Source organism: Bos indicus x Bos taurus, chromosome 8, assembly GCF_003369695.1.
Source record: "Bos indicus x Bos taurus breed Angus x Brahman F1 hybrid chromosome 8, Bos_hybrid_MaternalHap_v2.0, whole genome shotgun sequence".
Taxonomy (NCBI): domain Eukaryota; kingdom Metazoa; phylum Chordata; class Mammalia; order Artiodactyla; family Bovidae; genus Bos; species Bos indicus x Bos taurus.
The window spans coordinates 75,102,438-75,172,668 of NC_040083.1; the positions used below are offsets into that span (position 1 = coordinate 75,102,438).

General features: G+C 50.6%; 2 protein-coding genes across 6 annotated transcripts; both read right to left on the minus strand.

Moving 5' to 3' along the window:
* Positions 1-393: 393 nt before the first annotated feature.
* On the minus strand, positions 394-18,877 carry AQP7 (aquaporin 7). 5 transcript variants are annotated; one of them, XM_027550011.1, is made up of 8 exons: positions 18,593-18,877; positions 17,382-17,430; positions 12,412-12,529; positions 4,161-4,284; positions 3,658-3,795; positions 3,332-3,450; positions 2,907-3,124; positions 394-2,518 (listed from the first exon to the last, which is right to left on the minus strand). In XM_027550011.1, the coding sequence occupies exons 2-8, from the start codon at positions 17,405-17,407 to the stop codon at positions 2,269-2,271; spliced, it is 993 nt and encodes a 330-aa protein (XP_027405812.1). In that variant the 5' UTR covers positions 17,408-17,430; positions 18,593-18,877; the 3' UTR covers positions 394-2,268. The 5 variants fall into 5 exon arrangements, with proteins under 5 accessions (XP_027405812.1, XP_027405815.1, XP_027405813.1 ...); XM_027550014.1 differs by having other exon boundaries at positions 12,425-12,529; positions 18,593-18,817; XM_027550012.1 differs by having other exon boundaries at positions 18,577-18,816.
* A 40,287-nt stretch (positions 18,878-59,164) lies between these two features.
* Positions 59,165-65,160, minus strand: AQP3 (aquaporin 3 (Gill blood group)). Its single transcript, XM_027550016.1, has 6 exons — positions 64,979-65,160; positions 61,662-61,788; positions 61,161-61,298; positions 60,703-60,821; positions 60,264-60,481; positions 59,165-60,176 (listed from the first exon to the last, which is right to left on the minus strand). The coding sequence occupies exons 1-6, from the start codon at positions 65,084-65,086 to the stop codon at positions 60,008-60,010; spliced, it is 879 nt and encodes a 292-aa protein (XP_027405817.1). The 5' UTR covers positions 65,087-65,160; the 3' UTR covers positions 59,165-60,007.
* Between the last annotated feature and the right edge of the window lie 5,071 nt (positions 65,161-70,231).

A 70,231-nucleotide genomic window follows, 5' to 3' on the forward strand; every position in this document is an offset into this window, starting at 1 on the left:
CTGGGAGTTTTATCACATATGTACACCCAAAGAATATATTGCTGTTTGCTTGTTTTTAATGGTATAATGTACGACATCACTCTTTATGCCTGCACACTTTCTCCGTGTCATTACAGGTAGCTCTTGTACCTCACTTTTCACTGATGTATTGTATTCTGCCCTATGTGACTGGACTGAAATGTAAGTATGTCCCCTGTTGAGGGACATCTGGGGTGTTTCCTGTGTCCCCTGACCTTGTGCCCCTCATCAGCCAAACCTCTTGAGAGGCCCATTCCACCTCATCAGGACCCTGCTCGTTGGCCCTTCCTTCCCTCTTCCTCTGCCCCAGCTCTGTCCACACAACTGCAGTCTCCCCAGTCTCTATTTCAACTCTTCTGAGCTCTAGACCACACGAAAGGCATAATCATTTATTGAGCACTGACTCTGTGCCAAGCACCATCCTCAGCATTGTACATGTTTTGTTTCATCTAATCACATCAACACAAAAGGTAGGTATTTTGATACTTTACAAATGAGAAAACCGAGGCCCAGCAAGTCAGAGTAACTTGCCCAGGACTCTACACACCTATTGCCCAAGTCCCATAGGCAACTCAAAGTCGATGTGTCTTCAGTATAAATTATCATCTTCCTCTTCAAACCAGTGCCTTTCCCATTCTTCATGTTCAGTGGGGACATCTCCAATACTCCAGGCCCAAGCCAGCAACTGGAAGGCAGCCTTGGCCCCTGGCCCATCCTCACCCACTCCTCCCTCCAGTCTGAACCTAGCCTGAGGCTTTTACCTCCTTGGTGTCAGGCGAATCCTTTCTCTTCTGTCCACCCTCCAGCACTGACCTGTGAGCTGTCCTGCTGCCCCACCTGGAACAGCCTTGCCCCACACTTCCTTACAGGCCCCAGTCTCCCCCTTTTCCAGCATCCTGCAAACTGCAGCTCATGTGGGCTTTCTAAACCTCATCTCACCAGGTCCCCACCTCCAGAAGGAAAACCAGCGTCCTCTACCCACCCCCCACCCTGCCCTGTCTCCTCAAACCATGAAGTTCGGCATCCAGCCCCAGAAAGGACCACCCCACCACCCTTTGCTCTGTCTCATCCTCTAGGAAGCCATCTGTGGCCTCAGCTCAAGACTGAGCTGTGAGCCCCCTCTGAGCCCCACACGCAGCTCCTTCTTCACTCCTCAGCTCTTTCCTTGTGATCACCTGTCCTGAGTAGGGACTGTGCTCCTTGAAGACAGAGACCCAACCTTACCCGCAGAGCCTGTACACCGGAGGTGCTCAATGGCTGCTGAAAGGCTAAAAGCAGAAGCAGGGACAGAAGCCATGGGTGATGCTGCCTTCTGAGTCCCAGAAGCAGGATGATCCTCCCAGCCTGGGATCGGTGGACCCTGGCTGCCCCGGCTCTGCACCTGTTCCCCAAAACCTCATGAGACCATTTCCTGCCCCCTGCCTTTTGACAGGATTTTCCTCTCTGCTTCTTCCTTTCCAACTCTGGAATTCCCCACGGTGGGAGAGCTCTGCCCCCACGAAGAAGGCAGAGCCTGCCTCTTACCTCCTCTCATTCTACTTCAGGCATTTTCAAGGATGGGGTGATTATGCTCCCATGGGTGAAAAAATTGGATCCTTGAAAGGGAGAGATTTTTTAAAATCTTACTTTTTTTGTATAAAGCAAAGATATATGTACAGTACACAAACAGATATACGGTATATCTGTGGTATTAAAATATCATGCAATTAAGGGGAAAAGTGCCTAAAAGGCTCCTGAGGAGGGGAGACTAAGAAAACAAAAATGTTGAGAAACTCTGATCCACACACTGGGGTCTTGCCTTGCCTGGTCCAAGGACTGGCCAGGATTGAAGGAGAGTCCAGAGTCTTCTCCCAAGGCAGCTCAAGGTTCCTCCAGGGCTGAGCCCCCACCTGCCAGCTGGAATCCCTCCCCCATGCCATCCCCTCCCTGCCCTGTGCCTGGCAGCCCGCCCTTCCATGTCCGGGCTCTTCTAATCTAGTCCTGTCTTAATGAGGCCACTGATCGGCCCTTCCACTTGCTCCCCTGGGGGCCACCCAGCTCCCAGGGCCGGCAGGAGTTGGAGGCCCCGCAGCTCCTGCCCAGCCTTGGGCTACAGCATAACCTGGGAGCTTCTGAGAGAACCCAGGAGGTAAGCCCCACCACAGGAGGCCCCCAAGAAGCGGGGTTGCCACTGTGGGACAAGGCTTTCTTTATTGGGGTGGATGTAGGGTCACAAATAGTCTTAGAGGGGCTCTAGGCAGATGGAGTCACTTAAGGGTGGTACAAGGCTGAGGGTCTATCTTCGGGGTACACGGAAACAGGGGTGAGGGAAGCGACCCCATGCTGGTGAGACGTGGTCTTGGGCAACACAGATATTTTGTGGTCTTCAAACGCCAAGGGATTCTCCAGGACCTGGGGCTCCTGTCGTTTGTTGGAGCCAATGAAGAACAAGTAGATGATGGCACCACAGTAGGCACCCAGGGGTGGTGCCACCACCGGCACCCACCACCAGTCCTTGGTTCTGCAGGCAAAAGGCAGAGACCTGCTTAGGGGGCCAGCACCCAGCATGGCACCTGCGTCTACCCCAGGCCAAGATGGGAGGAGGGGTGGCAGGGAGTGGAGAGTAGAGGGGGAACCCCCATCCTAGCCCGGGAGCTGGCCCTGAGCCTGGGACACTGATCAGCTTCAGCCTGATTCAGGGACAGCAGCGGGTCTGGGGCAGGGCTGACATTCAATCTAGGAGCAGGGTCTGGAGAAAGGTCAGGACCCATTCCTGCCTCCCAGGCCACTGCAAGGGGTGGCAGGGCAGTGGAGGGGGCGGATCTGCGGGGTGCTCCCGCAGCTTTTCCACCCTCCACATGCAGGGAACCCACAGGAAACTCCCAGGAGTGGGCTGGACCACGCAGTACCTGAAGACTTGTGAGCCCCAGCCAGCGAGGAAGGTGAAGAAGCGGGGAGGCAGGTCCCGGGATGGGTTGATGGCATATCCTGAGTTCATGCCCAGGGATATTCCGATGATGACAACAAGGATGCCAGTCACAATGGCCTGCGTCCCCAACAGTGTTGGGTTGTTCCCCTTGTCTGCGATGGCTAAGAGACACAGCTGAAGCATCCCAGTCACCACCACCTGGGGAGAGACACCGTGGCAGCACCTGGGGCCCCCGTTCGAGCCCAAGGGCCTCAGTAGCGCCCCCCACCCCTACCCGTGGCAGAGCCATGACTCTGTACTGTCCCATCCAGGGTTCTTGTCCACTCCACCACAGGGGGCTGCCTGCTGGCCCCTTCTTGAGTGGGGGAGGGCCTAAGGAGGGCCACCCGTGCCTGGACCACTGACCTCATCCAGGAAGCCCCTCCACAGTGTCATGTGGTCAGGAAGGTAGGTGGCAAAAATGTTAGCAGTGGCTGTGGGGCCGGTCGTCATCAGCTTTCCCCCCGAGAAGTCGATAATAGCGTCTGTGGGAATACAGACTGAGTGTGAACCTGCCCCCTGACTGAACCCCACCGCTATCCCAGAGATGAGGCGGTAGGATGGAGGGCAGGGAGCGCCTCCAAGACTCTTCTATCCCAGCGTGTTCACAGGCGAGGACACACTCAGATCTGCCCACATTTCAGGGGAGGAGGCGGAGGCTGGAGGTGGGCCGCCAGGGGCAGGACACTCACTGTAGAAGAGGCCGTAGATGGTGGCCGCCGCCACGAAGGAGCCCAGGAACTGACCCAGAACGTACACGGGAAACTTCTTCCAGGACATGCGGCCTAGCGCACAGCTGGTGAAGGTCAAGGCCGCATTCATATGGGCCCCTGCAGGGAGGGTCAAGGGTGTCGGCAAACAAACAATCAGTAATACCAAGAGCAATGACAGCAGCGATGATAATAGCGAGCATCTGTGAAGGGGCAGTCCTCACAGGGACCCTGCGAGGCAGAAACCACTGTCTCCATCTCCCCATGAAGCAAAGCAATGGGTGGAGAGTTCAGTCGCTTGCCTGAGAGAACCCAGCTTGTAAAAACGGTGGGTCAAGGGGGCTTGTGAAGTGTCTGGGCAGAGGAAAGTGGCCCGTGAGGGCAAGACACCAGCTGACTTGGAGAAGGGGCTGGCTGGAAGGGGGCTGGAGGAGCCCATGGGGGACACCCGGCCGGGCTTGTCGGCTGGGGCCCGGCCTACTCACCAGAGATGTTCCCCGCCATGTGCACACCTATGGTGACTCCGAAGCCAAAACCCAAATTGACAGCGAGGTAGCTCCCCATTTTACCTCCTAGAACCATGTGGGCCACGGCGCCGAGACCGAACACCTGTAGGAGAGGGCCTCTGAGGGGACTGCCCACCCAGACAGCCCAGCCTCAGAGGAGGGCTTGGAGCTCAGCTGGGGCTCCGTGCCTCCACACGCTAGGTCTCCCTGCATTGCCCTTGGGTACCCCCTTCTGCCGTACCCTCCTCCTCCAGAGACATGCCTCCTCGTGACCTCATCCCGTTGCCTCTGCCAAGGCCTGTCACAACTGACCAGTGGAAGCTGGGTGCGTGCTAAAGAAGGAGTCGGGTGAGGAGGGAGAGTCAGGCTCCCATGGACCTAGCCAGGTGCCTAGACTCCAAGTCCACCCGAAGGGCTTCCAGAAGGACAGGGCTGGTGTGGATTGGACCCCTCAGAGCTTCTCACTCGTCAGCATAGTCCAAAGGAAATTTCTTCAGGGACTCTGCAAACTTCCTTCTGGACTCTGCCAGGACGCACCACCAACCCTCATCATCTCCACACGCATCAGCCCTGGAAGCCCACCCTCAGGCATCACCTCTTAACTTCTCACCCATCCCTAACAACCAGATCTCATCAGATGACTCTCCCCACTGAGCCCGTTCACAGGGAGGTTAGAGACCTAAATGAAGGCCCTTACTCAACCTCCCCCTGGCCACTAACACCCCTCCCACTTGCGTCTGTACTGCCTTCCCCTCTTGTCTGTGTCTTCTACCCTCCCCTTGACTGGCTCCCACAGACTTGGGTCTCTTCCTTCTTTAAAGTAGAGCTTCCACCTCATCCCGGCCTCCCTGACCAGCTGTGGACTCCTGGATGCCTCCTCCCATGTGAGTCAGGCTCTAGGAAGGACCCATTCAGTTTCAGCTTAGTTGCTAAATCGTGTCCGACTCTTTGCAACCCCACAGACTGCAGCCACCAGGCTTCCCTGGCCTTCACCATATCCCGGAGTTGACTCATACTCATGTCCGTTGACTTGGTGATGCCATCCCACAGTCTCAGGCCCTTTTCCCCTTCCCTGTCCTCCCTCCCAGCCCGGCTTCTGCTTCCCCCGTCACAGACACCAGTTCCCTTGTCCAAGGGCTCCAGCCTCTGGATTTCCCAGTGGTCCCTTCAGACATGATCTCACGTGAGTGTGCTGACTTTCTCTCTCCTCACCACTCTGCTTCCAGAAAGGACCTCCTCGTTGGCTTCCGTGACATGTCTCTCTCCTGGTTTCCCTCTTTGCTCTGTAGCCTTTCCCTCTACACAGCTCCTTCCCACATTCTTCTTCATTCATCTGCCTCATAAATACAGATGATCCCTGTGTTCTATCCCTGGCCTTTTTCATAACCCACCTCAGTCACTCCTGGGTTTTCTTACCAGCTTCAGATAAGCCTGATGGATTAATTCCCAAAACCTGCACTTGAGAGCCAGATCTCTTTTTCCAAATACCTCCGAGAAGTCTCCAGGGTGTTCCACAGGCATCTCCAGCTCTAAAGCTCACCATCTCTCAGAAAATGTGATCTTCATTCCATGTTCCCCCATCCCAGCCAAGTCAGAAACTTGTATGTTCTCCACCGCACATGGTCAACTCTGGTTATAGTCTCCCCAGATCCTACCCAGTCTCCTTGCAGCCAGAGTGACCTAACACAAAAATCTGACCCTGTCTGTCTGCCTTTGGTCCAAACATTCCTGGCTCCCTTCCATTTCTAGGATAAAGTCCAAACTCAGTAAGTCACCATTTAAGATCCTTGATTTTCATGCCTTCTGCCTCTCAGTTTCATATTGGGTCTAGTATTCTCTATGTTGAACACTAATATTACCAATAATAGCATTATATGTGTTCTCAGTCACTCAGTGATGTCCGATTCTTTGCGACCCCATGGACCACAGCCTGCCAGGCTCCTCTGTCCATGGAATTTTTCAGACAAAAATACTGGAGCAAGTTGCCATTTCCTACTCCAGGGGATCTTCCCTATCCAGGGATTGAATCTGCATCTCTTGAGCCTCTTGCATTGGCAGGCAGATTCTTTACCACTGTGCCACCTGGGAAGTCAAATAACATTACTACTATTAAAGATAATAACCATTTTGGCTTCCTTGGTCCAGTGGTTAAGACTCCACACTTCCATGGCAGGGGGTGTGGGTTCCATCCTTGGTCAGAGAACTAAGGTCCCACATGTCACATGGTGGGCCAAAAACAAACAAACTTAAGGTAAAAAAGAATAATAACCATTTATTGAGCACTTACTATGTGCCAGGCACTGGTAAGCAAGTTCTACCTCTTACCTTCTTTAACCCTTAAACCTGTTTATGCATTAGGTATTATTATTCTCCCCATTTGACAGATGGGCAACCAGAGGTTTAGAGAAGTTGAGTGGCTTGTCTCAAGTACACATCTTGGGGCTTCCCTGGTGGTCTAGTGGTTAGGAATCCACCTGTCAATGCAGGGGACAGGGATTCGATCCCTGGGTTGGGAATATCCCACATGCTGCAGAGCAACTAAGCCCATGGGCTACAACTACTGAGCCCACACGCAGCAACTACCAAAGCCCATGTGCCTTAGAGTCTGCTCCACAATGAGAACACCTTTGCCTTCACCAGAGAGAGCAATGAGGACTCAGTGCACCAAAAATAATAAATAAATAAATAAATCTTTTAGAAACAAAACAAAACCTAAAGAAACAAACACATCTTGCACATGGTAAGCCAGTTTTTTAATCTAGGCAGTTGCGTAAGGCAGTCTCAGAGAAAACGACCGGATCGCTCCCTTCATGCCTTGCTTTCTCATGCCTCGGTGTTTTGCATATGCCTCTCCCTCCCTCTGGAGTACCTGATCCTAGGTCCTGAAAAACGAATACTCTACTTTAAGGCCACGTTCAGATGGCACCTCCTCTGAATACTCTCTGTTTTGGATGTATTGCCTCTGAGAGACCTCTAGGTGTCCAGACTGCTGGAAATCAGAGTCTAGATCTACCATCCAATATGATGGCCGTGAGCCACACATGGCTATTATGAACTTGAACTGAGATCTGTAAGTGTAAGGTACACAGCAGATTTCAAAGGCTTAGGAGGAAAAAGAAAATGTAAATCTTAAGTAATTATACATTGATTACATGTTGAGCTGGTAACATTATGGACATGTGGGTTAAATGACTTCCCTGGTGGCTCAGATGGTAAAGTGTCTGCCTACAATACAGGGGACCCGGGTTCCATCCCTGGGTCGGGAAAATCCCCTGGAGAAGGAAATGGCAACCCACTCCAGTATTCTTGCCTGGAAAATCCCATGGACAGAGGAGCCTGGTTGGCTACTGTTCATGGGGTCGCAAAGAGTAGGACACAACTGAGCAACTTCACTATCTATCTATTAAAACTAATTTCACCTGTCACTTTTTACCTTTTTAATGTGGCTACTAGAAAAATTTTACATTACATTTGTGACTCATATTGTATTTCCCTTGAAGAGTTCTGGAGGTTTTGAAAAAAGAAATATCTGAAGAATTGTGGACGTGAGTTGAAGCCATCAGGGAGGATATGAAGACCCCTGGGAGAGGATGAACCTAGGGCTGAACGTCAGCCCTCAGGGGTGGGCGTTAGAAACCCCAGCCAGAGCCACCGTTGAAATGGAAGAACAAGACTTCCCTGCTGGCACAGCGGATAGGAATCCGCCTGCCAATGCAGGGGACAGGAGTTCGACCCTGGTCCAGGAAGATTCTACATGCCTTGGGGCAACTAAGCCCATGCCCCACAACTACGGAGCCCGTTTGCTGCAATTACTGAGTCCAAGCGCCTAGAGCCCATGTTCTGCAACAAGAGAAGTCTCTGCAATGAGAAGCCTGTTCACCACAACTAGAGAAAGCCCACATACAGCAACAAAGACCCAGCACAATAAAAAATTAATAAATTTAAAAAAAATTAAGAAATGGAAGAACAAAGAGAGAATGTGCCCTATACCCCAGAAAGAAGCAGTTTCCCAAGGAGGGTGTGGCCCACATGGTCACGAGCTGCCTCTGGGTCAAGCGTGAGAAGGCCTGGAAAGCATCCCATTGGATGTGACAACCCAGGGTTCTTGAGTAGGTGGGGAACACTGTCTTATCAGGGCATGGGGTCAGAAGTCAGGTCCAGAGAGCGGGAGGGGAGGAGGTGGTAAGGAACAATTGAAGAGACCAGTGGAGACATCTCTTTGGGAACTTGCCTGAGAAGGGAGGGGGACTAAGTGTGATAAATGAAGCGGCTCACAGAGAGAAGGGAGGCGTGTTCTATGTTCTGCTGTTTTAGGGAGTCTTGAGTGTGCTAAGGTTGAGAGAGGGAGGGGCTGGAGATACAGAAGAGAGAAAAGAAGAAGCAAAGTGCCAGAGGAGCCTGGGGCAGGGGGTGGATGAAAAGGAGTGGAGGCTCCTGCCTAGGGGAGGGGGCATTTGTGGACTCACAGGGAGGGGAGTGTGATGGGTGAGGAGCCAGACACACCTGACAGTTCTCTGTCAGACTGGAGACCAAGCCATTTGCTGATGAAAAATGGCCGGTGAGTACACTAGATTTGGGACAGTCTGAGAACCAGTGCATTAGCCTGGAGAGCGGAGGGGAGAGGCCGCTGAGCAGGGCCTGCTGGGTCCCGCAGGAGCCCAGGACAGGTGCAGAGGAGCCCAGACACAGGCTGGCTTGGGGCCAAGGGTGGGGTGAGGATGAGAGGACAGGGGCAGAGGGGGCATGGGAGTGGGGAGTGAAGCCAGGCCAGGCTGACAGATTCGGAGTAAAGAGATGCAGGGACTGGAGCAGGCATGGAGGGTTTGAAGAGCAAGGTTCCCATTTCCAAGTAGGAGCTCAAAACCATTTACTAAAAACAATGAATGAGTGAGTAAACCCCCTCTGCGCCCCTGTGTGTCAGGGTTGCCAGCTGGCAGTCCCTGGACCTCATCTGTTCAGCACACGTTTTGTTTGATTCATTTGGTTTTGATGCACAGAAGTTTCAGCTTCTCTTGCAAAATCAGAATCTCTGATTCTGATGCAGAAAGCAGCCTGCATTCCAGGTGATGTGGCGACAGTCAGCCAGAGTGGTGGCAGCCATGTCCTCACAGGTCAGCACTCCGCCGTTAGCCACAGTCCCCACCTCCCTCGGTGATTCTCTCAGGGCCCGACAAGGTGAGTTTTGCAGCCCCTGCCCTGTTGCTCACAACCCCAGCTGGGTTTCCAGGGCACTGATAGCCCAGCTCCTCCCCTCCCTGGCCAGTGAACATGGCCCAGCCTGTCCAGGTGCTTCCAATAGCCACAGGCCCAGCCTGGAGGACAACACCCCCGGAGGCTAGAGTGGAACTGAGTAGAACAGTCTGCTTCCTTCAAGTTGCTGCAATAAATGGGGCCCAAGGTCACTCTAGCTTTTCTGGCGAAACCTTCACGCTGATGACTCATTGAGTTTCCTATCACCTGAGAAAGCCCCCACTTCTTGGCACAGGTCTGACACCTAAAAATAACAACACAATGTCCCCTGTGAGCTTACATCTCACAAAGTTCTTTTACACGTTACTTCCCTTCAATCCTCACGGCAACTGAGTGGCAAATGTTTCTGCTCCCAGGGAAAACCAAGGCCTGGAGAGGGGTCTTGAACTTTCCAAAGCCTGGACCTGAGGGCCTTCCCTCGGCTGGGAGAGAGTTAGAAATCCAGCTAAGGTAAGGGACAGAGCATGGAGATCAAGGGTCAAGATTAGGATATTAGGCTAGACTGGATTTAATCCTTAACTTAAAATGTGACTTTGTCTCACAAAGCCTTGGTTTCCCCATCTGTGAAATGGGGATAATAATAGCATCTCCCTTATAGGGCTGTTATGAGGATTTGGGAAGAAGGTGCACAGGAGGGCTTAGCATTATAGTGCCTGATATGCAGTAGTGTTCAATAACAACCTCAATAAAGGGAGGAGAACCGCCAACATGGGTAGTGGGCAGGCAGGAATGCATGTGGGTGGTGCCTGCTTTCCCTAGGATCTCCCAGGAGGCACCCTCCCACCTCCACAGTGCCAAGGTCTAACAACCCTCATGGGGCTGGAATGTCTTGTCAGCAATTAATTACTTTGCCCTGGATTAAGGCAAGAGAGGGTCCAGATGCTGTCTTCATGGCTCAGGAGGGCAGGTAATGGAGGAGAGGGAGACGGTGAGAGGCAGGGAGGGGAGAGCAGCTGAGAGAGTTTGTCAGCTTGAGAATCAACCAACACATATGAGCCACGTGTATGCTGGGTGTCCAGCTCCAAACCTTCTTCACACAAGTCAGCCAGCTCAATATTAGCATCGCACTCACCACTGAGAAAGCTCAAGTTCTTAACAGTTAAGATATTTATGTAAGATCATACAGCTAGAAGAGAGCAGAGCCAGCATTCACCCAGCTCCAAAGCTCATGGAGGCCCAGTTTCACACTGTTAATAATGTCTGGGGCCAGACTGGACATCAATCCAGTCAATCCTAAAGGAAATCAACCCTGAATATTCATGGGAAGGACTGATGCTGAAGCTGAAGCTCCAGTATTTTGGCCACCTGATGCGAAGAGCTGACTCACTGGAAATGACCCTGATGCTGGGAATGAGTGTGTGGAAGGCAGGAGAAGAGGGCGACAGAGGATGAGATGGTTGGATGGTATCACCGAAGCAATGGACATGAATTTGAGCAAACTCTGGGAGATGGTGAAGGCCAGGGAAGCCTGGCGTGCTGCAGTCCATGCGTCGCAAAGAGTCAGACACAACTGAGAGACCAAACAACAACAATAATAATGTCTGAGAAGACAGGCTCTGAGCACAGAGAGACCTGCCCAAGGCCAGCTGATGACTCAGTGGCAGAATGATCAGGATAAGAACCCAGGTGTCCAGAGTCCCCGGGGCAATTTGGGTCCCACTATCTCTCCTACACTGTGACTCAGTGCACAGACACTCACACGCGCGCACACACACTCATCCTCTCCCCTCCCCCCACCACCACCTCTGTTGTGCCCCTGAAGCCATTGTTCCCCTCCCCAGAGGCTAACCCTTCTTGTCACGGACCCGGGCCTTCATAAGGTACAAGCAAGAGTGGCCACAGCTTAAGGCAGAGGCTAGATGGGTGAGTGACTGGGCTGAGGCAGGACAGGGAGTCCCCAAGAAACCCCACATCCCACTTGCATCTGGATTCTCCCCTGTGATCCCCTTAAAGAGCCCTCCCCAGGTCCCCCAGGACCTCCCAGGTTGCCATACCCTACTACTCCGGGCTGTCCACAGCCCCCCACACTGCTGACTGCTCCCCTTTCTTCTGTAACCTGGTGTCCCCCCACCTTCCCCCTACCCCAGTCACCCAGTCCCTTCTGTGTGCTCTCTTCATTCTTCAGGCTCTGTCCTCAACTCAGTTCATTTTTCTTTCTATACGTTCTTATTGTACAAATTCCATAACCACTATTCATGTTCTGATGAAGTCTAAGTGTTTGTGTCAGCCCAGACCACGTTGCAGAGTTCCAGGCCTCTATACCCAGCCATCCCCACCCCTGAGATTCCCCCCACCCTCAGCAGCTCACCTGAACACAGGAAAGCTGACCTCACGCTGAAATGGCCCCCTCAGCATTTACCCCACATCTGTTGCTTGCAGTCTCCTTTGTTCTGTCTTCTCTAATTCCCCCGGATGTGTGCTTTCTTCTCCATCCCTGGACCAGACTGACCCTGGACCTCCCCACACTCTCTCTCTGTCCTAGGCCATCCCAACAGCTTCTTCTTGGGCTCCCCTCCCATCAGCATTGCCCACTCTGCTTAGGCACCACACGGAGCCCAGAATTTCTTCCTAAAACCCACATCTGGCCATATCACTCCCCTCCTGGAAAACCTTCAGTGTCTCTGCATCACCCTCAGGATTAATTCTCAAAGCCTCCACATCCTCTCCAATCTCTTTACTCTTTGTTTCCCTTCTCCTCACTCCCAGTCATGCCCACAATGCACCCACCCACCTGTAACTCAGGATTTCATTTCACCCACATATCGTGAGCCCTTTCTCTCCCAAAAAGACTTGGTGAGAAAGACAAGTCCTTGTTTTCCTATGCTTCTCCCTCAGAGGCTGGGGAAGGGACAGTGTGATCCAGGGCCCAGAGGTGGGGAGCAGGTCATGGGTTGCCCTTACGGAGCCCCGCCTTTCTGAGGCCCCTTTCCTGAGACCCCTTCCTCAGAGTCTGCTCACCCTGTACCCCCCGCCCACTCACCATCATGACATACGTGCTGATGAACTCCGCCAGGAACTCTCGAACATTCTCGTTCTGCCATATGACTTGCATCTTTGTTGCTGTAGGTGTCGAGACCACCTTGGACACGCGGGTGGACCTGAAGCAGCAGCCGGAGGGCCCCATGGGCAGAAATGAGATCAGGTGAACTTACTGTCATGGCTGAGTTAATGGGTAACCCAGTGGCCTCTCCACACATGCCTGCTCTTGCCCAGGGCAGCTGGTACCTCGGGGGTCAGAGGCACATGAGAGCCCAGGGACGTGGAGAGGGACTGGGGTTGGACATCCAGGTCACGTCCCTTCTTCCTCCTGTGCCAGAGACTAGACCACTGGGAAGGTGCACCCATGAGGTCAGGGTGCAGAGGGGGCAGTTGGGGAGCCTGTAAGTGCCGTCTGTGGTGCCAAAGAGCCTTGCGGGAGAAGCAGGTGGGAGAGAGCAGGGGGAGAGTAGAGCTCAGCTGTCTGCCTGCCTGCCTGTCTGTCTGCCTGTCTGTCTGCCTGTTTGCTGGGGTCAGAGTTCTGGGGACACAGGTAAGGCATCAGGCAAGATCTGGCAACTGCGAGGCTCTGCAAACAGCACAGGGTGTGGCAGAGTTAGCTCCCGGGCTCTGTGAACAGCACTGAGGCCCAAAGCACACACCAGGTTCTGTCTTTGCAGCAAGGTCCGCATGAACAGATGCTTGTATGTGAATGAGTGAGTGAATGAGTGAGTGAATGAATGAACCAATGACAGGGAAGGAGGGAGGAGAAGATGGACTGTGTCTTACTCCCCAGTGTATTCTCAGTGTCCAGCATAGTGCCGGGCACGTAGTAGATGTGCAGAGTACACTCAAATGAAAAAACTGAGACGTCATCTGTTCAGTTCAGTTCAGTTCAGTTCAGCTGCTTAGTCACGTCCGACTCTTTGTGACCCCATGAACCGCAGGAGGCCTGTAACTCTCCCCTAGATCCCCAGCACTCCCACAGTGCCTGACACACGGTAGAACATTGATAAACATTTGTCTGGTAAATGGATGATTGGATGGACAAATGAAAGAGTGAGTTAGAGGCTCTATCTTCTGTTGGGGCTGGGGGGACAAGACTTGAGTTTGGGGAAGGAGACAGCCGGAGGTTCTGGAGGAGGAGGAGGAGATACCTGCTTGCAGCCTTAGTGCTTATTCAGACTGGTGACCCTCCCCTCTCCCATGCTGCCTATCCCTCGACTTCCTCACCCTGCTGGGGACTGCCACAGCACCCCCACCCCGCCACAGATTCCTGACTTTCCCCAGCCTCACAGCAGCAAAGAGTGAGCCCTGAGAGTGAGAAATGTAAGCCGGGCATGGATAAAGCACAATCTACGTTTCTGGCTGAGAACCCAAGTTCATTTCTCACCCACCCTAGTCCTTGTTCTGTCCTTACTTCAGGGAAACAAACCCAGGACTGAGCATATAGAGGGGGATGTAGCGCTGCCTGGACAGTCAGTCCAGTAGCGCCCACCCAACTGCCGCTGCCATGCAGCATCCCATAGGTGTTCCCATGCCCCTGTGACTGGCCTCCTTGGCGCTGAGGAAGAGCCTGAGGCAGCAGGAATTCAAGAACAGTCCTGGGGGCTTCCCTGATGGCTCAGAGGTAAAGAATCCACCTGCCAATGCAGAAGGCACAGGTTTGATCCCTGGTCCAGAAGATCCCATGTGCTGCTGAGCAACTAAGCCCATGTGTCACAGCTACTGAACCTGTGCTCTAGAGCCCAGGAGCCGCAACTGCTGAAGGCTTTGTATCGTAGAGCCCGTGCTCTGCAGCAAGAGAAGGCACCACCACGAGAAGCCCACAGACTGCAACTAGAGAGTAGCCCCCCACTCGCTGCAACTGGAGAAGAGCCTGTGCAGCCACAAAGACCCAGCACAACCAAAAGTGAGTAAATAAACAAATACTATTTTTAAAAGATAGAAGAACAGTCCCAGAAGGTTACACAGAGGCAGAGGAGAGGCAGACAAAGCAGGAAGTCAATGACACCAAGGGAGCCCTGGAACCCTGGCCCCTTCCTCCTCACCACACAGCAAGCAGGATTCAGTAAGTGACAACCACCAACAAACCAATGAACCAAAGATGTATTGAATGCCTAGACTGCCAACTGTGTTCAGTGCATGCGTGCTCAGTCGCTCACTCTTGTCCAACTCTGCAACCCCATGGACTGTTACCCATCAGACTCTTCTATCCATGGGATTTTCCAGGCAGGAACATGGGATTGGGTTGCCATTTCCTCCTCCAATGTGTTTGGGGACTGTAGTAAAGAACATTGGCATGATCCCTGCTCTTAGAAAGATGAACAATTTACTAAGCAATTACTTACAGTGTAAGGAGTGTTGCAATGCAAGGAGGACAGAGGAGCCTGGTGGGCTACAGTCCATGTGGTCACAAAGAGCTGGACATGACTTAGCAGCTGAACAACAACAAGGAGTGCTGCCCCAAGTGAATGCTGGATGCTATGGGGCTGCAGGGAGGAAGCAAATGACCCAGCAGAGGGAGGAGGAGGCTCTCCCAGAGGAAGGGAGATTTAGGTCGAGAATAGATGGATGGTCAGATGAAGGAGCATCAGGGAGGTCAGGGAAAGTCCTGGGCATTGGAATGGTTTGGACAAAGGCTTACAGTGACGACAATGTGTGAAGTGTAGAGGAATTCTGCAAGGACAGGCTGCAGAGAGAGGAGGCAAAGCGGCATGAGAGGGGAAGAGAGGGCAGATGGCCTCATAGCCCACGCTAAGGGGTCTGATCCCACAGGTGGAGGAGTTAGGCAGGAGCACTGCCTCCTGCTTGGAGGCAGAAATGTGGGAGCAGGAGTGGAGGATGTGTGAGCAATCACACGTTCAGCCCAGACAGGCTGAACGATAATGGCAGCCAGAGCCAAGAAGGTGCGTGGAGGTGGCCAGAGGAAGGCAGTCCTACGAACAGATGTGTGTCTCATTAGAGAGGAGGATGGAAAGGGGAGAGTCCGGGATGCCCCGGCTCTGGATGGAGCAGCACAATGGTGTGTGAGGCGCATGAGAGAAGCGGCAGGCCTAGGCAGAGGATGGAGTCACCTCTGGGTGTGCTGAGTTTGAGGAGCCCACTAGACAGCTAAGTGGAGGTGACCAGAAAGGAGCCTGCTGGTAACGTGGTCTGGTTTAGAGATACCCATTTGGAGGTCACCCAATCAGAGATGGTCATATCATCCAGGGGCAAAAATGAGAGAGCTCACAGAAGGGGAGTCAAAGAACACTTATCCTACAAACCAAGAAACCAACCATCAACCAGGTAACTACCTAAATACATGCATGCTCAGTTGCTTCAGTCATGTCCAACTCTTGGGATCCTATGGACTGTAGCCCACCAGACTCCTCTGTCCATGGGATTCTCCAAGCAAGAATACTGGAGTGGGTTGCCATGCCCTCCTCCAGAGGATTTTCCCAACCCAGGGATTGAACCGCATCTTTTATGTCTCTTGCATTGGCAGGCGGGTTCTTTATCACTCTGGGAAGCCCCAATTACCTAGTTCCTTGCTAATTAAGGAACTAAATATCTGACCACTTAGCAACCAACTCTTTGACTAATCAACCTAGCAACTTAACCAACTAACTGGTTCTCCTATTAGCCAACTCATTTAATTATCTAAGCAACCAACCAGCTGCAAACTACTCAATTAACCTCAAGCCAACCATTCAAGCTGCTAACTTGTATTCATCCATTTAACAAACATTTGTTGAGCATCTACTTAGGAGTCAGGCACAAGGGGTACAAATAAACCCTGCCCTCGGATGGGTTCTTCCATAAGGAGATGGGTAACTCCCTCAGAGCAAGCAGCCCCTGGGGGTGGGAGGAGGGCAGGTCAGCAGAGACTTTGGGAGAATGGGCACATGGTGGCTGTGAGGGAATAGGGAGGTGGAAGTGAGCACCTCTTATACTTTTTAGGAGAATGGTGGTTAGATGTGAGGCATGGGGGACAGACTTGTAAGGACAAGGCTGTGACTTCTGGCTGGAGCGCTGGGGGAGACGGGGATCCTTGACTGAGCTGAGACCACAGGAGGCAGGGGGTTGGCAGGAAGAAGCCTGTCCTCAACTGGGGATAAGCTGTCTGGGCCACTAGAGGGTCTTGGCAAACAGGGTCCAAAGCCCTGGGAGAGTCTTGAGTGGGCACAGTGACGTTGACAGCACAGAGGCGACCCATGCATTCTGTCTATCCTGGAGCACACAAGCAGACCAACACCCATGCTCATGTGGAGCCGGCAGGCAGCAAGGAAAGGAAGCAAGTAGCACATACATTAGTGTGGTATTGAGATGTTCTACCTACTGTCCTACCTACATACCGGGAGCTAGAGCAGGGAAAAGGGAGAGGAAGGTCTTGGAACGGGCAGCCAGGTCCCTTCATTGAGAAAGAGGCATTTGAGCCAAGACAGGAAGGAGGTGAGGGAGCAAGCCACACGGGAAACTGCGGGGAGAATGTTCACGTAGAGGGGACGGTCACTGAAGGACTCTGAGCATGTTTGAAGGGAAGGAAAGGAGGGGAGAGTGGGTGGGTAGGATGAGGGAAGGTCAGAGAGGAAATAAGCACTGAATAGGCAGGGCCTTAGCCATTGCAAGGACTTTGGGTTTCATTTCACCTCGAAGAGACCTGAGCCTGAGCAGGTGGGAAGTAGTGAATTCAGTTCAGTTGAGCACAACCTGCGTAGGGGCAGCTGGAACCCCCTGCCCAGCCCCTTGACCCTCATCTGGGTCTTTCTGAGCCTCCCCTCACCCCAGGGCCCAGCCCATGCTTGGCTATGGGTGCAGGTGGGAGAAGCTCTTCTTCAGGGCCCCATGGCTGGAGCAGGGTGGGAAGGAGGGAGTCTTGGTGCATCAGCTGCCATGAGGGAGGAGCTAGGATGGGTCAGGGAGGGCCCTGGGGGTGTGTTGGGTGCCGGACCAGGAGGGCTGAGGTAGGGGAACATGTGGGATGCTTACCGCCTCTTCCTGTCTGACTGAGTCATACTGTCTTTGAGATTTTTAGATGCTGTAAAGCCAAAGAGAGGTCACTGGGGCTGGGGGCCACAGAACTTGGCCCCTCATTCCCATCAGACCTCAGTCCCCCAGGGGAGAAGCCACAGGGACAGCTCCTGCCAGTGCCAACACCTCAACCCAGCCAAGCTGGCAAGAAGGGAGAATGAGGGGTGTGTGTGCTTCAGCCAATAGGGAGAGGCCCTGGAGCCCCACCCCCACCCCTGCTGGCCTCAGGACCCCTGGCCCCCTAGGCCAGGGCCCTGCCAAGGTCCTCCTGACCTTCCCAAGCCTGCAGCCTAGCTCTGGACAATGGAGATGCCCCCAGGCTCCCTGCAGCCTTTCCACCCTCGCACAGGCAGGTATTACTGCCTTCAGTTGAACCTCAAACCCTCCTGTTACTGACTTTCCAGGGCCTTATCTGCCTCCTCCTTGCACACACACACACACACACACACGGGGACACACACACACACACGGGCATACACACACACGCACGCGCACATACACCCCACATAGTATGAGGTCCTGAAAATTCACTTAGTCCATATCCCCACCTCAGAACAAAGTCTACCCTCTCACCTTTCCTGAAGACACCCACCCCTTTTATTCCCATTTTCCTTGAAAATGTCAGCACGAAGGTGAACCTGGACCTCCCTATCTTGCATGCTCCCTATTCTCCAGCCCCATTTCTTCCAACTGCCGTGCAAGCTCCCGCACCTCACCCTAACTGCAGAAACCCTCAGCCCTGGCCCAGGAGGGGCTCCAGAGGGAGAAACCACCCCAGCAAAGCCAGGAATCCACCCCTACTCTGATCCACATTCCTCCCGCTTTGGTCCCTTGCCGCCAGTCTCTATTCGCTCCCCACCCCCACCCCACCCCAGGCCCTCCTGGCAGCCTAGCCCCACGCATGCTCCCAATCTCTGCTCCACCACTGGTCATCCCAACAGTCAATTTACAGGTAAGGAAGCCCAGAAAGAAAGTGTGACGTGCCTGTATGAGGCAGCAACTCAGGACTAAACCAGAACAAATATCCAGGCCTTCAACTCCTAGCTGGGTTCCTTCCCCAGCCACTCCCAAGGTCGTCCCGTGCCCATATGGTCCCCAGGAATGGCATCCCCGAAGCCTGAGTCCCAGGGGAGGCCCCCTGTCCCAGCCCTACCTGGGGCCCAACTCACTCTGCTGAAAGGCCTTATGCTCCCAGTTGCCTGCCTTGGGGCCTCTCAGTCACAGCAGCCCCTGGACAGCTTCCTCCATGACCGTCTCAGGCTCTGGCTGCAGCCCCTGCCAGGGCTCTGTGGTCCCTATGTCCCCAGCCAGAGCCCGCCTCTCAGCCCTCCTCAGGGCGACCCGAGTGCTGCTCTGCTCTGCTCCTCCAGGGAAGAGGTCAGTGGAGCAGGGGTTTGGCCCTTGTCACTCGAGCCAAGTGCAGACACACTGCCCAAAATAGCACCCCTTCTCCTGCCAACAGTGCCGTGGAGACGGGGTTCTGAGGCAGCCCTTGTGAGGTCAGAGGCGGAGCTCCCGGTGGGCACTCTGGGCCTCTCGGTTTCAGAAGAAGGGCCTGTTGTACCAAGCCAAGTGTCCAGCACAGAGCCAGAGGAAGTACCCCCCTGGGTCGTGGAGCTGGGGGAGACTCCGGAGGCCCCTGAATCCCCCTCTGTGGGCAGAACTGCACAGAATGGGGATTTGAGGTGGAAGATTCTGAAGATCAACAGCCAGGTGGAAGGGCTGGGAAGAAGACCCTGAGTCAGTCCTAAGGAAGCCTCCATCCCAAAGGAGGAAGAGGAGACTCAGGCCCTGGACTCTGAGGGGAAGAGACTAAAGCCATATTTGCAGGAAAACCTCAGTCCAAGAGGGGAGGTGGAAGCCAGCCTGGTTCTCTGGAGGCTCTTAGTCTGGTAGGGAGGAGAAAAAGCCTGGGCCTCGTCCTCTGGGAGCCCCCATTTTATTTTAGAGGGGAAAGCGGAAAGCTAGGCCCAGCCCTCAGGAAAACACCTCCCATGGGAACAGTAAGCAAGGCCTCTGGGAAGGAGCCAGGCTGGACCAGAGGGCATGCCCGAGGGTGGGTGGCCAAGGTAGGTCAGGAGCCAGCCAGGGGACCAGCCACCGTCTATGAGAGGACCTCCGGAGCCGGGGCATGCTGCTAAGTCTCTTCAGTCATGTCCGACTCTGTGCAACCCCATAGACGGCAGCCCACCAGGCTCCCCCGTCCCTGGGATTCTCCAGGCAAGAACACGAGTGAGTTGCCATTTCCTTCTCCAATGCATGAAAGTGAAAAGTGAAAGTGAAGTCTCTCAGTCGTGTCCGACTCTTCACGACCCCATGGACTGCAGCCTACCAGGCTCCTCTGTCCATGGGATTTTCCAGGCAAGAGTACTGGAGCCGGAGCATGGGAGCCTCCAAAGACAGGCAGTCTGGGATCTGAGCAGATGACTTGGTGCTGAGAAACAAGGGAGGGGTTGCTGGTCTGCAGACTGTAAAGAGACCTGCCAGGTGGAGTCATGGAGGGTGGGCAGTGGGTCCAGAAGGTTCTGAGGCTGGCAGCCTCTTGTGGAGAGGGAGTGTAGGGTTCGGTTGCAAAGCCAACTCAGGTAATAGAACTGTCCTCTAGAGGGTGCCAATAGAACGAGTCTGGTCTGGAACTTGCCTTGCCCAGCCAAGCCACAACTACCCCCACCCCCCACCCCCTGCTCCCTGGCCCCTCACCCCCACCCCACCCTGCTTCTGCCACTTTGGTTCAGTGGGTTAAAAATCTGCCTGCAATGCAGGAAATGCAGAAAATGCAGGTTCAAACCCTGGGTAGGCAAGATCCCCTGGAGGAGGGCATGGCTACTCACTCAAGTATTCCTAGAGAATCCCATGGACAGAAGAGCCTGACAGTCTACAGTCCATGGGGTCACAGAGTCAAACATGACTGAGTCGACTTAGCATGCACTTGCCCACACACCACCTCTCCTAGACCAGCAGGTCACTCACTCTGTAAGGAGCGACAGAGGTAGGCTGCCCAGTCAGAGACCATCGTTAAGGAGTGAACTCTACCACAGCAGCCCTGTGGCTGAGGCTCTGCCCCTCACCGCCTCTGCAGACTTGAATCCTTCCTTCAGGGAGGTAGAGATGCACCCCTCTACCTCCGAGATAGTGGCGATAGGACCGAGATAGTGGCGGATATCTGCCTTTTTTTTTTTAATAGAGTTTATTTATTTCATTTTTTGGTTGCACTGGGTCTTCGTTGCTGAGAGCAGGCTTTCTCTAGTTGCAGCTAGCAGGGACTAGTCTTCATTGCTGCGTGCGGGCTTCTCATTGTGGTGGCTTCTCTTGCTGCGAAGCACAGGCTCTAGGCACATGAGCTTCAGTCGCTGTGGCGCACGGGCTTAGTTGTTCCACAAAGCATGTGGGATCTTCCCTGACCAGGGATTGAACCCTTGTCCCCTGTATGGGCAGGCATATTCCTATCCACTGTACCACCAGGGAAGTCTGACACCTGCCTTTATTCTTGTGTGTGCTATTGAGGCCAGGGTGAGGTTAAGAGTCAAAAGTGGAGCTCTGGGGTCTTGGATGAGATCGGGAACATGGGCAGAGTTGGAGTGGGCTGGGGTAGGGCTGGTGAGGGAGGGAGACCAGGATCCATCCTGGAGTCAGGGATCAAGCCCTGGGCTCATTTACTGGGCTGTTTGCTGAGACAGATAAATGGCAGGTGACTTAGGATACACCGTGTAAAGTGGAGGGAATACAGGAACCACTAAGCCAGACTGGAGGTGGGCAAGAATCTTCCAGAAGACATAAGATGGACACTGAGTCCTCTGAGGAAGGATGGGGCAGTCGTGGTCCTATTAAGTCATTTGAAGCCCAGTGGGACCGTGAGAAAACCTAACACATTCTGGAAATTGTCAGTGGTTTACAGAGGGCTGGAGAAGTGAGCAGGGACAGACCATGAGTTCTGTCTGCCAGGGCATGCAGTCAGACTTTATTCCAAGGGCCTGAGGCCCTCAGTGGGTTCTTTTCCTTGTGTACTTAGTCATGTCCGACTCTTTGAAATCCTTTGGACTGTAGCCCACCAGGTTCCTCCGTCCATGGGATCTTTCAGGCAAGAATACTGAAATGGGTTGCCATTTCCTTCTCCAGGGGATCTTCCCAACCCAGGTATCGAACCAGGGTTTCCTGTATCTCCTGTGTTGCAGGTGGATTCTTACCTGCTGAGCCCTCTGGGAAGCCCCTCCAAGGCTTCTAAGCAAAAAGAAGCATGAAGTAGTCAGTCTGGGGTCCCTGAGGCCTCGGGGCCACCAGCAGGCAGGGGCATGATTGGGCCCGGGCTCAGGCTGGAGAGAGAGAACCGACATCAGCCCCTGGGCATCTACTTTGGGGTCCATGAGATTGTCGGGAAGCACGAGGGTTGGGGTAAGGCCCAGGGCAGGATGCCGGGGACAGGAGGGTGACTGAGAAGGAGCAGGTGGGAGGAGGAGGGAGGAGATAGAAGCCCAGACACCAGCCTACCAAGAGAACGCACAAAGCTTGAGGAGGCTATGGCCCCAGAGGCAGGTGGAGGAGAAGCCAGCCTCGATGAACTGGTGGATGGAGGATGGCCACAGCTGAAGAGATGGGCTGAGGTGGCAGAAAGTTCAACTGTGGAGGGAACAGAGGCAGGAACGGGGGCTCTGAGGCTGAGCAAACTCTTTTTGCAAACTCTGATGTATCTTTGAGCATTTAGTCCCTCTTTCAGAAATTGTTCTGATATTCTAATTTTGCCTGCAGTACAGTACTTTTGCAGAATTATGAATCAGTGAATTATATATCACTATTAGCTGGGAAAGGTTGAGGGCAAGAGGACAAGGGGGCGACAGAGGATGAGATGGTTGGATGGTATCACTGACTCAATGGACATAGTTTGAGCAAACTCCAGGAGATAGTGAAGGACAGGGAGGCCTGGTGTGCTGCAGTTTATGGAGTCACAAAGAGTCAGACATGACTTAGTGACTGAACAACAATTAATGTTAAGGTTGGAAATAACCCAGTGCTCATCAGCCTCCCATTTCTCACTCATTACACTAAAAAGCTTTCAGTGTAAACTAGTAAGTGGGGACATTAATGTTCAACCTAACTGGAAATTTAAATATTTATGAACACATAGCCAAGCAAGTCAAGCAAATATAATTGTCCAACGTTGGAGTGGAAATTTTTAAAAAATAGAAAGCAAATAAAAAAATCTCAGCTCCTTTTAAGTTTTTTATTACCTAAAATACAAATAAGTCAAAAGAACATTTTTTCCCTCCATGACAACTACTGCAAACATTTTGGTAGGGTTCTTTCTAATCCTTTTTTTTTTTTTAATGTGCACACATATACACATCCACCCCAATTTGTCAATAATAAGTAGAATGAAACTTGTATAAAATTTTGTAAAGTACTTTCTTCACTCAAATATTAAGAATTATCTTTTCCATGCTAGTAAGTCGATATCCATGTCACATATGTGGCTGGACAGCAGAGAATTGTCTCCAATTTTAAATGTATCCAACTATTCCCTATTATGAATAGCACGGGGCAGGCACAACTGGCTGAAACCTAGTTAGGAATAAAAACACAAATAGAAACTTTTTAAAATCAAAATGAAGAAAGAAAAATGCCCGAATATACTAAAACTAATCTGAACTTCCAAGTGCCCTCAAAGTACTGATGTGTAAAAAAATGAATCAACTATTTATTTCCACTGACATGTTATTTGATTAATGTATCATGTAAACTGCTTTCAATCAAATTGTTTTCCAGACTTTTTTTTAATGGTGCCAAGCAGCATGTGGGAACTTAGTTCTCCAACCAGGGATCAAACCTGTGCCCCCTTGCACTGGAAGCATGGAATCCAAACTCTCTTGAGCCACAGAATCCTTTGTATAAACTCAGGTGTGCCATGGTATCAATCAGTAAGAAATGAGCAGCTTTGGTTGAGAGAGTAAAGAGGGGAGTTGGAGAACAGTATAGGTACCTCGATGAACCCTGGTCTCTGAAATCTCAGACTGCTCAAAAAAGAAAAGACCTTCCTCCCAAAAAAAGACCCTTAAGACTCACCCAGGTGAGTGTCCCTTTTCAAACTCATTTTTTAAGTAGGGAAACTGAGATTCAGAGCTAGGAAGCAACTTGCTTAAGATCACCCAGGCCTAGAACATCTGGATCTTCCCAGGAGACCAGGGACCCAAGCTAGGAGAACTGGGGTTCTAGTAGGTGGCTAGAACCTAGCAAGTGGCTGGGCTGGGGAGGGCTGGGGACACATGCAGGAGCCAGGATGGTCTTTAACCCTGACACTCTGTAGTGACCAGATCTCCCAGCAGCCCAAGCTTTCATCCTTCCTTCCCAGAGTCATAGGTGGACCTCCAGAAAAGAGTGAACAGAGCCTGAAGCAGACAGGGTCCAGAGGCACTGACGTTAGCCCAAGGGCAAACATCCTGTAAGTCATGGAACCAGAATTCAAACCCAGGTCTACTCCACTCTAAAACCTTCATCAGGCTGCCTAACTTGGCATCAGAAATCAGGCATGGAGCTCAGACCTGTCACTTTGTAGTATGAGCTGGATCTATCAGGTCCTGGAGGATGGTGTCTCATTGACAGAAAGAAGTTGGGAGATGACGCTGAAGAAATCTGCTTGTGTGAGAATCATTTATGTATATGTATGTGTGTATATGTGTTTGTATATTGTGTGTATGTATACAGATTTGTGTACATGAATGTGTGTATGTATGTGAATGTACATGTGAATGAGCTGATGTGTGTGCTCACGTCTGTGTCTCGTCTTGAATGTAAAAATCTCTCTGTGGACACTTTCTCTGTCTCTTTCACACACACATACACACGCACAGAATCACTGCACACATGAGCATGTGCCCATTCCTCTGGGTTAATATTTTCCTGCCTGCGTCAGCATGATGCCTGTCGGCAGGCAGCTCACTGAAGATACGTGCTTTATCTGATCTGGAACAGGGGCTCAGGGTGGGCAAAGAGCCCATCTCAGCAATCCTAGGGCAAGCTACTCTCTCTCCACTCTCTTGCTCAACCTGAAAAGGGAGGCACACCCAGAGGCCCTGGCAACCCCATGTGATGTGACTACTCGTCTCCCCACTCACTCTAGAGGCTTCCCAAATGGCGAAGGCTCCCCGCCTCCCTCCAGATGGGCAAGGTCAGTTGCTCCCAGAGGTATCTCCTCACTTCCAACATCGCTGCCCAAATCCTGAGTGCCCCAACACATATACCTTTCACTGAGGAGAAACGGAATAGAGGCCCTGAGGAAATGCTCACAAAGCACCCCTCTTCAGCAGGAAAGCAGCTTTGAAATGACCGTGCTAGCCTGCGGGAAGGTGGGGTCTGATTTACAGCCTTCCAGGTACACAGTTTTAGCCCACGGGGCCAGTGCAGAGGTCTCCGTGGGCAGGGACTTGGGTCCAGGCAGCCATAGGCATTGAGCCCGGGAAGGCTTGATGGAACACAGGGGTTCCCCTGGTGGGATGGGTCATCCTTAGTTCCTGGGCCTCTCCCAGAATCAAAGAAGGGTCTGCCCATGCCCATGCTGGCCCCCTGGGGGGCAGGCTGAGCCAGACTGGACTGAGCAGGCAGACACAGTCTCTTCTGCTGTTGGCATAGCCCAGGGTTCAGAGTGAGTCAAGTCCAGATGTCCTGGCTCCTTGCCCAGCCTGAGGATGCCCTAACGCATCTCTGCATGGGAGAGACAAGGATGGGGAGACAAGGATGGAAGACCACCCCCAGCAGTGTTATTCCCCTCGATGCAGAATTAGCAGTGCTCACTGCAGGAGGGGTTGTTTGATAAGATGATGGCTGACTTTGCCATCGGATGGAACTGCAGGAAGGAAATGAGGACATGTCTATGGGGTCGCATAGCGTCAGACACAACTGAAGTTACTTAGCAGCAGCAGCAGGTGAGTAAATTTAGAAGAGTCAGCAGAGGTTGGGGAGAGACCTTCCCGAGACAAACTACAGCTTGCTCAGCTCTGTTGATTGTCTAGGTATCTCTGTTGCCCTATCCCACACCAAGGAGGGAACCCAGAGAGCTGGCCTCACCTTCTGTGCCCCTTCTCATCTCATCTGGCTGGGGGCAGGAGCTCCGCCTTCACCTTCCCACCCCAATGCAACAGGACCAGGGCCTACCCCCCCCTTATGCCCACAACTCTGAGCTCTCCTCTTGATATCCCTCAGTCCCAAGACTGGACATCATTGGACAAGGTTTCCATGGCAGGAGAGACGAGGATGGAGGTCAGAAAGGCTTCACTGATTACAGAGAGTAGAGCTGAAAGAGGGGCCACCTATGCCCGGTGAGGCTGACCCAGAGGGCCATTTCGAGGACAACACACTGTATTTCAGTTCGAAACAAGGCTTCCCACCAGCTACTCGGATGTCAGAGAAGCTGAGATGGAGGCACTAGACTGGACAGAGATGAATTTCCAGCTGTCAGACCAGCTCAGATACCCAACCTCAACATTTGGAGACAGGCTCCATACCCCTTTAAAGCATTTTAAATGAAAATTTCAAACATTACCAAAGTAGTATATGACCCTCCATATAACCATCATGCCATAAAATCATCAACCTTTTGGCACTCTGGTGTCACAGACTTTTTTTTTTTCTTTTTTATGAAGTCTTTTAAAACATATTCCAGCTGGTATGTCATTTCACGTCTGCATTCTTCAGTATTCATCTCTAAAACCTATAAACGTTTTCTTACATAATCACAATTCCATGCCTAACAAAATGAACAATTCCATGGAATTATCAAGTACCCACGTTGTTTCCAAATGTCTTAATTTGTTGGTTTGTTTGAGTCAGGCTCCAAACAAGATCATGTGGCACTGGGGTAAATGTCATCCTAAACATGAGCAGTTCCCCTTTGTTTTGTTCACACTCTGTTCCCATCGCTGTCCCTGTTGAGTTAATATGGTTCAATAGGAAGTCACAGTTGAGGGTTTGTGTTTGCTTCCTTGTGGTGTCATTTAGCTCTTTCTCTTCTCTGTATTTTTTTTTTTTTAAGAATATATAGGAAGCTCCATATTGTGTGATTTTATTTAGGATCAATTTAGCAGGGATTGACTCCTTTGTGGACAGTGCCATGTGGCTACCCACTGTACCTCATCCAGAGGCATGTAATGTCTAGTTGTCCCAAGTTCACTGATGCTGACCAGTCAGTGGGTTTAGAGGGTGGCAGCTTGGTCCCACCACTGTTAAGTTCCCCATTTGCCTTCTGGTTCCATCCTTTAATTTCTACTTGAGTCAATATCAAAATCCTTTTACACTAAAGCATTTAAAAGGAAAAGCTCGGAGCAGCAAATTCTTAATCCACAGAAAACAAGAGTCTTAATTAATGTTGGTGGCTCAGTTACTGAGTTAATCAGAGCAAAGAGGGGAGTCAGAAAGAGGGACACTTCATGAGAAGATGAAAGAGTGAGGTGGTGGCAGAACAAGGCAGTGAAAAACCCAGGGACCTCCTGGCCAAGAGTCTGAGCATGGGGCTGGTGTGGGCTTTGGCTGTTCAGGGGTGGCTCCCCCTATCCACCTGGTGAGTTGTGATTCATAACTCAGACTTTATAGCCAGCAGTCCTGAGCTTGTATCCAGTTTGACTTCTTAATTGGTACTGGGTGCTTCTGAGCAAGATATTTAATTGGGTGTCTTCCTCTGTATGATGAAGTTACCCGTCCTTACCTAGAAGGGTGGCTGGGAGAATAGACTGAGTTGGTGGTGAGTCCCTGCTGGGGAGTAAACACTCTGTGGGTGGTGGAGAGGATGTCTCTTTGAGGAAAGGGACCCTACACCCCACCCCTTCTGCCCTTATTGACTCTTGTCTGACTCCAGGGCCAAAGCCTGCAGAGCTATGGGCATGGGGATGGGATGGAGAAGGATACTATGCTCATTCTGCAGGCAGACAATAAGACCAAAGCCCACAGACTTCCACCCAGATCTCAAGTTGCTCCATCCAGCTCTTCCCATTAAATCTCGGCCTCTCAGCTCTCAACCAGGACTTGACTTCCTGGTTGCCAGCCCCCATTTCTCAACCCAGGGGAGGGATCGGGACTTGCCCCAGGCACTCGGCAATCGGCAATCGCTGGCTGGATCTACAGACAGCCATCTCTCTGAGAAGAGGGGGATGCAGGGGTGAGAGGTCTTGGGCAGGCAGCCTTCTGGGGATGCCCCAGCCTGCATAGCGTGCCCCGCAGAACAGGTGCACAATAAATGTACATCGAGGGAACAGAGCTCCCCCTGCCCCGAGTGGAAGAGAAATTAGGCTGTCAGGGAAGGTGACTATGCCTATGGGTGGAGTGGGATGAGGGGATGTCTTGGGCATCCCCAGGAATTCATGGCTCCAAGACCCGAGCCCCGGGCCAAACAGCCAGGCAAGGCAAACAGCCAGGAGCTTCTCACTCCGGCTCCAGTGCCAGCCTATTCCACTCCTGCTCCACCCACAGCCCTGGCCCCCAGTTAGCCTCTAAGCTGCTTTCCACAGCAGCTGCAGCAGCCTAGCCTAGGCTTCAGTGGGGTTGGGTGGAGGGGGGGGCGGTATCTAACTCTGTCCCCCTCCCAATCACACGCTTTTAACGGGATTCATGAGACATGGCACTAGCGGCCCTTGCTGGCGGCCTAAGCTAATTCCTTGGGCCTGAGTCCACTCGGGGTGCCACCCTGGAGCCCCCTCCTTCCACACCCAAGAGAGACTGGCTGGGCCAGCCTTAGCCCCAGGGTCTTGCTCTTAGGAGAGACACACGGCTCACTCCAGCTCAGCCCACACACCTTTATTGTGGCTTCCAAGTTTTCTTTTCCACCTCACCTGTGATGCTTCCTTTCTTGTTTTGTTGACTTTATGCTGTTTGCTGTGGCTAAGCCCCAGGATGAAAAGGTCCCGAGTTTGAGCCTGAAAGACACCAAGCTGGGAGTGGGTGGGGTGGGGTGGGGTGGGGGGATGGAGGGGAGAGGGGAGGGCTGTGAGCCTGTTCCCAGCCTCAGTCTGGGGGAATCTGCTGTTCATCCCCCCACCCCCTACCCCAGCTGGCAAGCAGGGCTGGGAGGGGCAAGGATGAGTAGACAGACATTCCCAGCCTCACCACAGGCAGGTCTTGGCCTGTAACAGTTAATTTGTTTTGAAGTTCAGCCCCAGAACTCTAAACATCTCACTTCTTTAAGAGGTTTGAATACCCCCTTTAAAGGAGGAAGGCAATTTCTCTGGAAATTGCTCCCTGCCTTCCACCTCTGGTCAATCAATTGAGTATTCCCCTTGTGAAGCCCCTAGAACCAAACCTTCCTGACCTCCCAAACACCTCCCTGAGAATCTTTCACTCTACAGCCTGTGAGGGGGCACCATAGGGATTATGGCCCCTCCACCTTTTACAAAGGACAACTTGAGCCCCAGAGAGAATAAAGGGACCTCTCCAGTCACTAAGAGCACTTGGGGTAGAACGCAGGCTTCCTGGCTCCCAGCCCAGGCTCCTTGCCTCACTTCAAGCATCTCTCAGATCGTGGAACTCAATGGGAAGGTGGCACTAGGCTCCAGGTGCCAGGACAGGGCCAGCACACCCAGACGTGGATACACACGCACGCTGCGTGCCAGTGCACACAGAACCACACACACGTGGGGCACGGGCAACCTGGGGTCGCTGTGCTTTCCCCACACCCCAGCAGACCAGACATCACTGGGATCTTCATGTCTCCCTCCCACATCAGGGGGGAGAGGAAGCCCCAGCTGGATGCTCACACTACCTGCCTCTTGCCTGCCTGTCGTCTGTGGAGGAGGGGTGTGTGCCCTCTTGGGGTTAGGATGGGGGAACCACCCTGGCCTGCAGTGAGGAGCTTAATGGATAAGCTCAGGGAAGCCACCACCATCATCACAGACTTAGAGTGCCTGGTGTCATCATCTAGCCCAGCCAGGCCATCCTCATGGGTGATGAGCCATTGCCTGGGAGCTTCCTCGCCTGCCACCACCCAGGCCACCTCCTCCAATGGCTCACCAGCCTCCAAAGATGCACCACCACCTGCACCCATGCTCATGTACTCTTGGAAGAGCTGTGTGTTCACCACCACCACCCCCCAACCTTCAAGGCACATCCTCTGCCCCTGTGGCCCACATCTTTGGACAGCCCACATGGCCTGGGTGCACCATCGGCCAGGACCACACACCTCAGACTCATGTACCCCCATGTGGATAAATACACAGTTCCATTTCACATACCCCCCCCACCCACCTCTACCAGGGTCATGTTAAGGTGAGGGTGAGTCACCTGTCACCCTGTGGGACCTGCTGAGCCAGCATGATGGGGAGCCCCTAGCTGACAATTGTGGCCTCAAGGAAGCAACACCCCATGTGGGGCCCGCCCTGACACCAACCTATAGTACCCCCCCAACACTCCACTGCCACCCTTTTTACCTCCTGCCCACACCCTGAGCCAGAACTCTTGCCAGGAAGACACCTCTAGGCCTTTGAAATGTGTGTATCTGCAGCTGAATTGGCTGTGTATCAAGGGCTCCATCAAACTCCTGCTGTTAAATACAGATGTCCAAGGAGAAAAACCACAATGGCAACAGGACCCATCTCCCCTCTCCATCCAAATCCCAAGCCACCTCCATGGAAGCCCTTCCTGCTGATGATAATTCACACCTCTTACTCCTCTGAGCTTGAGTACACTGGAGCCAAGAACCCCACTCTAGGCCCATTCAGGCTCTGTCCCACATGTGTGTGCCTGTCCAGAAATCTGTCCCTGAGACTGGGGGCTCCCTGAGGACAGAGGGAGGAACAGGAGGTCAGAGCAGCCCCAGTCAGTGTACTGTCCATGGGATGAAGGGAGCTGATAAGGTCCACTGACTCTGGCTCCTCATACCCCATTATCAGCAAGTCAAGTCTTGCTGGGTCTGAAGAATTTCCTCAAGTTCCTCCTATCTGCCAAGCATATCTGTAAATATTTATCAACTTTGTACATGCATTAAGAAACATCACTCCGAGTCTTGCTGTCTTTCTTGTCTGAACATATGTAGTGACTAAGATTGCGGGCTCTGAAATCAGACTCCTGGTTCAAATCTCAACTCTGCCACTTACTAGTTATTTAATCTCTCTGGGCCTCAGTTTCCTCATCTGGGAAAGGGAGGTAATAACACATACGAAGTGCTCGAGAGAGGGCCTGGTGTATAGTAAGTGCTGAGACTTTGCTGCTACTGTTCGCCCTCCCTCCACGAATCCAATGCCTTGAAAGCTGTCCCTAACATTCCAGTCTTCACACAGCTGATCAACATGATCTAAACACAAATCCAGTGGGATCTCTCTTGCACTCAAACTCTTTCTGTGGCTCCTCAAATGCCTCAGGATGGTGTCTGGCTCCCGAGCCCTGCTCACAAAGTCCCGCACATCTATCCCAGTGCTCGAGCCTCACCATCTCCCCTCTCATTCTGCCCTGAGCACCTGGTCTCCCTTGGACCTTTTCTGCCTGAACTCTCTGTCCCACCGTGTGCTGGTAAATGCCTAACACCTGGCTTTCTAAAAATAATGTGTATGTCTATATATGTACACAAATCTATTACAAATTTTATTGGTACAAAGTTATAAAATAGTACAAGACTTACATACTATTAAAGTATGCAGTGTTCTTTATTGAAAATTCTACAGCATCAATTGCTCGATAGAATGCTCTCTTTGATTTTTACCAACCCTCTATCTGTAGCTAACCTGTGGTTGCAATTCATTCAGGATCTGACAAAATCAGATCAGGAACAAAGGCTTGATTACAATTCAATTCTGCAAAAAGTCATTCACATCATTGACTAAGGAGCACAGTTTCATCATAAGTGTTGGTTGATAATTTTCATTTACATTAAAGAGAAGGACAAAAGTAAAAGAATAAAGATGTATTGAAGCATCAGTCATTCACCAGTGACATATGATCTTTTTTGCTGAATTGGATGGTGGTTTTCAGATACTGGAAGAATATATCCCTAGGATTTTGTGCTATTCACAACATAATGGCTTAGGACATGACAAACTTTCATGTTTCATCTGCATTAATGTTTTTTCTATCACTTTCTTAAGTCTAGACAAGGGATCAATAAACATTTTTGTTAAGGGTCAAATGATGAATATTTTAGGTTTTCTGGGTCGTACAATCCCTGTTCTACTACTCAGCTCTGCCATGACAGTGTGAAAACAGCCACGTATGCAAACAAATGCACGAGGCTGTGTTCCAACACAACTTCGTTTGTGACCACTGCAATTTGAATTTTCTCATGTTTCAAAATATTCTTAACCATCAAACAATATAAAAACCATTATTAGCTCACAGGATGGATTTGACCTGCAAGCTGCAGTGTGTTAACCTCTGGTCCATATAATCAACAAAATCGCAGATTAAGCCCTGCTGTATAGTGTCATTCAGTTTCAATGATGCAAGGAATCACCTGTTGGTCCAGTGGTTAGGGCTCCTTGTTCTCATTGCCAAGGACCCAGGTTCAATCCCTGGTTGGGGAACTAAGATCCCATAGGCTGCATGGTGTAGCCAAAGAATAAAAGTAAAATATTTTTTCAATGATGCAAATACTACGACCATGGCTGTTATCAAACTACTAATGTAGAGATGAGCAGCAGTACACCATTATGTAGCTCCTCCACTTTAAATATTCAACAGATATAAATAACCTCAAGAGCATAAAATGTGGACTTCTTTGATGGTGCAGTGGTTAAGAATCCACCTACCAAAGCAGGAACAGAGATTCAATCCCTGGTCCTGGAAAATCCCACATGCCACAGGGCAACTAAACTACTGAGCCTGTGCTCTAGAGCCCATGTACCACAACTACTGAAGTCCATGCACCCTGGAGCCGATGTTCTGCAACTTGAGAAGCCACTGCAATGAAAAACCTGAGCACTGCAACTGGAGAGTAGACCCCACTCCCCGCAACCTGAGAGAAGCCCTTGCATGGCAATGGAGACCCAGCGCAGGTTAAAAAAAAGGAAGAAGAAAAAAGTAAGATGTAATAATGATTAGTGTCATGCAAGTGTTATGTTCCTCGGCTCTTTGTCTCGTCACAACAAAGATTTGGAGTGACGGACATTAAAGCCCCCTCGGCGTGTCACAGCTCTCGGGTCTTGGATAGACCGTGTTATAGCTCTCAGGTCTCAAAAGGACCATGTTATAGCTCTTAGACAAATCGGTGTTACAGCTCAGTGTTACAGCTCTATTTTATTTAGAAGATAGCAGGAAAATCCATCTTCGAGGCGTGAGGGCATGTCGATCCAAAGACACGAGGAGAAGAGCGCCCCAGTGCGGGAGAGAGAGAGAGAGCTAGATTTGGCTCCTCTGTTTATATGTTTATCTCTCCCTGGGCCTGTCCTATGTAAATTGGGCCAGCCAGGAGTGTTGTTTGTTTTACCTGAGGTCCTCACTCCGGTCCTCGGATCTTCTTTTGTTCTATTTTCGCAGGCTTTTCCCTTCCTTGTCTTTTAGCCACCGCCATTTTGGACTCCTTTTCCCTATTCTACCTACCTAACGATTAGGAAGTAATGAGTTTGATTAGTTATTACTTTTGTTTTAAAAATAATTTCTGTGATTACACATTTATATAATTTAATTTTTAATAATAGCTGTGTTTAACAAGGGGTTTGCCAAATTCCTGACGATGTAACAATTGGCTCTTGTGAGCCTGCTGAAGTGGCTCCAGAACCCTCGCCTCCACCTCTGCTGTCCCCCACACCACAGCCTCCCTGGCAAACGCCCACTGACCCTTCCAGACTCAGGGTCCCTGATACCTTGGCCATAACTGCCCCCGGGCTGGATATGTGCCTTCTCTGAGTTCCCACAGCCATCTGGGCTCTCTCCCATAGCCAGTAAATCCTAAACTACCTCACTTTCCTGCTGTTTTACCCAAGGACCAACAATCTCATTCACCTCCAAATTCCAAGGGCTTAGAAAATACCTGGCAAATAACAGATGCTGGATAAATATTCATGGAAGGGAGCAGTGAGGGGCTGGGGAGCCTTGGGGAAGAACCCTGGAGCAAAGAAACAGGATTAGGAAAGAGGATTGATGAGAGAGGCTTAAGCCCTGGGTTCAGAATGTCTTATGGCAGAAAGTGAAGAGGAACTAAAAAGCCTCTTGATGAAAGTGAAAGTGGAGAGTGAAAAAGTTGGCTTAAAGCTCAACATTCAGAAAACGAAGATCATGGCATCCGGTCCCATCACTTCATGGGAAATAGATGGGGAAACAGTGGAAACAGTGTCAGACTTTATTTTTCTGGGCTCCAAAATCACTACAGATGGTGACTGCAGCCATGAAATTAAAAGATGCTTACTCCTTGGAAGGAAAGTTATGACCAACCTAGATAGCATATTCAAAAGCAGAGACATTACTTTGCCAACAAAGGTTCGTCTAGTCAAGGCTATGGTTTTTCCTGTGGTCATGTATGGATGTGAGAGTTGGACTGTGAAGAAGGCTGAACGCCGAAGAATTGATGCTTTTGAACTGTGGTGTTGGAGAAGACTCCTGAGAGTCCCTTGGACTGCAAGGAGATCCAACCAGTCCATTCTGAAGGAGATCAGCCCTGGGATTTCTTTGGAAGGAATGATGCTAAAGCTGAAACTCCAGTACTTTGGCCACCTCATGTGAAGAGTTGACTCATTGGAAAAGACTCTGATGCTGGGAAGGATTGGGGGCAAGAGAAGGGGACTACAGAGGATGAAATGGCTGGATGGCATCACTGACTCGATGGACGTGAGTCTGAGTGAACTCTGGGAGTTGGTGATGGACAGGGAGGCCTGGCGTGCTGCAATTCATGGGGTCGCAAAGAGTCAGACATGACTGAGCGACTGATCTGATCAGAATGTCTGGGAAGGCAGGATTAGAATGCTGCCTAGTTGTTGTGGAGGCTTTTGGGTTGGGATATCTCATCAGGCTACTTGTATTCTAAAGCATTCGGCTGCCCCAGTGGGTCCAGTCTCCCCATTCTCCATCTCACTCAGCCCAAATTTCAACTGAGTTTTCTCTCAGCTCCCCAAAACTTGAGAAGGAATTTATAAGAGAGACTCCCTGGTCTTTGATGACCAAGTCAGTGGATGCTTTGTCTTTGGTAGGCAAGTACCAAGGAGATTGTTCCCATTTCTCAGAGGAACAGCCAAGGTCCAGGCCTCGCAGGCATCTGAACCAAGCCTGAGGTGTCCCAGGGCTTCCTCTTCAACTTCGAGTCCCCCAAGCCCTGGCTCTGAGCTGCAAGCTACCTTGTCTCCCAGGTCATCCTGTCTAGCTCCCCTGCCTTCTAACAAGACAGTGCTCTCCCGGCAGGGCTGGGCGGGAGGAATTTTCCCCACCCTCCTGGGAAGCAGCCCAAGTAGAGACATTTCATCCTCCTTGATCCACCATCACCTGCCCCTCCTATAGTTGCACCTAAATCCCTTTTGCTTTCATGACACCACCTATGCTTCCCAGAAAGGGACCTTGGCTCCCACCCTAGAATTGACCTCACCCAAGGGGCTGTTCTCCATCCCCAGCCCCTCCCCAACTCCAGGGCAGAGCCAGGATCTAGCCCAGCCCAGCTAGTGTCTCTGCAGTTCCTGAAGGCTGTCACCAAGCAGGGTCAGCTGACCTGCTGGAGCCACCTCTCCCATCTTCGACCTTTGCCTGGGATCCACCCCTTCCCACCCCGCTCTGTGACACCTGCACACACACCCCATCCTGGGGCCCAGGCTCCACTGTCCACCTGTCCAGACTTGTCTTCTATCCTGTTGGCCAATACACCCAACGTAGCCAGTTCCCTGTGGTAGAATACTTCACTCAGGTCAGTGAGAGGAACAGGTCATCAAATGCCCCAGTTTTATGAGTGAGCAAAGTGAGGCCCCCCAGAGGGTCTTGAGAGTGTGGACCTTGAGAGCCAGCACAAGGCCTCAGGGTAGGCTGGCTAGTGGCAGGGACAAGACAAGATTCAGGGCTGGATCCTATGCAGAAAGGAGGCAGGAAGGGCCTCCCTGCCATGGACAGCCACTAGCCAGGAGACTCAGAGGGCTTCCCCGAAGAAGCTGGGGGTGACAGAGGAGTCACAGGCCAGAGTGAACCCTGGCAGAGGACCACCTTGCCCTGTAGAGTTTTGATAAGTTGGATACCTTTGACATCACTCCCAGTTCACTGTGGAGGGGAGGAAAATAAACCAGTTTACCCAGTAATCAGGGTTCTTACCAGTGGCATACTACTTGGGGGTGGGGTGGGAGCAGCCCTCCCTGGGGACAAACAATAGGGGGACGCATGACCCACTGGGAACTGAAAAGCAATCAAACTGACTAAAAGTCAGTATGCTTCTTATTATGAGCAGTAGCAACAATTCTGAACAATGTCAGTAATAAAATACTGCTGATGCTGAAGTTGAAGCTCCAATACTTTGGCCACTTGATGCAAAGAGCCAACTCATTGGAAAAGACCCTGATGCTGGTAAAGACTGAAGGCAGGAGAAGAAGGCAGTGACAGAGGATGAGGTGGTTGGATGGCATCACAGACTCAATGGACATGAGTTTGAGCAAACTCCAGGAGAGAGTGAAGGACAGGGAAGCCTGATGTGCTGCAGTCCTTGGGATCGCAAAGAGCTGGACATGACTTAGCAACTAAACAACAGAAGGGATCGGTTCAGTTCAGTTCAGTCGCTCAGTCGAGTCTGACTCTTTGCAGCCCCATGAATCACAGCACGCCAGACCTCCCTGTCCATCACCATCTCCCGGAGTTCACTCAAACTCACGTCCATCAAGTTGGTGATGCCATCCAGCCATCTCATCCTCTGTCATCCCCTTTTCCTCCTGCCCTGAATCCCTCCCAGCATCAGAGTCTTTTCCAATGAGTCAACTCTTTGCATGAGTGGCCAAAGTACTGGAGTTTCAGCTTTAGCATCATTCCTTCCAAAGAACACCCAGGGCTGATCTCCTTTAGAATAGACTAGTTGGATCTCCTTGCAGTCCAAGAGACTCTCAAGAGTCTTCCCAACACCACAGAAGGGATAGATTGCTCCCAATCCCCGCCTGCCCCTCCACCCAGTACACCACTCTTTCTAACTACACATTCACTCCCAAATTCTTGCCTATGAAATTCACATTATTTCTTAAATCATAAGACAATTTCATCCCCTTTGGAAAATTTATGGATCCTTCAAGGGCATCTTTTTTTTCTGAATGTCAACTTCTAAGCATCTTAAAAAGTATTAATCAGTTCCTGGGACTTTCCCAGTGGTCCAGTGGTTAAGAATTGGTCTTGCAATGCAGGGGACACGGGTTCAATCCCTGGTCAGGGAACTAAGATTCCACATGCCACAGAGCAACTAAGCCCGAGGGCCGCAACCATTAAAACCCAAGTGCTCTGGAGCCAGCAGGCCACTGCTACCAAGCACCGACGCCACAACTAGCAAGTCCGTGGGCCGCTACGAAAAATCCCACATGACTAATGAAGACCATAAGTACTGCAACTAAGATCTGATGTGAAGTGAAAGTCATTCGCATGTGAGTTAGTCGTGTCCAACTCTTTGCAACCCCATGGACTATACAGTCTGTGGTATTCTCCAGGCCAAATACTGGAGTGGGTAACCATTCCCTTCTCCAGGGGATCTTCCCAACCCAGGGGTAAAACCCAGGTCTCTGCCATTGCAGGCAGATTCTGTACCAGCTGAGCCACAAGAGAAGCCTGATGCAGCCAAGTAATTAATAAATTTTTTTAAAAATCCGTTCCTTCAAGGGTACTTGATTCATTCATTATTCATTACTCATTTGTTCAACAGCCATGGAAGGCCTACCAGTTGTTGGGTATTGGACCTGCCATGGAAAACAAGTCATGGCCCGGCGCCAGAGAGCTTACAAGACTTGTAGGGTAGCTGATGGACAAACAAGAAGTGACAATGCAGGTATCAGAGGTAATAAGTACGAAAGCCCATTGGGGTTGAAAGGGGCACCTAATCAAGCTGGGGGGAGGATAGCACCAGGAAAGCCTTCCTGGAGGAAGGGACATTCACTTTAACAACTGAGACATGAGAAAGAGTTAGTTAGCCAGGCAAAGGAGTGTGGACCAGAAAAAGCATTATTTCCCCTGGAGAAGAGACAACTCATGCCAAGAACCAGAGGGAGCATGGGGAAATGCTAAGAGCAAAACTCTATGCAACTGGAGTAGACGGGAGTATGATGGTGGGAGAGAGGTGAGTCTGAGCCAGACTGTGAACTGCTTTCTACTTGTTCCTGAGAGTGATGGGAGCCACTGAAGGGCCGTAAACAGGAGAGTGGCATGCTTAGCGTAGTGTATTAGAAAGTTGAGCGTGACTAGAGCTCAGAAGGCATGAATTTGAGGTGGGAAGCAGAGAAACAGGTTAGGAGGCAGCTGCAGTAGTGAACTGAGCCACTGAGCAACCACACAGTACTGAAGGCAGGAGATGGTGGTGGTTGGAACAAAGGGAGTAGCATTAGGGACAGAAAAAGTGATCCAGCTTGTGAAAGACTGACTCTGAGGGTGTAGGAGCCTGAAGCCTGCAATGACTTTCATGTTTCTGGTGGGGGTGGTGTGCCTCTCTGAGATGGGAACAAAAGAGGAGGCATAGGCTCAGTGTATCATCAAGCCTTATTTTCATGTTTCTGATAAGAGTTTCTCAAATTCACATTGCTTTTTTTCTTTTTTTGGCTGTACTAGGTCTTTGCTATGCTCAGTCCTTCTCTAATTGTGGCAAGTTGGGGCTAATCTCTAGTTGCGTTGTGCAGACTTCTCGTTGCAATGGCTTCTCTTGTTGTGGAGCACAGAATCTAGGGCGTGAGGACTTCAGTAGTTGAGACATGTGGGCTTAGTTGCCCTGTAGCATCACATGTCTTCTTAAAAGTGCCATCACACGTATGAAGGTTTTTTGGTTTTGTTGATCAAGGCAACCCCCGCCCCAAACACTCTTTTTGTGTAAGGAGGGGTTACTCTGAAGAATTAAAGTGAAAATTAGTGATGTAGCAGGGAAGAACAAATCTGACTCCATACGGGATATGTTTATTTTACATTAAATAAAATATAATTTTATTACATTTTATTTTATTTACATTTTATTACATTTATTACATTTGTATTCTGAATCAGATCAGGTCAGATCAGTCGCTCAGTCATGTCCAACTCTTTGTGACCCCATGAATCGCAGCACGCCAGGCCTCCCTGTCCATCACCAGCTCCCGGAGTTCACTCAGACTCACGTCCATCGAGTCAGTGATGCCATCCAGCCATCTCATCCTCTGGCGTCCCCTTCTCCTCCTGCCCCCAATCCCTCCCAGCATCAGAGTCTTTTCCAATGAGTCAACTCTTCGCATGAGGTGGCCAAAGTACTGGAGTTTCAGCTTTAGCATCATTCCTTCCAAAGAAATCCCAGGGCTGATCTCCTTCAGAATGGACTGGTTGGTTCTCCTTGCAGTCCAAGGGACTCTCAAGAGTCTTCTCCAACACCACAGTTCAAAAGCATCAATTCTTCGGTGCTCAGCCTTCTTCACGGTCCAACTCTCACATCCATACATGACCACAAGAAAAACCATAGCCTTGACTAGACGAACCTTTGTTGGCAAAGTAATGTCTCTGCTTTTGAATATGCTATCTAGGTTGGTCATAACTTTCCTTCCAAGGAGTAAGCGTCTTTTAATTTCATGGCTGCAGTCACCATCTGTAGTGATTTTGGAGCCCAGAAAAATAAAGTCTGACACTGTTTCCACTGTTTCCTCATCTATTTCCCATGAAGTGGTGGGACCGGATGGGCTTCCCTGGTGGCTCAGGGGTGAAGAATCCACCTGCCAATGCAGGAGATGCGAGTTTGATTCCTGGGTCCGGAAGATCCTCTGGTGAAGGATATGACAACCCGCTCCAGTATTCTTGCCTGAAAAAATCCCACGGACAGAGGAGCCTGGTGGTCCTTGGGGTCACAAAGAGTCACGACTTAGTGACTAAGCGACAACAATCGCTAAAATGATGGCACCTATAGCTTAAAGTATATATAATGATCCATCTCTGAGAACATTGCCTTTCTGCCTGAGTTTAAGCTAAAATATCTTTGTTTAGCTCACAGGAAGCATCCCATCCTGACCAGGCCTACCTGTGAATAGCTGCAGGAAAGAAGAAATTAACACATCGCCTCTAGAGTCTGGCTGGAACGAGGAAATATTTATAATAACTCATCACCTTTTTTAAATTTTACCTCCTCACCTCCTCCTTTTTGCCCCATGAAAGAAACTAGCATCCAATCCCAGGCAAGGTGGTTCTTTGGGACACTAGTCCACCATCTTCTCTGTCTGCTGGCTTTCCAAATAAAGTTGCTGCTTGTCTCTCGATTGATCGGCCTGTCATGTGGCGAATAGTACAGCCTTGGAATCAGTAACAAATTTTGGCAAAGTCGAACAGGAACCTTGCGGCTCTCGGCCAGCCAGCCCCAGTGGGGAATTTTCAAGTAAGGCTCAACAGCTACTGGGATCACTTGCCCTGAGGATTTTCCCTTCAGAATTCTCTGAAGCAGCTGTAACTGCCCCAGTGCCTGACAGTTGGAACAAGGAAGGGCTCCGGACGGTAGGGTAAACTACTTTGCTGTTTACAGCTAGAAACTTTATTCCTCTCTGTTTGGGGCTTTTTCCTCAGAAATTAGCCAGCCTGTTTGTATTTGAGTGGAGTACTCTGTCGGAGAGAGGAAATAATTGCTGGACATTCACCATATTTGTGGACCAGTTCCTATTTTTCTTTTTGGGGCTTCCCAGGTGTTGCTAGTAGTAAAGAACCCACCTGCCAATGCAGGAGACATAAAAGACATGGGTTCAATCCCTGAGTCGGGAAGATCCCTGATGGATGGCATGGCAACCCACTCCAGTATTCTTGCCTGGAGAATTTGATGAACAGAGGAGCCCAGCAGGCTATAGTCCATAGGGTTGCACAGAGTCAGATGTGACTGAAGCGACTCAGCACGCACATCTTTTGTTTCTTTAGATGCTAGCGTTTGTGTGCACCATTTGTGTTTCGTCTTGCATTTCCATCTTTACAAGATGGGGAATGTTTCATCTATCCCTAAAGAAAGTCCTCTGGGGTGCATTGTGGATAAGTGGTTTGGTTTCAGCTATGAACCCAATCCATGACTCAGAGGAAGATGAATAACGCGTGGTCACAGTCCATATTAGGAGCTCCGCGTTTATGTAGGATTATCCTGGGCCCCTGCGTACCATGTACTGTCACCCTTGCTGTGTTAATTATGTTCTTTGCAGTCTCCCGTGTCACTGATCTGGATCCAACAGCTCTCTAAGGAGTCACATTGCAAGGGGTTGGGTTGATAGGTAAAACCACAAGTGCAAACTTGAGAGTTTATTTAGGGTTTTCTTTTGTCCTTTGGGTTTTTAATTTCATTCTGTTTTGGTACTGTTTCTCCATTTATAGCCAAATCAGTTTAATGATGTTGAAAACTTTCACGATATCAAATGGAGGAAAGGAACGGAAAAGAACAACAGCAAAAACAACCATCTGTGCTCTTGTCCAAAAGTGGGACATTCCCAGGGAGAAAAGAAAGGTTATGCTTGGTTCCCAAAATCACCAAAATGTCCAGCCCAGAATTCAGCCTGGTTGGTTGATACCAAGGCAAAAAAGGCATTCTTTTAATGGTTAGAGAGGATCAATCATTTTACAATAAAACACGGAGGAATGGTGGCATTTGAATGGCTCCATACAATCTTGCAAATAGAACTATTCTGTGGTTAAGAGAATTCCGGGGTAGGGGCCCAGGTTTAAACCCTGGTCAGGGAACTAAGATCCCACAAACTGTGCAAAATGATACCTCCCCCCAAAAAACTATTCTATTATTAAAATTAAAAAAGGAATGAGATGAGAGTGAGGATTTGTTACTATCCTAGCCACTCCAGCCACTAAGCCCAGATATCCACCCCTTCTACTGCCTCTGGTTCCTATACTCAATTCCCAGCACTGGGGCTTGGTAGATGACCAAACTCGCATTGTTTCTTTGTGGTTTGCTTACCTCTTTGACCATCTGATGTAGAGGCATAGACAGAAACAAAATGGACTGTTTTAATCTCCTCAAATAGCTCACTCTGGTAATTCCCTGGCTGTCCAGTGGTTAGGACTCTGTGCTTTCACTGCCAAGGGCTTGTGTTCAATCCCTGATTGGGAAACAAAGATCCCACAAGATGCGCGGTGTGGGAAAAAAAGAAGAAAAGCTTGTTTTGCCAACATCATTTATTGACATCATTTTCCCTTTCCTGTTGATTTGTGTTATTTCCTTTATCAAATTTTAACTACTTCTGCTACGCTAAGTCGCTTCAGCCGTGTCCGACTCTGTGCGACCCCACAGACGGCAGCCCACCAGGCTCCCCTGTCCCTGGGATTCTCCAGGCAAGAACACTGGAGTGGGTTGCCATTTCCTTCTCCAATGCATGAAAGTGAAAAGTGAAAGTGAAAGTGAAGTCGTGTCCAACTCTTGGCAACCCCATGGACTGCAGCCCACCAGGCTCCTCCACCCACGGGATTTTCCAGGCAAGAGTACTGGAGTGGGTTGCCATTGCCTTCTCCGTAACTACCTCTAGCCCCAGGTAACTACTAATCTGTTTTCTTTCTCTATAGTTTTGCCTTTTCCAAAATGTCTTATAAATGGAATTAAACAATGTGTAGCCTTTCTCACTTGGCATAGTAATAGATTTATCCATGTTTTTGTGCCTATCAGTGATTTATTGCTGAGTTAAATTTCATGGTATATTTATCTGTTCCCTAGTTGATCTGAATTGTTTCCTAGGTTTGGGAATAAAACCACAAGTTACAAATTTTGTGTGCACAGAAGCTTTCATTTCACTTGGTTAACAGTGAAGAGCAGGGTTGCTGGATCATGTGTTTCGTCTATGTTTACACTAAAGAGAGCATTGCTGAAATATGTCAGGAGACTAATTTAACTTGGATAAGCCCTTGCCAGTTGCCCTGTTATGGATTAGAGTGGCTCCAAGAAGCAAACTTAAATTAATCCCTCTTGAAATATTGTATGGTAGGCCATTCTGGAATGTCTACTCAGGCAGGGGAGTCTGAATGTCTTTTAAAGGACTCAGCAGTAGCCAACTATGTTAAAACATTAGGGACTATACTAACTTCTGCCTGTGATTTTGTTTCCTATAGATTTGCCTGCCCAACTAAGGTGGTGCTACAACCCTTCCAACCCAGGGATAGTCTCCTCAAAACCTGGAGAAAACAAGGACCTGAACATCCTGGGGGAGGGCATGGCAACCCACTCCAATATTCTTGCCTGGAGCATCCCTTGGACAGAGGAACTTAGTGGGCTACAGTCCATGAGGTCACAAAGAGTTGGACACTACTGAAGTGACTTAGCACAAACATCAGCTTGCTGCTAAGTGGACAGAACGATATGAGGCCCTGATGAACATTCACTCCTCTATTAAATTAGCTGGGATAAGACCAGGGATTCACCACACCCAAGTAAAACTCACTCCTCTAGAAACTGGATGGAGCAAAGAAAAATAGACTTGATTTTGTGATCATAAATTGCTGTTTTGGCCAAGCCTCTTACCAAATAAGTAATGATGACTTTTGCTCTTCTCTTTAGTTTCACTATACTGGTGACAGCCACTTTTTGAAAAGAACCAAAGAAGAAAATAGCCCCCCACTTTCTATAAAATTTTGGCAGGGTATAAAGCTAGCATAAGGCAGAACATCCTAGAGTTTATGTGGGTATTCGAGTGCTTATCTAAGTGTTGGGAACCACAAAAAGAAAAGCCATGTATGCCCAACTAGAGATTCAGGAATACTTCCAGTCCCAAGCTGATCAATTCCGTTCCACAATCATCCCATCAGTGCCCCTGTTCAGCAGGAAATAGAGCAGTTGCCACCCCTTTACCACAAGGATGAGGAATGGACATTGACAGTGGGGAATTGTAATAGGGAAGAACAAATCTGACTCCATATTGATTGACTCCATTACATTGAGAGATGATGCAAAAGAAACTCATTAACTCACACTTTATTAATCATTCTTTCATTCAGGCCTGATGCTGAGAGATAGACAAGAAGAAGAAGAGCCTGGCCTCATAGAATTTACAATCTAGTGAATGAAAAAATAATGTAAGGAAAAAATAAAGAAAATTTAAGGAAAAAGAAAAGTAATCTAGGGACTTCTCTGGTGGTCCAGTGGCTAAGACTCTGTACTCCCAATACAAGGGACCTGAATTCAATCCCTGGTCAGGGAACTAGATCCCGCATGCCTCAACTAAAGAGCCTGCATGCTACAATGAAGACGGAAGATCCTACATGCTGCAACTAAGACCTGGTACAGCCAAATAAATAAATATTAAAAAATAATAAAAATCTAAGATTGTAAAATACACATTCACATAAAACATTATTTTTGCCTTTCTGTTGTTGTTTTCTTTTACAAACATAGAGCTTTTATTATAAAAGTAGTAATAATTTCCATCATAAAAATTAATTCTCACAATTCAGAATCAACAAATACCTATTGATTCTTTAATTGTTCTAAGTAATCTGTTGACATAAACTGAAAACAATTCTGGACACGTCTGTTTGTATAAAGCCTTTTTCACCTAATGCCATGATTATAGAATAATTTTCAACTCTTCAGAACCATGATTTTAATAACAAAGAGGCAAACCATACTTTATTTAATCTATTCTCTATCATTAGGTATTCAGCTTGTTTTCAGCTTTTTAAATTTTATATTTTTTTTCCATTGGTACATATATATTTGTATTTCAATGTTTCAATAGTAAAAATAACATTGCAGTGAAGATTTGGGGGCAAAGGCTTTGTCTACATCTTCAATTATTTTCCCAAGGATAAATTCCCAAAAATGAACTAACAGGGACAAATAATATGAAAAACATCCAAGTTTACTTTAACTCTTTGTATATTTACCTCTAAAAACCATCATTTTTTTTTAAATTTTGTTTTTATTTTGTTTTATTGGCCAGGTCACACAGCCTGCAGGATCTTAGTTCCCCGTGGTGGTTTAGTTGCTAAGTCGTGTCCAACTCTTTCAACCCCATGGACTGTAGCCGGTCAAGCTTCTCTGTCCATGGGATTTTCTAGGCAAGAGTACTGGCCATTTCCTTCTCCAGGGATCTCCCCAACCCAGGGATCAAATCCAGGTCTCCTGCACTGCAGGCAGATTCTTTACTGACTGAGCTACCAGCGAAGCTCTTGCATTGTAACCACTGGACCACCAGGGAATTCCCTCAAAAACCATTAGTTTCTGATGTGAGGAGAGGATCTAATTTTTGCTCTCCAGAGATCAGAAGTGATCTTCTTGTGGTACCCTCCTCCCATCAGTCCCTTGCTTCTTCCACCTCCTTTGGAGAGCAGAAAGATGAAATCAAGAGGTGACATTACAAGCAGCAGTTTTCTTTGCCCTGCTCTGGGAGTAACGGACTTTCTCTGTGTCCTCACTTTCTGATGAGTAACAGGAAATGTGCTTCTCTGCTTGAACTTTGTCAGAAGCACTTGTGCCAAATCAGCTAAAAAGCTCTTGAAGTGCTCAAAAGTAAACAAAATTAAAAGGGACACTGAACATACAACAGGGAATGAACAAGTTCATGGATATGTACATACTTAGCACAGTGCCTGTAGCTAAGTGCTCAATAAACAGTATTTATTCAGTCAGCAGACATTCATTGTGTCCCTACAAGAAGCCAGTCGTTGTACTGGACTTTGGGGACCTGGCAATGACCAAGACAAACACAGCTACCACCCTGCCAGGGCGTCCTGTCTGGTGGGCAAGACTATCTGATACACAAATGATTATACGAAGAAGTAGTTGATCACAAGTATTACATATCAAAGTACTGGGGCATATAGTGTATCATGGGGGTTAGGTAATAGTCTGAGGTATAGAACATCAATGAATTTAAAAAGGGAAATAGTCTAGTTAGTTTTTTTATTTTTGGACACTCCATGTGGCTTGTGAGATCTTAGCTCCCCAACCAGGGATTCAACTCAGGCCCATGGCAGTGAAAGCACCAAGTCCTAACCATTTGACTGCCAGGGAATTCCCAATAGTCAATTTAATACATGGAAATTTTAGGCGTAGGCTGAGTGGAAGGAACTGCCAAGTGACATAGGTGCAGACAGAGAAGACTCATGGCTTCCTGGCACGGCCTCTACCTAGTACTCTGGGAATAAGCACCTGGCCCCAGGGTCCAGACACACAGTGAAATGAAGCTCCCATGGCTAAAGCAGGGAGCAAAGGTAAGGAGCTTGGCAATTCCAGATACAGAAGCCCAGAGGAGACCAGAGGCCAGAAAGGCAGGGGCAAAGGCTCAGAGTGGGCGTATGATGAGAAGGTCTACAGCAGAGGGGAAAGCCCATTTTGAGACTTAGATGAGGGGTGGGAGACAGGAGGATGGTGATGTTCGTGATGGGGGCAGACAGAAATGGATAGTGCCGGTGAACTAACAGGGGCTGGGGAAAGGAGGTGACAGTCCCGAGGACTCAGAGGTGACAGGAACTGGGTCAAGTGACAGCATGGTTAAGAAAGAGCAGTAGTAGTTGGGATGCAGGGATGTGAGGAGGGTGGCAAATAAATGACAGGGTGGGAAATGAGTGATAACCATAAAGGTGACCGGGGCATAACAGGAAGTGTGGGTGGTGATGTCTGTGCTGATGGCAAACTACAGATATCCACCTTGCCCCCTTCTCTGGGCCTGTTTCAACATCAGAACTCTTTCCTAGGCTTCAGGTCCCATGAGTCAGTACCGACCCATCAGTCAGACTCAGATAAGATCTCTGGGCACAGCCAAAGCTCCTGGGGCTGGCTGGGTGCCCTTCTTGGCTATGCCCAGACTCATCAAGTAACCTCTGTGTCATTGCGGCCTCCTCCTTCCTGGGTACACATCCAGCCCCATCTGAGACCCACCAAGAATCCCCAGCCTCCCTTTCCTTGGAGAATGCAACTTTTGCCACAACTGTCATAGCCAAGGATTTGTTGCTTCCACTGGTTTTTTCCACAGCTAACTCTTCTAATACTTTGACATAACCGTTCCCTGGAAGGAGAAAGAAAAGAACATGGCCTGCAAGGCGCGGTCTAGATAATCCCATTCATTCATCCTGCAAATATTTATGGAGCCTCTTGCAACAAATGAGGGGCTAGCTTTTACAACAAAACCTGTGTTTCCTGTCTCCATGATGCTGAGTCTCAAGGACAGACAAGTAAATGGCAGTCACAATGGAGAGAGAGCTCTGTTCCCTTTTAATGAAGGAGCATGTGTGCTAAGTCACTTCAGTGGTGTCTGACTCTTTGCGACCCCAAAGACTGTAGCCCGACAGGCTCCTCTGTCCATGGGATTCTCCAGGCAAGAATACTGGAGTGGGTTGCCATGCCCTCCTCTAGGGGATTTTCCCAACCCAGGGATTGAACCTGTGTCTCTTATGTCTCCTGCACTGGCAGACTTGTTCTTTTACCACTAACTAGTGCCACCTGGGAACACCCTTAATGGAGGAGGGCAGACTACTTTTTAAAACCTGAGGAGAGTGAGTTCCATTAAAGCAAAGTGCAGAATCTATGCTAGTGATTTTTTGCTCAGCTGAATGCCAAAAATGTTTAGAGTACAGTGAGCAATCTAGAGGGAGAACGTGAGGAGGGAAGGTAAGAAGGGAAAGAAACCCATGATGTGGCCAGAGGCTAGGCTGCCAAGTAGGATAAAGGGCCAGTGAGAAATCACCATTGGGGAGGAGCCAATGTGGTTTCCAAGAACAAGAATGTCTGATACCCAACTTGCATGCATTTGTGCAAAGTAAACTCCCTTCATCTCCCCAAGCCTTCAGCAGTGTTTTACTAACATAAAGACCTGCTACAAAAAGGGGATTTCTTTCTCTTTCTTTCTCCCCTTCCTTCCTCCCTCCCTTCCTGTCTCCTTCCCTCCCTCCCTTCCTTTCTGCCTTCCTTCCATCATCTAAGACTGTTAAGAACCCCAGAAGAGAATCACAGAATCCTAGAGCTAGAGAGGAATTTAAGACCCAAATAATCTCATGCAACACCTTCTGTGGTCTTGAGGGGTAACTGAGGCAGGGTGGTGGTGGAACTTGCTTTGGATCTCTGAGCAGCCTGATCCTCTTGACACCCAGGCCTCTCATCATGCTTCCCTTACTTTCCTGATCTGTTTGCTGTGCATCTGAACTCCATCCAAGGCAGGGTCTGGCACCCACCTGGCTCCTCCTTGTCCCCTAACTTGGTGATGAATAGGCTTACAGAGACCACTAAGCAATAGCCTTAGGAAGCTTCAGTTTCCCAGATACGTCATGACCAGGCTCCTACCCGACCCCAGCTCCACCCACTTTCCAATCTCATCTGGCACTCTAAGCTCCAGCCACAACTGAATTCCTTCCAACTTTTCCAGGGAGCTTGACCTCCTGCCTCCAGGGTTTTGCACAAGCTGTTACCTCTACCCAGAATACCCCATCTGGCTGATTCCTTCTCTCCTTCAGGTTTCAATAGAGAGGAATTGGGCTGTCTTTAAGGACAGGTGACTCAGGCCTTAGAAGGTCCCTGTATTTGATTTAATACTGCTGCTGTCTTGAAATTCTAAATAATTCTTTAATAAGGGGCCCTGCATTTTCCTTTTAGAATAGGCCCCACAAATTATGTATCCAGTCCTATAGAAGTGTTTTGTTCTGGTATATGTGCATGCTAAGTCACTTCAATCATGTCCAACTCTTTGCAACCCTATGCACTGTAGCCTACCAGACTCTCTGTCCATGGGATTCTCCCGGCAAGAATAGTGGAGTGGGTTGCCATGCCCTTCTTTAGGAGATCTTCCTGAACCAGAGATTGAACTTGTGTCTCCTGCATTGGCAGGTGAGTTCTTTACCACTAGCGCCACCTGGGAAGCCCTTTGTTCTGGTAAAATGTCCCAAATCCCAATTTCATCTGTTCAATTATATGTGTAGTCTCCTCCATTAATTAGTCTTTACGTTCCATGAGGATAGGAACTATTTAGTAGGCCCTGGTTTCCCTTTTCCTAAGAGTCTTCGTTTCCATTTGGGAATCCATTTTGTTCAGATGGAGCCAACATCTCTTTTGAGGCCAGAGATGGAATATATGAGTTAAACTGATCTAATCAGCTGAGCCATGCTTGTGACTCAGGGTTGGGTATGACACCAAGCAGGTCCAATCAGAGTGTGCCTCTGGATATTTGCTGCAACTGCCATGAAAGAGATGCTCCCTCTAGCCTGCTCCTGCCAGGTATTTTGAAACCATAGGAGAACCCAGGCCTAGGATGAGGCTGACACCATGGAAAGAGGAGAGGAAAAGCAGAGTGAATGTGAGTACTTGATGAAGCCTCACCTGAAGTTTCCCCCTGATTTTTCAGAGCCAATGAATCACCACAGTTGCTCAAACCAGATCGAGTTAGATTTCCTCTTTTGTGCATCGAGACTTCCTATCTGATCTTGCATATGTATCTTATTCATTATAGTAATCCTGGTACCTATCACAACCTGGCATGAAAAAAATCTTCAATAGATATTTGATGAAATAATATGCAAACAAATAAATAAATTAAATGTAACCCCTCTGGCAGAAAAACCAGAGGTACTACATTACACATGAGACCTTTCTAGGAGCTTTTCTGCAGAGTTTCTATATATCTCCTTGACCTTCTATACCTTAAAGGACCTCAGCAGGTCCCCCTGTTTCCTGGTTAGAGCCCAAATCCCCGGGACAGGCCAGAATTTACTCACTTCCCATTCATTCCCAGGCAGTTTATTGTTGGCTTCTCTGCTGTCAGGTATCCCTGGGCTTAGAATTTATCCCCTGAGGCTGGGATCTAGGTCTATACTGGCACTATCTGACCCAGGAGTTTCATGCAAGTCACCTGTGTTTATTTATTCATTTATTTTCTTACTTCAACAATAAATATTTATTTCTCACAGTCTGAAAGCTGGGAAATACAAAACTTTTAAAAATATTTCTTTATTTGCACCAGGTCTCTGCTGTGGCACATGCGATCTTCTTTACGTCAGGCAGGATCCTCCCTTGAGGCGCACAGACTCTCTGGTTGTAGCACACAGGCTCCCTGGTTGTGGCCCACAGGCTCTGGAGCTCATAGACTCAGTAGTTGCTGCACATGTGCTTGGATTCTCTGAGGCATGTGGGATCTTAACTCCCTGATCAGGGATCCAACCACATCCCCTACATTGCAAGGCAGATTCTTAACCGCTGGACCACCAGGGAAGTCCCCAGGAAAATACAAATGCTTTTAAAAAATTATTTTCCATAATGGTTTATCTTAGGATATTGAATATAGTTCCCTGTCTGATGCAGTAGGACTTTTTTGTTTATCATCCTATATATATAATAGTTTGCATCTGCCAACCCCAAACTCCCACTCCATCCCTTCCTCTCCCCTGTCCCCCTGGGAAACCGCAAGTCCGTTCTCTATGTCTGCAGCCACCTGCATTTGAGACTCAGCCTCTGGCTCTGCAGGATGGCAGTGAGAATGTGGAGCCACTGAGTTCAGACGGAGATGGCCCTGACTCTCTGGTTGCCCAAGATTCTAAACCTCTGTGAAACAGACAGGCAGCTCTACCAGCTGGAAATGGGGAGTTTTAGTCTGTCCTGCTGTTCTCTCTTTCAGCAAGTATTTGCCAGGAGTTACTGGGTGCCCTGCCCAGCCACTGAGACTCTCATTCACATGCTCTAAAGCTCCTGCTTCCTAACCCCTTGCCCTGAATGTCTGGGTTGTGACCTCAACACCTAAAGGCTCCCCCAAGCCCACACTCTGACCTCCATGATGTCCACCTCTTTACCCCTTATCTCTACACTCAGCACCACCCACATCAGACTCAGTGCACAGTGTAGCTTCTGGCAGCCTGCAAACAGGAGGGTATTCAAGCTGGGTAAATGTGTATTCAAGTGTGAGTGAGTGTGTTGATGTGTGCTTAAGCATGCATGGCTGAAAGTGTATGTGTGTGTGAGGTCATGGGGTGAAGGTGTGTGTCAGAGCTTGCATGTGGATGTGCTGGGTGCACAGGAGTGTATCTAGGCGTGTTTGAGCACCTGAGTGTGGATGAGTCACCGTCAGAGTTTGAGAGTGCATGTATGAGTATAGGTGGATTGAACGTGAAGTGAGTGTGCCTCAGTGTGTTAGTCAGTGAGCGAGTGAGCATGTAAATGTGCATGTGTGAATATGCCCACCCCCACCCCCCACCCCCCTGGAATTCCCTGCCAGTCCACTGCCTTTGTGGCATGCTGAGCTTTCACTACTGAGAGTGCAGGTTCAATCCTCGGTCAGGGAACTAAAAAAAATGAACATGTCCCTCCAGTCTGTCACCAACTATGACAGACACACCCTCATGTGTATGTGGTCACACTCGCATCTCTTAGAGCCAAAGGGAGCTCAAGCTATCAACCTTTAGTCCAATCAAGGGGAGACTTTGTCCACAGGCCGGGGTCAATTTCCCTTCTCCATCCTTGATGTGGAACTGGGGATTCCCCTGCTAAAGGCTACCTTTCCTGGGAAACAGCTTCCTCAGATGAGGACCGCAGCCTGCCCCCCTGCTTAAACCAGTCCCCACCCCACTTCTCCGCCTTCATCCGCTTCTGTCCAGGCCCTGGCAGTGACCCTGAGCAGAAAGGCAAAGGATGAGGGTGGTAGGCAGGATATTCCTGGTACCTCCTTGGCTATGGGAGGACATCTCCATGGAGATGAGTGGTGGACCATGTCCAGATGATTATCGGGATTCCCAGAGTCCTCCCTCCCCTCGCCCAGTCAGGCCTGCTTGACTCTGAGTGCAGTGAGGAAGACTGCCGAAATAAGCCCGTCACTCCCCACGGGGGCATCCAGAAAAAAGGTAGGGGCTTCTCTGGTGGCTCAGATGGTAAAGAATCTGCTTGCAATGTGGGAGACCTGGATTTGAACCCTGGGTTGGGAAGATCCCCTGGTGAAGGGAATGGCAACCCACTCCAGTATTCTTGCCTGAAAAAAATCCCATGGACAGAGAAGCCTGGTGGGCTACAGTCCATGGGGTTGCAAAGAGTAGGATACGACTGAGCGACTAAGCACAGCACAGCACAGAGGATAGTGGGCCAAAAAGGCTTCCCAGAGCAAGGATCAGAGAAGCTGGTTGAGATGACTGCATCTGGTTTAAGCCTTCATCCCCAGAGACCTCTGGAGACAGAGATGAGTGACTCACACCCCTTCTCTACACCACATCGTGTCTGACCTGAAGGTGTGACCAAGGGTCCAGGCAGGTGTCAGGTTTGCCAGTTTTCAGTCCCTTCAGAAGCTCACCTCACTGGCAAACTCAAGCTGATCCATAAGACATCAGTGACCCTCAGGCCTCCTCTTCTTTGGCCATATGCAGAGTTGGCAGGGGGCACACAGACTCTTTTCTTCCTCCCAAAGCTGCTGGAACTCCCAGTGTGTTGGTGAGAGCTAGAGAAGACCCCACAGTGTCATGGTAATTGTCCTGGGATCTGAAGCAGGAAGGCAGTGAGCCCTGAGTAAGGGCTTCCTGGTTAGCAAAGAGACCAGATTTGGAAACACACAGACTAGGCTTTTTGCTTCTGTTTTCAACCTCCCTGGAATTAACTCTCTCCTTCTAAACCCCTAATGCATCACCACACCATTCTCAACCTCTACTGGATCCCCAGAGTCCCACAAAATGTGGGGTATCTACTTTGCCTTTTCTCAGGAGCCTGAGCTTTCTGGAGAAGAGCCAGTATGGCAAAGGGTCTCTGGTTTCATCTCCCCTGGCCCCAGTCTTCCTAGGGAAAGTTGGCTCCACTCGAATTGGAGAGATTGAGGCTAAACAACCAGGCTAACCAAGGCCCCATGAAAGCACCAAGCAGCCTGGAGCTGGAGGAGACAGTCTTGGACAGTCAGGCATCTCTCTCCAAGTCTGGCTTCACACTTTCCCTCCCCACAGTGCACTGGAGCTCGCAAGGAAGGAGGCATGACAGTTATTATTATTCAATCACCAAATCGTGTCCGACTCTTTGGGACCCCATGGACTGCAGCAGGCCAGGCTTCCCTGTCCTTCACCATCTCCCGGTGTTTGCCCAAGTTCATGTCCTTTGAGTTGGTGAAGCCATCCAGCCATCTCATCCTCTGTCGTACCCTTCTCCTCCTGTCCTCAATCTTTCCCAGCAACAGGGTCTTTTCCAATGACTCAGCTCTTCGCATCAGGTAGCCAAAGTATTGGAGCCTGAGCTTCAGCATCAGTCCTTCCCATGAGTATTCAGGGTTGATTTCCCTTAAGATTGATTGGTTTGATCTCTTTGCTGTCCAAGGGACTCTCAAGAGTCTTCTCCAGCACCACAGTTCAAAAGCATCGATTCTTCGGCACTCTGCCTTCCTTATTGTCCAACTCTCACATCCAAGCATGACTACTGGAAAAACCATAGCTTTGACTCTATGGACTTTTGTCAGCAAAGTAATGTCTTCACTTTTTAATACACTGTCTAGGTTTGTCATAGTTTTCCTGCCAAGAAGCATGACAGTAATAGTATTATTACTATTCTATATTCTACAGCACTTACTGCTGCCTTGGCACTGTTCCATACATGTGTTAACTCACTCAATCCTCACCTTGTACAACTTAATAAGGTATGTCTATTACTATCCGCACTTTACAGATGAAGAAACTAAAGAGCAGAGATGTGGAATCTGTCAGGAAACCAGCAGAAATGGTATATCCAGGAGGGCTTCACTGAAGAGAACTTGTGAAAGGATTATTTACAGAGGCGGGGCAGGGACAGGGGGTGGCCTGGGCATGAGGAGTAAGCAGCCACTCCCCCCTCAGTCAGAGGAGACAAGAGGTGAGAGCAGGGTTACTGGGTGCAGTGAAAGCTTTCCTCCCCTGGAAAAAGCAGGAATACCTTTCTCCCTCACCCTCACCACACACTGCCTTCCAATTTCCTAGTCATGCCCCCCAACTGACCAAATCCACCTGAACACCAGAGGGCAAGAGGGCCCAGGGGAGGCCGCCTACACACTTTAGCCTCCTAGAGGCACAGAGCAGGTAGAGATGGGATCTGGAGGAAATGGAGACCACATGCCCAAGGGCCCAGGTCTGGGAAGGGCTGGTTTGTGGAACTTAGGTGATCTGGACTGGGAGTCCTGCTCCCCGAGATGTTGCAAAGTGCTGCCTGGGAAAGCGGTTGAGGGGAGCCAGGTTGGGGGCAGTAAGCCGAGTTCTAGTCCAGGCTTTGCTGCACTGCTCTGTGACCCTGAAAGAGACTCCAGGCCTCAGTTTCCCCTTTGTGCAAGGTGGGTGCCACTCTGGGACAGCCACAGTTCCTAGACCGGGTGGAGTCTCTGTCTCCCCTGCCATCCTCCTTCTTATCTCAAATAAGCCTGGCACCAAAAGCCGAGGCCCCAAGCAAAGAGACACTGAGTGCCTGAGGGGGCCACCCCAGCTGCTGGGCCACAGCACCCACTCCTCTGCCTGCTTAGGACTCAGACGTTCTACTCAGTGTTCCAAGGTGAGCCGTCTGAGAGCCCCAGTATCTTTTCTTATTAAAAAAAAATTTTTTTTTTTAGTTTAGTCTGTATTTTTAATTGAAGTATAGTTGATGCACAATTTTATATGTTGCATGGAGGAGGAAATGATGGCCCACTCTAGTATTCTTGCCTGGGAAATCCCATGGACCAAGGAACCTGGCAGGCTACAGTCCATGGAGTTGCAAAGAGTCAAACATGACTGAGGAGTGACTAACACTAACATTTTCATGCTCAGGATGGATTTTCTAGCTCCAAGTCACCCTTTGAAGAACTGCCTCATTTTTTACTGCTTTATTTTATGTAAAAATAAAAACTATTTTTAAGAAAAAAATATTATGCTACAGGTATATAGAAAAAAATTTTCACAATTTTTTTACAATGTTATTTATTTTTTTTAATTGATGGATAATTGCTTTACAGAATTTTATGGTTTTCTGTCAAACATCAACAAGAATCAGCCATAGCTGCACCCATGTCCCCTCCCTTCCATCTCCCTCCCCATCCCACCCTTCTAGATGGTCACAGAGCCCCTGTTTGAGTTCCCTGAGTAAACATAATTCACAATTTTTAGAAAAGATTTATTGACTTATTTTTGGCTGTGCTGGGTCTTTGTTGCTTTGCAGGCTTTCTCAAGCTGTGGTGAGCAGGCTTCTCATTTCGGTGGCTTCTCTTATTGTGAAGCATGGGCTCTGGACGCATGGGCTTCAGTTGCAGTACATGGGCTCAGTAGTTGTGGCTCACAGGCTTAGTTGCTCCTCAGCTTACAGCATCTTCCCGGAGCAGGGATCGAACACACCTCCCCGGCATTGGCAGACAGATTCTCAACCACTGGACCACCAGGGAAGACTCAATTCCCAATTTTTAAAGGTTATACTCCATTTATAGTTATTATAAAATATTGTATATATTCCCTGTGTTTTGTGTATGTGTATGTGTGTTGGGGGGGTGCTTTTTGTTTGTTTGTTTTTGGCCACACTGTGTGTCATGTGGGATCTTAGTTCCCCAACTAGGAATTGAACCTGTGCCCCCTGAAATGTAAGCACAGAATCTTAACCACTGGACTGCCAGTGGAGTCCATGTTTTATTGTACAACATATCCTTATAGCTTATTTTATACATAATAGTTTGTCCCTCTTAATCCCCTGCCTCTACATTACCCTTCCCCCATTCCCTCTCCCCTCTGGTAAACACATTTGTTCTCTATATCTGTGAGTCTGTTTCTTTTTTGTTATATTCACTAGTTTGTTACAGTTATTAGATTTCACGTATAAGTGATATACAGTATTTTTCTCTGTCTGACATTTCACTTAGCACAATACCCTCCAAATTCATCAAAGAGTGGTCTGCCTGTTTTCCTCTAGGAGTTTTATGGTCTCTGGTCTTACATTTAGGTCTTTAATACATTTTTAATTTATTTTTGTATATAGTGTTGGAGAATGTTCTAATTTCATTGGTTCACTTGTAGCTCTCCAGCTTTCCCAGCACCGCTTATTCAAGAGACTATCTTTCTCCATTGTATATTCTTGTCTCCCTTGTCATAGATTAATTGACAAAAAGTGCCTAAGTTTATTTCTGGGCTCTCTATTCTATTCCATTGATGTATGTGTCTGTTTTTGTACCATTACCATACTCTTTTGATTACTGTAGCTTTGTAGTTTAGTCTGAAGTCAGGAGAGGCATGATTCCTTCAGATTTGCTCTTCTTTCTTAAGATTATTTTAGCTACTCAGCGTCTTTTGTGTTCCCATGCAAATTTTAAGATTGTTTGCTAAAGATTATTTATTCTGTGAAGAATATCATTGGCATTTTATAGGGATTTCATTGATCTGTAGATTCCTGTAGGTAGTATGGCCATTGTAACAATATTAATTCTTCTAGTCCAAGAACACAGTATATCTTTCTATCTGTGTCATCTTTGATTTCTTTTATCAGTGTCTTGTAGTTTTCCAAGTACAGGTCTTTTCCCTCCTTAGGTAGATTTATCCCTAGATATCTTATTCTTTCTGATGTGATGATAAATGAGATTTCTCTTTCTGATAGTTCATTGTTAATGTATAGAAAAGGAATAGATTTCTGTATGTAAATTTTGTATCCCACAACTTTAGAGAATTCATCGATAAGCTCCCCAGTTCCTCCTCTCCTTCCTTTGCACTGACAGCATTCCCAGGCCCACAACTCAGGGTCACCACCTCAGGACAGGCTCCCTTCTCCCAGTGAGGAAGCCAGTACTTTCACAGATCCTCCCTTGGGGGATCAAGGGTGTCTCTAGCCTCTGGGGTCTTTCCACAGGGTGGAGTAGTCCCTCCTCGCCCCTTCCCACTCCACCCAACTCTACCTCACCCATGCTTCCCCAAGCCTTGGGGAGGCCCCACCCAGATCTTTAGACAAACAAAATCAAGGGGAAAGAGTTAGCAAGGAGGAGGGAGCTCATTACCAGGAATTAAGGAGGAGGAATGCCCTGGGAACTAGGTTGGCAGGAGAGACACTTAGACTCTCTTAAGTACTTGAGTACATGAGATGTTCACTTAGAAGTACACATAGAATGACCCAGACAAAAGCAGGAGACAAGGACAGAAACACAGAAAGAGACAGAGACATGGCCAGCCAGGGGCACAGACCCAGAGCCATAACCAGACAGACTGAGAGAAGGACAGGCACACCTAGCAACACTGAGAGGTGCACACTTGCATGTGAGCACACAGAGACAGGCACACAAGAAAACAGAAACCAAGCTCAGGTTTCAGGGAGGCTGATTTCAATGCAAACAGGTCAGAGCTTTAAGGAACCGAGAGCTCCTCCAGAGTGTACTGTGGGGAGGACTAGCTCAGGATGAAGGCACAGGAGAAGAGTTCTAGGGTCTTGATTCTCTAAGTCCACCCTGGAAAAAGGATTGGGATACTTTCCTGAAGGAGATAAAGAGATTTCATTTTAGAACCAGACAGAACTCCTTGTGAGAGGCATAACTTAGAAGGGAGTGGGGGAGACGGGCCACCTCGCTCCTGCCCCCGGGGGTCAAGCTGCTATTGGCTCCTGTCACTGGTCGGCCAGGCCTTCCCCTTTCTCACTCAATGTAAACTTCCATCCAGCTTGCTCCCTGGGCTGCATGATCCTCTGTCCTCTATGCCTGCGGTGATCTCCCTCTTGTGTCTCCCTTCAATTCCTCCCAAAGCTTCCTCAAATTAGGGCACAGCAAGCCATAACCCCGCTCTTTTTCACCACCCTCCACCACTCAAGAACTTCAGAATCATGGATGGAATCTGAGGCAGAAGAGGATATTAAATTCAAATGACCTTTAAAAAACAGCCTTCAGTATCTCTCCACAACCAACCTTCCTCCCTCGGTTCAGCAGAAAAAAAAATCACCAAGTGACATTTATTGGCTAATATCTTCCATACTTCCTCCTTTCAATGTCTCCCAATTTACAGATGAAGAAACTGAGATTCAGGGAAAGAAGATGACCACGCCAGTACCACATAGCTAGAGACAGGCCAGGCTGGGCCTGGAAGCCAGGTCTGACCACTTGTTCACCACTGGGCCAGAAGGCCTCCCACCCTCCCCCCCGGGCTGACTGGTAAGGGTCAACTACAGATTTTGAGAGGAAGCAATGACAAAGGACATGGGGCAGGCAGGGGAGGATAGCAGGGTGGGGGGTACCTGTGTGGCTGGAATAAATCTCTTTAGCCCTCATTCTCCTCCTGAGGTTTGCCCTTCCTCCCCCAGGGCTTGAGAAGGGACACTCCCTCTGGCTCAGATCCCTTCAACATTCCAGACACGCCTCTTGGGAGTTGGGGACAATGATTAGGTGCAGACTTAAGATGGAACTGCCTTCTCCCACCCCTACCAGCCCAGGGTCCAGGCTGTGTGACCATGCATTTGCCACTCACTCTCTCTGAGTCACGTTCTCCTCTTCTGTGAAGGAGCTGGCAAGCAAGAGATGGCTTATTTAAAATCCACAGTTCTCCTCCAGACCAAGGGATCCTCTGGCTCTCAGCGCAGTTAACTTGGCAGGAGAGCTTGAGTTGGGGCTGCCTTTCCTTTTTATTCCCAGTGAAATTTGAGGACTTCCCTGTAGCTCAAGGGCTTCCCTTGTGGCTCAGCTGGTAAAGAATCTGCTGGCAATGCAGGAGACCAGGGTTCATCCCCTGGGTCAGGAAGATCCTCTGGGGAAGGAATGGCAACCCACTCCAGTATTCTTGCCTGGAGAATCCCATGGACAGAGGAGCCTGGCCGGTTACAGCCCAGAGGGTCTCAAAGAGTTGGACAAGACTGAAGCGACTTAGCATGCACGCACACAGTAAGGGAGGAAAAGGAGGAGAGAAGGGGCACGTGATCTCCCAACAGAACCGCCCAGGCCCAAATGTTGGGAGTCCTTTGCCTCTCTAGGCAAAGTCAGGGTGTCAGAGTCAGTCCAACCCCTGCCTTACAGGAGATGGGGGTGCCTCAAACTGAAGAACTGAAGCCAGCAAGAGGAATGAGTGCAGCTGTGGTCTCTGGGTTCAGACAGCTGACTGTAGAAATGGAGGAGTGGGTAAGGGCAGGGATGACTTCCTGGAGGAAGTGTTGGAGCAGATCAGGAGGGTTTTAGTGACTGGTCAGTGAGGTAGGAAGACACAGGGGTGCACAGAATAGTCCTGAGTGGATGGAGCATTGTGAGGGGAGGGGTGGGGACCAGGGCCAGGTCCTGGGGGGGCCTGAATGCAGGATGGAGGGATTTGAATTGTCTCCAGATGGCGTGGGGAGAGCCATGGAATGAGGCCACTTCCATCAGGGCTTTCAGAAAGATCCCTCTGGCTGCTGTATGGACTGACCGATCCAGACTGGAGTCAGGGAAACTGCTGCTAAAGGGGTGGGGCCAAGGTCTGGTTGTAGGTGATGAAGCCCAAACAATTGCGAGGTGTCGAAGGCAACAGTAGGTTCCCAGTATGACTGGTCTCTTCCAGAAACAGGGAGCTCACTACTCCCTGGAGAGCAGTCTTCTCCTTTAAGAGGAAGTTCCTCCCCCCGGGCCAGGCTTCTGTCTGCCTTCCGGGGGTAGTGGGTGGGTGCAGGGCTCGGGAAGGAGATATGATTCACCAACTGGGGGTTCCTGGGAGGATGGAAGCTTGGAGGAAGGTGTGGGACCACCGAGTTCAAGCTGAGATGAAGGACTCTCCGACCCATGCGACTGACCTCTGCCTCCAGGACAGGTTCAAGTACAACCCTCAGGGTGCCCTGTGGCCAGACTCACTGAAGCTCTTCGGCACCAGAAAAACAGCAGAGCAGGCAGAGAGCTATTTACACAATTGGCATACATTTTATTGTTTTTTTATAAAAGGCAAAAATACATGTGTTGAGTGGAGGATTAAAGGAGGGCAGACCATGGAGTCTCCCAATCCCCATCCCTGAAACTGTAACATCTACTACATATATGTATTAATACACATATATTAACATATATTTTTAAGAGCAAACATGAAATTGTGACCTGGACTTCACCCCCACTCCCCTCATGCCTCCACTGTGACATGAACACATCACTCTGCTGCTCCTTATTTATGAATAGACAGAGCTCCACAACTGGGCTACGGCCCCCTCCTCCTAGCCCTACTTATATTCCCACCCTACTGAAGCCTATAAGAGCCCCCTGAATAGAAGAAAGGGCAGACACACACATACTGAGAAATGCCTGTACCTGGACCCTCCTCCACATGGAGCCCCTGAAACGTTCTTTTCTCATTCACAGATAGACACCACACTTCCCCTCTCTTCCTCTGGACCCCCACCCAACTCCACCGACAGAATCTTTTCCACTCGGTCTTTTGCCCTGAATATCTGGAAAACCACGCACACGTACCTGCACACACACTCACACACCTGCTGCCTACTGTCTCCCTCTGGGAGATGAGGGGCTAGATCGGTCAGGCTCCCTGTGCCACCACCGCTTACAGGCTGAAGGTCCTGCTGGGTCCTATTTCCTTCAGGATGGAAAAGCCTGGAGGGGGCTGTCTAGTGGGAGGTGGTGGACAAGAAGCTTCCTAGTCCAGGAGGGGAGTCATGAAGAGGGCTTCTGGGGAGCAGCCCCTGCACAGTCAATGGACGCTCATGGGAGGGCGTGGGGGGTGCCCCCGCCCATTCACATCTGCTCCTTGTGCTTCACGTGGGACAACTTCACATTCTCCTCGTCGGTGGAGGGTGGGGGCGGCTCCAGGTGGCAGCCGATCATGAGCTGGTACACGAAGACACCGGCGATGGAACCCAGGAGCGGAGAGACAATGGGCACCCACCACCAGTGGCGGCCCGTCCTGGGGGCAGAGAGATGTGGTCAGGGGTGGGTGGGGCAGACCAAAGCAGAGAATGGGCTGGGGCACGCAGGTGGGGACTGCACTCACGTGAAGACTTCCGAGCCCCAGCCGGCAATGGCGGTGAAAAGGCGGGGGCCGAAGTCCCGGGCGGGGTTGACGGCGTAGCCAGAGTTGAAGCCCATTGAGGTACCGATGACCAAGACCACCAGGCCCACGGTGAAGGCCTCTAGGCCTCGGGGGACGGGGTTGTTGTAGGGGTCCACAATGGCCAGCACACACACGATGAGGGAGGCTGTGCCAATGAACTGGGGAGTGGGGAGAACACCATGAGGAGAGACCCCACCTTCCACCCTCTGGCTTCCCTCTAAGAGTCTTGGCATCTCCAGTGTCCTGCTCCTCAGGGCAGTGGTGCTAAGATTTTTGCTGGTTAACTAGCAGAGTCCTAGGAGTCTGCTCTAGACAGAGAGTCCTGTCCCCCAGCCAGCCCATGAGCAACCCAAGCCCCTCACCCAACCCCAGCCCATACCTGGTCGAAGAAGCCATTGACCATGTCCAAGTGTCCAGAGGGGTAGGTGGCAAAGATGCCAGCTGTGCCATTGGGGCCCGAAACAATAAGCTGGTTGTTGGCGAAGGCCCAGATCGCATCTGGTGACAGTTTAGATACCGCATGTGTGAGAGAGAGGCCTGAGCCCTGTCTTCCCCATCAAGCTGTGCCCACCCTCCCAGGGGTCTCAGGTGAGCGTAATCACTGCTTTATCACTCTGGAGATGGGGTGGGAAGATGGAGGGTGGAGGGCTTGACTCCACGGTTGCCCAGCTCATTTCTTTCCTCTCACGGCCCCAACCTGGGGCCTGTGCATGAATGAGTCATAAGCCCGGGGCCTGGGCAGGTCCCTGGTATTCGTCATGGAAAGGCCTGGTGCCAGTAGGTCAGTCCTAAGCCGAGGGAGGGGGTCGTGGAGGACAGCAGGGTGGGAATACTCACCGTAATACAACCCGAAGATAATTCCAGCGCCCAGGAAGGCTCCCAGAGTCTGAGCCAAGGTGTACACAGGCAGCTTGATCCAGGGCTCGCGCGCCAGGAAGCACATAGCAAATGTCACGGCAGGGTTCAGGTGGGCCCCTGGGCAGAGGCAGATGGGGCCTATTAGTCCCCGCCTGCCACAGTGGGGAGGCCAGGATCTCCCCCACCCACACTCCCCCTCTTTGACTCTGGTGAACAAGGATGCAGAGAAGGGTTTATTGCACAGAATGGTGGGTTGGACTATGTAGTAGACCCACTCTGCTAGTCTCTGATTCTGAGGTGAGAGTCGAAGTTTCTTACGTATCAAGTCCCTTCGTCACTCTTCTCTTTCAAGGGCCCACAGCTAGGGCATGGCTGTGCCCTGCCCTGTGAAGAACACTCCCGCCCCCACCCCATTCCCCAGTGGGACACCATGTTGGGTAGCTGGAGGGCTGATGGCTGAGGGTGGGGACAAGGCCTTACCAGAGACCTGGCCAGCAATAAGGATGCCTAGGGTCACGGCGAAGCCAAAGGCCAGGTTGATGGTGAGGAAACCACCGTGGGTGCCCCGGCTGAGCACGACCTGGGCCACAGAGCCACAGCCAAACATCTGTGTCAGGAAACAGAACAAAACAGGGAGAGTGAGGACCAATGACTCTCACTCCAGAGGAAAGGGATGAAGCCAGCCACCTCCCGCTGCCTTCGTGCGGAAACAGAAGCCCTTTCCTGGAATCAAACCCCTCCCCTCCTGCTGCAGTCATAAGCAGACAGGCCCTCCCAGCCCCAGGGTCCCAGCTCCACTCTAACAGGGTCCTGTGGAAGGGACTGGAAACAGAGTTTGCAACTGTGAGCCCAGAAGGTAGCGGAACCATCTCCATTGATTTGTCTCGATTCTCAATAAGAGCCAGGGGAAGGGGACACTCCCACCTGAGCAGTTCCTCCCCCAGCCCTTCAGGCCTGGTCCCTAGGGGTGGGACGGTTCTCACTCAGCCCCCACCTGCAGCTGCCTTTCTCTCTGCCCCAAAGAAGAGCTGGCAAGGAGAGGGCACAGAGAAAGGGCAGAGGCCGGAAGTTAGGCTGAATCCACTTCTCCTTAATCTGGGGTGTCAGAGCCCCTGGCCTCCCTCTCAGAACCCTCAGCTTCCCTGACACGTCCGTGACCCAGAGCCTCCTCTCTCCCCTCACCTTGACCTCCCTACCCTCAGAGGCCTAGGTTCCCCACCCAGATTTGGAGGTCCTAAAGACAGAGGTCTCTGTCTCCTCGCATTAGCCAGTCATGGACCCTCAGGCCAGTGCAAGTGGGGAGATTGGTTCTAAGCTTTCTGCCAGAAATGGGGGGATTCAAGAGGCTAAAGTCCCTGATGTCCTGCAAGTACAGAGCATGCTGTATGTCAGTTCCCCTTGTTCAGATATAAAAATGCTCCTGTGTATGTTTGCTAAGTCACTCAGTCGCGTCCAACTCTTTGCGACCCCATGGACCATAGCCCGCCAGGTTCCTCTGTCCATGGGATTCTTCAGGTAAGAATACTGGAGTGGGTTGCCATGCCCTCCTCCAGGGCATCTTCCCAATCCAGGGATCAAACCTGTGTCTCCAGCCACTCCTGCATTGGCAGGCAGATTCTTTATGGCTAAACCACCAGGAAGCCCCCAGAATGCTCCTGCACTAGCTGTAAAGAGCTATTACTCTGAGCCCCCGGGGGCCCCCCAAAGCTGCTCCAGCCCTGCCCCAGCTCTCCTTTCCCATCTCTGCATAACTAAATTCTGAGGCCTATTTAGCAGAAATTTTACAAGATCTGTGCTCAGGGCCCTTGTTCATTCTGATGGCTCCGTGTTCTGCTGCACTGGGTGGTTATGAATTTTGGTTATCACCCTTCAGGAGGACGAAGAGATAGGAAACCTGAGGCAGCAATGCAGGGCAAAGGTGGGCAGGCAGGTGAGAGCAAAGGTCCGAGATTGTAAGTATCTGTGTGTGTGCTGAAACAGGCATGTGAGGGTCTGGGGCACCCTGCCCAGCTTGGCAGGCCTTGGCCTCAGCTCCTTGCCTACCCGGGGCACAAACCTGGCTCCATCCCAAGAAGCCTTGGAGGGAGAAGCTGTCAGAGCCAGTTCCACCACCTTGAGACTAATCTTCCTCTTCCTCCTGCCTCCTTCTCCCTCTCCTCACCTTACTAGGTGCCCCAGAGAAAGGGGCTTCCCCAGCCTTAAAGCCAGCCCTGATTCTGACACTGCACGCCCTAGGTCCCCAACCCCCAGAGGGGTGCAGGCAAGCCCTCACCCACCACTCAGGGGTCTTCCCGGCCTGGCCCCTCCTCTTCAGGCACTGATACCCAATGCCTCTCAACCACCTGAGCCTGAAAGCCTTCACAAACATAACACCCTCCTTCTGTGGTCAGGGATAAGCCAAGTGATCCTGAGGCTCAGCTGGAGGCCCGACTGCTCCTTTAGGGGAAGGCAAACTGAGACTTAGGGAGAAGTTAGGGAGGTCCCTCTGTGAAAGGAAGACAATGTCCCCTGTCCTGGCTGCTCTCCAACAGGGGACTGGACTGTCAGTCAGATGGGGACGGGGGACACAAGGCTCTGGGCAGGGTGATGATAAGCACCTGTCCTATTCCCTCCTGGGAGAGAAGAGATACGGATGACTGGAAGGACCACTAGTCTGGGGGGTGGGGGCTGTGGATAAACAGCCCTACCTAGCTTCCTCCCTTCCTGTTTCTGGAAGCCAAAGGTGAGTCCCAGCTTTCCTCTCTCTATAGAACCTGCTCCACCACCACCACCCATGGTAGGGAGCCACCCAGCTCTCCTTCCCCCTAGTTAATCTCACTAGTCCACAGGGGGCTACCTAGGGTTGGAACTGGGGCATAAACGGAGTATCCCATCCCCTGCAATGAAGCAACTGAACCCAGAAGTAACCAAAAGGGAAACAGGTGTAACCACAAACATGGCCGAAAATCTGAGACTAACTGGGACAGGAAACGGAGCCCATAACTGATCTGTCTGCCAGGTCCAAGAAGTACAAACAGTCACCCAGAAACAACCCAGACTGAAACTCGCATGACCAGGGAGTCACTGGGACTGGGGAGTAACCCGTAGAGTAACTCAGATCCTGGAGACCCATGCACACCGGTGTGCTTGTGCACGGAAGCTGACCGCATCTGTCTGGGTAACTGTCCGGGAGTTGCCCAGCACTCAAGGATAGACGTTAGTGACTTCACGTCCCTTGTGCCTGGGGCAAAGCTGCCTTCCACAGCCTCTTATCTTCAGGATCTTCCTTCCTTCCTTGCTTGCTGTGTGCTTCATGGCCTCTGCCCTCTGCCCCCACCTGAAGCAAACTGTCTTCACATCAGGGGAACTTTTAGACTTTCTGAGGGTTAATTATTCATTAGGGGCCAGGCACTCAGGACCCAAATAACTCAATAGGGGCCCATTTGCCACTGCCCCCCACCAGCCTCCCCTGCCGGGGCTGGGACTCCAGGAACCTGTTGCACCCAGACAGGGCTGGAGGTCCCAGACTGCAGGGGTGACCAACTCCCGCAGCCTGTGGGCTGGCCCACTGGTGACAGGGTGAAGCTCAGAGCTGTCATTGGGGTGTAACAGCTGTCATTCTGGCAAGAGTCAGAGCTGTCACAGAGGGGGTTAGAGCTATAAGCAAAGAGGACCCTGGAGGGGGTCAAGGTGGGGGGCTGGGGGAGAGTGTCAGAGCTGAGAGAGGGGTCGAGGCTGTCTTAAACACAGCCCCTCAGTGAACAGAGGTACTGGGGAGGTGGGGCTGGCAAGAGGCTTCTGCGGGTCCCGCCACTCACCACGAGGATGAGGGTCCCCAGGCACTCAGCCAGCGCCTGGCGGAGCAGCCGGTAGCGGATGTGCAGCATCTCCCCGCAGCGGTTCACCAGCTCCTTCTGTCGACCCATGGCGGTGGCAGGCGACGGCGCTTCGGGCGGGCAGGCGAAAGGACGGCGGCGGCAGCAGAGTGGCCGCCAGCGCCGGGTGGCGCCCTTTTATAGAGCCGAAGGCACGTGCCCCGCCCGCCCGCAAGCAACCCCGCCCGCCCCGTCCGCGCCGGCCTCAAGGTGGGCGGCCGCCCCCACCGCTGAAGGGGCCGCTGGGTTGCGGGGGAGGCTGGTGAGGAAGGTAGAGGTACAGGGTGGGGTGAGGAGCCCTTAGGGCTAGGATTGCCCCCGGGAGAACTGCGGGATGATGGAGGCAGAGAGCCGATGCGGGGATGAAGGCACATACAGGACCAGGGCCACTGGGGAGAAAGGAACTGCGGAAGAGACCTCCCTGGCCCACTCACAGCGAGCCTCCCTGCCATCCCCACCACGGTGGGAGTGAGAGCAGACTCCCACCGAGTTAGGAAAGGAACTGGCCCCAGCTCATGGGCCTCCCATGGCTCAGACCATAAAGAATTCTCCTGCAATGCGGGAGACCTGGGTTCGATTCATGGGGTGGGACGATTCCCTGGAGGAGGGCATGACAACCCACTCCAGTATTGTTGCCTGGAGAATCCCATAGACAGAGGAGCCTGGCGGGCTACAGTCCATGGGGTTGCAAAGAGTCCAACAGGACTGAGCAACTAAGCACTAAACCATGGCTAGACGTCTCCTGTCTTCAGTTAGGGGCCTGGAGGGAGGAGACTGCAGTGGGGAGGGGGCAAGGGAGAAGAGACCCAGGTGGACACAGTCCAGACCTAGGTGGACTCACAGAACACATGGGCTGAGTTCCAGCCAGAGCTCAGGGGCCTTGCTTCTTGTCTGGTTAGTACATGTCACATGTTGCCTGTCCTGACAGCTCTGTTCTCAGTTGTGTCCACACATGACATCTCCCATGTGCTTGATCATACTTTTGGGGCATCATGGCTGTGCTCTTGGCAGTGGAACATGTCTGGGTTAACAGAGCTTGTCACACGTGCGTAGTATTGCACACGGCTCCAGGAGCCCAGCTGCAGTTGTCCAGACATGCCACCGGCCATATACTTGCCGGCAGGTTGAGTTCCAGCTGTTTTTAATCCTCTCCTCTCCCACCCTGGCTGATCCCTAGCCAGGGGCAAGTCTATTCCTTTGAGAGGTGAAGCTGTCTGAGTTGTGGGGGTGTCAGACCCATCAGAGGTGGGGGGTCATGGGGCAATCTTGCTCCCTGTGCTGCATCTAATAACTGGTGAGCTGAGGTCTGGTCACCTGGACCTGACTCCCACAGGACTGGCAGCAAATATGCCCTCACCCTGGTCTCTAAGGCAGCTTTGCCAGGGAGACCTCATTTCCAGAAGGGACTTAATCCAGGTAGGCTGGAGACCCTGGGGACTTGTCCTTTGAGCAGCGGCTGTCAGAAATGAGGGCTCCAGAGGTGACTCATGCCCAAAGAGATGGGGTTTAGCAACACACATAGAGTCACACGTGTCGTGCAGGCGTGCACACTCACTATACCCTGGGGCTGGCAGCCATATTCACCTATAGACCCTGAGGTTTGTTCATGCACTCCTGAGATGGCATTCCCATGAAAGCCTGGCCATAGGCTCACACAGATATGTAACCCCCACATGGGAGGTCTCCCAGGGCCCGTGGCCCAGAAAGAAGCACCCCGCCCCCTGAACCTCAAGGGCTGGGAGGCCCCATGGTGAATCAGGGAGCCATCACCCAGTGCCTGCCTGTGGCCCCACTGCCTATCCGTGACTCAAGACAAAACCCCAGAGTCCTGGTGCCAGAACCCAGAGTGTGGGAAGAGGGGAACACCCCCCCACCGGGCAGTCCTCTCTTCTCCCCACTCCTTGGTATGTTTCTCAGCCCCTCGCTGCCCCAGGTGGAGCTGCACAGGGCAGAACTGGCAAAGGGGCTCCTCAACGCTGAGAGAAAGTAGGGAACCCCAGCTCACAGCACCCTGTCCCCACCCCTGCCTGATCCCAGGCCTGCCAGCAGCCAAGCCCAGCCCAGAAACCAAAGCAGGGGAGTGAAACAGGGGACAGCTCTGCTCTCAGTGGGCAGAGCACCCTCCCCTCCCCATATACACATGTGTTTGCAGGTAGAGCACTGCCCTCCCCTCATTCACAAACATGTGTTTGCAGATAAAGTACCCTCCCCCCATACACACAACTGTTTGCAGGTAGAGCACTGCCCCCCCATGCTTACATGTGTTTGCTGTCAGTTCACATAGGTGTTCACGGTGCTCCACCTTGAGGGAGCAGGTTGCATATATAACTGTAGAATTGTGTATCTTGTAAGTAGTATCTGTTTACACGTGTGCACCTGTGTGTACTCACACATGTGTGTTTGTGCTCACCTGTAACTCTGGGCCTGCAGCTCATTGTAGAGCACGTTTGTGACCCCTTCTCCCCTAGTGGGTGCAGCCCCGTGTCGAGGCACACGGCTGGGCATGTGGAACAGGACCTGGATCCCAGTGCCCCCTGGTCACAAATCAGAGTCTCTGGTGGTCTAGTGGTTAAGAATCCGACTGCCAGTATAGGGGACAAGGGTTCGATTCCTGGTCCAGGAAGATCCCACATGCCCTGGAGCAACTGAGCCCGTGCACCACAACTACTGAGCCTGTGCTTTATAGACTGTGCTTGGCAACAAGAGAAGCCACCGCTATGAGAAGCCTGTGCACAGCAACAAAGAGTAGCCCCTGCTTACCGCAACTAGAGAAAGCCCATAGGCAGCAACAATGACCCAGAATAGCCATAAATAAATAAACAAAAAATCTTTAAAAAGCCCATCCTTCAGAATTATGACCCCATATACTCCCACCAAACTTGTTGCTGTCTATAACTGGTTTTTACACACGGGTCCACACACGTGTATGCAGCATGCACACGGGGATGGGTTAGAGTTGGAGCTGAGAAGGTATGGTCAGGGCTTCATGGTTCTTAGTGGAAGACGTCTTCTTCCTGAGAGGACCCTGTCTGGAAGAGGGAGAAGGATGCAATGCCTTCCAAGGGCCCCTAATTCCTGTCAGCCCTCCTTGGGTCATCTGGGGATAAGACGGGTCAGGGCCTGAGAATGCTTCTACAGAAGGCCCGGACTGTCTGGCCTCGAGTTTGAGGGGCAGAAGCAGACCTCATTGCACAGCTGGATGCAGGCAATGGGGGTCGTGGGGGGCTCATTCTCACTGTAGGCTATGAATGGCGCCCCCTGGAGGCAAAGAGCCCCTGGAGCTTGGCTCTTGGAGCTCTTCAGGAAGAGCCTGAGCTTGGTGAGACAGGCCCTGACCCTGAGTCATGCAGCTTATCCAGGCCCTCTGGGCTCCCTCCTGCTCTTCTGGAAGGAAAGCCAGGCTGAGTACAGGCTGTGAGCCAGCCCACCTGCTTGGGAGCTCCAGGACAAGGCACATGAGGAGGCCCCACCTACCCTCAAGGCATCTTGAGCAAGGTCTGTGTCTCACCTGGGCGGGAGGGCTGAGCCCAGGAAGGGGCCTCCGATTCACCCTGTGGGAGGCTGTGACTCCTTGAGGTCAGAGCTGGGGGAGTGGGTTCCCAGGCAAGGGAAGGGCTGAAGACTCAAGTCCCAGCCTGTTGGACCAGAGGGGCGAGCTAGGGCCCTGTAAGGGGGAGGGCCAGCACGCCCTTCATTTCCTACCCCCCAAACTCTTTTTGCCTGAAAGGGAGTAGCTTGAACCAACAGAGGAGACATGGGCCTTGCTGTCAGCAAGCAGAGAAGAGTGTAAACATAGAAAATAAATCACGCTACCTTCCCTCACAGCCTCCCTAAACCCCCTAACCTCTTCCCCTGCATTGGAGTGTGGTGAGGGGGGCGCAGACCAAAACAGACATACAGACATTTTTCAAGTATAGAAAGTACTTCCTCCAGTTTGCGAAAAACCCTCAGAGGTGAGTGTACAATCTCCCCTTCCACAAATGACAAAACTGACGTTTGGAGAGAAGTCGCCTGGTGACTCAGATGGTAAAGAATCCACCTGCAGTGTGGGAGACCCAGGTTCAATCCCTGAATTGGGAAGATCCCCTGGAGAAGGGACTGGCAACCCACTCCAGTATTCTTGCCTGGAGAACCCCATGGACAGACGAATCGGCAGGCTATAGTCCATTGGGGTCACAAAGAGTCAGACACTACTGAAGCAACTTAGCACGCATGCAAACACCTGCTAAGACCTCACTCAGCCGTTAAGTGTTGAGCTGGATACATCCCGCGGGGATGGGTAGGAGCCAGGAAGAGGGCAGGGAGGCCAGGGAGCCACAGGTCTCCCCATGCTTCAGCCTTGCGCCCCTCTCTTAGGCCACCGCTGGATGCTCTCCCTGCTTCTGAGTCTTGAGAGTTGGGGGCTGGCTCTGGACAGGAATGGGGAGTGGACAGCAGAGATGAATCACCCGATTATGAGCATCCCCAGACTGGGGCCCGGGCAGGCAGTTCTTCCTCCTGTGTCAACAATCACCCCCTGTCTCCAGACGGATGAGATGGTGGAGAATCCATGAACATAAACCTTCCTTCCACTCCCCCCAGGGTACTGGTCAGGTGTCCAGCTGGAACTTGAGAAAATCTATCTCAAGATAGATTTTGACCCATAGTTTCCCTTCTGTTGTCCCTGGGCTGCCTTCAGCACCCTTTGAGGACAGCAGACGGTCACAGAGAGGAGGTGGAAGAATGCGATAGGCGCTAGAGCCTGCTCTGAGGAAGAGCCCAGAGTCCCAGGGGCAGGGCTGATGGGGCAAGCCCTCTTGCCGACCCAGAAGCTCAGCTCCAAGCCTCACTTGACCACTGATCAGTCAGGCGGCCGAGCCAGCTCCCTTCCCCCACCTCTCAGTTTCAGTTTCCTCATCAGTCACATGCAGGTTTCAGGTGGAGTCCCCCGACACACACACACACACACACACACACACACACACACACACACACACTCAGAGCCTCTGTAAGGATTTGAAAACTGTAATTCAGTCAACGTAGAAGGAAAGGTTCGATTCCAGAAGCTCCCTCCTTAATCAGAGTCAGGTTTCTTCCTGTATGCATATCATGTCCATCCATGTGTGTTCTGGGCTCTGTGTATGTGTGTACCTGTGGAGGTCTGTGTGTACATGTGAGCAACCCTGGGAGTCTGCGTGTGTATCTCTGTGTGTCCCC

What these genes read in the sequence shown, in the direction of transcription:
- AQP7 (XM_027550011.1), bottom strand. Translation starts at nt 17,407, where the DNA reads ATGACTCAGTCAGACAGGAAGAGGCG. An exon ending in CAGTCAGACAGGAAGAGGCG is followed by an intron (nt 12,530 to 17,381) that starts GTAAGCATCCCA and finishes CTGCTGCTTCAG; the next exon opens with GTCCACCCGCGTGTCCAAGG. An exon ending in GGAGGGGCTTCCTGGATGAG is followed by an intron (nt 3,125 to 3,331) that starts GTCAGTGGTCCA and finishes GTCTCTCCCCAG; the next exon opens with GTGGTGGTGACTGGGATGCT.
- AQP3 (XM_027550016.1), bottom strand. Translation starts at nt 65,086, where the DNA reads ATGGGTCGACAGAAGGAGCTGGTGAACCGCTGCGGGGAGATGCTGCAC. An exon ending in TGGGGACCCTCATCCTCGTG is followed by an intron (nt 61,789 to 64,978) that starts GTGAGTGGCGGG and finishes TTCCTGACACAG; the next exon opens with ATGTTTGGCTGTGGCTCTGT. An exon ending in TATCTTCGGGTTGTATTACG is followed by an intron (nt 60,822 to 61,160) that starts GTGAGTATTCCC and finishes AACTGTCACCAG; the next exon opens with ATGCGATCTGGGCCTTCGCC.